Source organism: Cannabis sativa, chromosome 2 (assembly GCF_029168945.1).
Source record: "Cannabis sativa cultivar Pink pepper isolate KNU-18-1 chromosome 2, ASM2916894v1, whole genome shotgun sequence".
NCBI lineage: Eukaryota > Viridiplantae > Streptophyta > Magnoliopsida > Rosales > Cannabaceae > Cannabis > Cannabis sativa.
The window spans coordinates 13,201,651-13,273,739 of NC_083602.1; the positions used below are offsets into that span (position 1 = coordinate 13,201,651).

General features: G+C 34.3%; 3 protein-coding genes across 10 annotated transcripts; all 3 read right to left on the bottom strand.

Annotated features, from left to right (window-relative positions):
* Positions 1–8,738: 8,738 nt before the first annotated feature.
* On the bottom strand, positions 8,739–19,096 carry LOC115718438 (vacuolar protein sorting-associated protein 54, chloroplastic). Of its 5 annotated transcripts, XR_009686118.1 has the most exons (20): positions 17,933–19,096; positions 17,304–17,366; positions 16,747–16,826; positions 16,389–16,506; positions 15,733–15,807; positions 15,269–15,425; positions 15,020–15,108; positions 14,079–14,329; positions 13,423–13,594; positions 13,253–13,336; positions 13,033–13,165; positions 12,789–12,942; positions 12,303–12,456; positions 11,917–11,998; positions 11,225–11,304; positions 10,265–10,426; positions 10,089–10,156; positions 9,757–9,837; positions 9,371–9,664; positions 8,739–9,200 (listed from the first exon to the last, which is right to left on the bottom strand). XR_009686118.1 is itself a non-coding variant. In XM_030647221.2 (19 exons), exons 1-19 carry the CDS (start codon positions 18,722–18,724, stop codon positions 9,529–9,531), a joined length of 2,931 nt encoding a protein of 976 aa, XP_030503081.2. In that variant the 5' UTR covers positions 18,725–19,096; the 3' UTR covers positions 8,978–9,528. The 5 variants fall into 5 exon arrangements, 2 of the variants coding, with proteins under 2 accessions (XP_030503081.2, XP_030503080.2); XR_004011933.2 differs by having other exon boundaries at positions 12,789–13,165; XM_030647221.2 differs by having other exon boundaries at positions 8,978–9,664.
* Positions 19,097–22,461: 3,365 nt separating this feature from the next.
* Positions 22,462–25,249, bottom strand: LOC115721230 (zinc finger protein GIS2). 2 transcript variants are annotated; one of them, XM_030650488.2, is made up of 7 exons: positions 24,787–25,249; positions 24,312–24,434; positions 24,066–24,224; positions 23,632–23,793; positions 23,356–23,472; positions 23,170–23,274; positions 22,462–23,024 (listed from the first exon to the last, which is right to left on the bottom strand). In XM_030650488.2, exons 1-7 carry the CDS (start codon positions 24,955–24,957, stop codon positions 22,968–22,970), a joined length of 894 nt encoding a protein of 297 aa, XP_030506348.1. In that variant the 5' UTR covers positions 24,958–25,249; the 3' UTR covers positions 22,462–22,967. The 2 variants fall into 2 exon arrangements, with proteins under 2 accessions (XP_030506348.1, XP_030506349.1); XM_030650489.2 differs by having other exon boundaries at positions 24,783–24,921.
* Positions 25,250–40,589: 15,340 nt separating this feature from the next.
* On the bottom strand, positions 40,590–45,722 carry LOC115719485 (uncharacterized). Of its 3 annotated transcripts, none has more exons than XM_030648553.2 (7): positions 45,464–45,722; positions 44,239–44,547; positions 43,387–44,145; positions 43,053–43,108; positions 42,661–42,971; positions 42,248–42,546; positions 40,590–42,139 (listed from the first exon to the last, which is right to left on the bottom strand). In XM_030648553.2, exons 2-7 carry the CDS (start codon positions 44,419–44,421, stop codon positions 40,901–40,903), a joined length of 2,847 nt encoding a protein of 948 aa, XP_030504413.2. In that variant the 5' UTR covers positions 44,422–44,547; positions 45,464–45,722; the 3' UTR covers positions 40,590–40,900. The 3 variants fall into 3 exon arrangements, with proteins under 3 accessions (XP_030504413.2, XP_030504414.2, XP_060966083.1); XM_030648554.2 differs by having other exon boundaries at positions 45,471–45,721; XM_061110100.1 differs by having other exon boundaries at positions 44,944–45,707.
* Positions 45,723–72,089: the final 26,367 nt, after the last annotated feature.

Sequence of the window (72,089 nt, forward strand, 5' to 3'; positions counted from 1 at the left end):
GGATCTTAGATCTACTCACAAGTATGTTGATTAACACCCTAAATATGAACTTTCTAAAACGATGAAATAAACACATATAAAGTTTAAGAAACCTTACATTGGGTGCAGCGGAATTAAATGACTCCTTCCGTTCAGATCTCTAACCCTTGTATCCTTTCTGTCGCAGAGTATTATCAAGATCTGAACCTGAATCTCTTTCTCTGAATCTTTGATGCAGAAACTCCTTTGTTGATGACCTTTCTTCACGATCTTCCTCACTATGATTGAGGTATTACTTGCTGTGTGTGGGCACTACTCTAATCACTAAGGGGTTTCGAAATTATCAAGGAAGAAGATAGAGAGAGGGTGGCGGCCAAGGTAGAGAGAGAAAGGCTCAGGTTTTCTGATTCAGAAGTGTAATTTTCCTGAAGCCTTCACTATCTATTTATAGCATTCCACTAGGGTTAGGTTTGAATTATTTGGCATTAAAATAATGAAAATATCAGTTTAAATTGCCTACAAAAGTGGTCGGCCATGGCTTATTGGGTTTGGGCCTTGGTTTTTGCAATTTTGTAGTTTTAACACTTTTGTATCTGATTTTCTCAAAAACGACAATTTTCTAATTCAACCATTTAACTGCCAATTCTAACTATTTAATAACTATAAATAATTATTAAATAATATTGTCATTTATCATATTTATTAATTGAACCATACAAAGTATCATAATTAACAAATATGCCCCTAACAACTCTTTTGTTACAATTTCGCCCTAACTTAGTGAAAATTTCACAAATAGACATAGTCTAATTTGAGAATTATAATTGATTAATCAAAACCAATTACATGAGTCTTACAAACAATATTTTCTCAACTAGTGCGGGGACCATGGGTCTATATAACCGAGCTTCCAATAAGTAGATCAAGAATTTAGCACTAAAATTCACTAACTTATTAATTCCTCGTTGAATCCACGCATAGAACTTAGAATTGCACTCTCAATATATAGAATTCTCTATACGTTCCACCATATAGACGCATCATTAGTTATCCATTGTTATAATCCTAATTTGATCAATGATCCTCTATATGAATGATCTACACTGTAAAGGGACTGGATTACCGTAACACCCTACTATGTATTTTATCCTTTAAACACTTGATCCCGTATAAATGATATTTCAGCTTATGTAAAATGAGTACTCCACCATTTATGTTCGTTTGGTCAAGCTCGAAGGAGATCATCCTTTGCTTACTATTCGCCAGATAGAAGCTATAGATTCCATGTTTAGGCTAGCGCTCCCACTCAATTGCACTACCGTGTTCCCAAAATGTACGTATCACCCTGACCTAAAAGTAGGCTTAACTAACAAATCAAAGAACACGAATAGCCTTTCAAGATTGAGCCTAATCATAACAGGATTAAGAACATTTGATCTAGGATCAACTAGGCGATATTGACTTGAATAGATTTTACGGTAAGTTTAATTAAATCTAAGTCAAAGTTCAATATCGGTCCCTTCCGATGCATACTCCATGCATCCAACCTGAGCTTTACTTTAACCAATGTTCTGGAAAGAACATAGCATTTCTCCAAATATAAGTAAACTCTTGTTGTAGATTATCATATCAGTAAAACCCTGTGTCTGATAAATCTAGGAAACTTTATTCACATAGTCATGTTTACTTTCCAAAGTGATGACAACACAATAAACAGGATCAAGTATGTGAAAAGGGTTTAAGATGAATTTATAAATTAAATAGACAAGCAATTGACAAAGCGAACCAAAACATACACAAATGAATGAAAAATACTTATGTTTCTTTATTGATGTTGAATAAAATAGATTACATTGAAATGGAGTTTTATTTAGGGCATAAAACCCAACAGTTTTGATCTCAACATATGAGCAAAAACTCTTTTTAAAGAGAAAATGATAATACCACTAATATTTTTAGGTTTCCTAAATATATCTTTAAATTTATAGCAGTATATTTATTATAACTAATAAACTAATATTAAAATTTTTATTAAATAACATATTTATTAATTTAAATATTAAATAATGATATTTAAATATTAAATAATAATAATATTTAAATTTTTATTAATTTAAATATTAAATAATAATATTTAAATATTGATTATGTTATAAATATTATTTTCAAATTTAAATATTTAGTTTAAACTAAATATTAAATAAATGATTGAGGGAATATTTCAACCACTTAAAAATATCTTAATAACTTGGAGAGAATCTCTCAACCACTTTGAGAAAATATCTCAACCATAAATAAATATATATAACAAATTTTTTAAATTTAATTTTAAATAAATATTTATCTTTTGAATTAATTAATTAATCAAAATACAAATCCAGTGGAGCCTACCATTATTAGTAGGGTCCCACCTTGTTTAGGAACACAATGCTAGGCACCACTTGTAATAATTATTACAAAATGGTATTTATCCTGACAATATTTTTGGCTCCCTAGTTTATTTAAATAATAAATTTAAAATAAATAATTACTATTTTACTAATGCAAAATTAATTTTCTGAACATCTTTATCTTGCATCATCCATATCCTTGACAATTTATACAGTGGCGATTCTAGGACCATGGATTTATAATACAAAGCTCCAATAAATTAAATTATACATTGAATCTCATCAACCAAATAATTCTATTTATTAATTTCATGATTACTCAACTAAAAATATGTAATTAAACTCTTAGTAATTATAGACTTATATTATTGAGTTTAACTATATTGTCTATTAATATAATTAATGGCAGTGATTAACCTCCATGTATTGGTTCATAATTAGTTTTGGTCAAATTACTATTTTACCCTTTTAATGATCTCTTTCTCCTTTAGTACCATTAATTCAGCAGTGAAAGTATAATTTAGATCAAACCTAAATCTGTGTGCAACTTTATAGTTCTAGAGTTAACACTTAAAGGAAACTAATATCTGATCCATTAGGATAGTCAAGATTCCATATTCTAAATCAAGTTCCCAGTCATCCACATTATTAGCTTCCCAAAACAGAAGTTTTAAGAATCATCTTCTCTGAGAAACTTTAATGAGTGAATCAAAGAAACTAATAACATAAACAAGAGTTCATAATTACTCAAGAGTGAATCATCGTTGTAATATGAATTAGGTCTTTATAATAAGCGACTAGTTTGATAAAGATAGCTTAATTACATATCGGTCATTGTTATATATAATATTTATTACATACTACACCTTCCTCGAGATGTCCATCTACATCAGTGATCCGAATCAAGATTGCTTGCATCAAATAATGGGTATCAGTAAATTATACTAGCAACCGTTGATTAAATATTCCGTAACCTTAATATGAAGCTGACTATTTTATCCATGGCTAGTGACATTAATTCTCCATATAATACAAGTCATAACCTCATATATGATTAAAAAATTTCAATATTTATATTTAAATTATTAATAAATAATTCAACATTCAAACATATTTCAAATTATTCAGCTTATATTTATAATCAAAAATTTCTTTATAAGATTTTCAGGGCACAAACCCTAACATATATACAATAGATTTAGATAATCCTAAAAAGATTAGTCAATTTTTTTCTATCATACCATATATTGTTCTTGCTTATGTGTTTAGACCAAAACAAGAACATAAATGGTTTTGTGAATTCTATTACCCCACATTGATCTTTGTATGTTAAGGTTGATTTGGAAGGCTAGTGTGGATTCTACAACTTGGAAATGATTCATTATACAAAAAGATATCAAGGAATCTTAATAGTCATCAAAAGGTAATTATATTGATTATTTCCTAAGTCAATATACAATAGATTTAAGAAACCCAAAAAAGGTTATTCTATTCTTTTCCTATCCTACCATATACTCTTGCTCATATGTTGAGACCAAAAGAAGAACATAAACAGTTTTATGAATTCTATTAGTTCAATCCTTGTGTGTTGAGGCTGATTTAGAAGACTAAGGTGTGAGTTTCTACAACTTGGAAATGAATCAATATACAAAAAGATAGAGCGAGGAATTTGTTAGTGGTAACTTTTTTGCCTATCTATTTATCGTTTTACATTTAATATATGTACATATGGGGGATCATTGGGGTGGTAAGATGATAATCATAATAAAATATCATTGTATGTCTAATTTAGTACCACAAAACTCTACAATGGTCATAGTTTACGCGAGACAAATCCTATTTATTCTTAAATTTATTCAATTCTATTTTTTATTCCTATAACTATTCATACTCTTATTTCTTTGTTTTCATTCCTCCTAATCTAACGTATCTTAAAGTTGACCAAGATATGTTAGCACATAAAATTAATCCTTGAAAAGGGATATAATGGTGTAATTTATTTTAGCACACAAAAAAATTTATAATTTGCTACACTTTTGGGAAGACACGTGTTACCACCTAATTTGTGTTGAAGGGTAAACAAGAACCTACTAAGTTTTATATGGGAATGTCAAACTGGACCTACTATCATGGACCAAGAATCCCTTGATACTTCCATAATTAGCTTCCTAGTTAAGAGTTATAACACTAAGATGATGTCTTCTAGATCCATTTGGTCAGTTCTGGATGATACAAGTTATACGGGATAGGAAGATTATCCTCTCGAACCACTATGATCCTGAATCATTAGATTTTTGGGTGAGATAGTCTTGAATCAAGGTGCCCGTGGACTACTTGCATCTCAAGATATCCCCAACATGCAGGTCTCAATAGGAAAAGGAGAAAAGTATTGTAACATGTCCCCTCTGTACCAATGAAAAATGAGATTTCTATAAAGCATAATAAACTTTGGGACACACACCCACTATTCTTATACAAACATTTCTCATGCGTCTATAAGTGACTCTACGTTCACCTATCACCATCAACATCCAGACATGACATGTCAACTGTAGCTCCATTTTTAATGGGTCAACCCACTGGGCTAGAGATTAGGAACAAGATAATTAATTTTCTGTAAACCCTCCGTTAGCAAGGTCACAACATAAATAGTACTTTTGGGCCTAGTTAATCCAGCCATTACGTATGACTCCCTACAAAATAGGACCATTTACATACTGTGCAAGGATTCAAATTTCAGTTCTTAAGTAAAAACATTCCTGAAATTCTAAGGAACCTTCATTCCATTGTTGTAAGTTTGAACAATTTTAATACAGTGACTTGTAAACTATGGTTGTTTCAAGACCTGAATCCGTAAAACCTTGTATGTGGTGCTCTTAAGACCTCTTCAATCTCTATAATCTTCTCATTTGTTAAGTTGCCAAAAATCTCGATCAATAGTTATTATTTTAATTCTTATTTATATATAATAGAGTACATCATAGTTAAGGTGTTCAAAAAATATCTCATTTAAGCAAGTTCAATCTAACCCTACCATGTCTATAAAAAGCATGGGAGGTCGATTTACACAAAAGACAAATCATATATGTTACAAGTAAGCATGGGAGGTCGGTTGTAGAAGAAATGACCACAATATCATAATGGATCGATACTTTGGGAACTGACCTACTACACCCTATTATCTCAACATAGTAGTTCGATATCATAATTGAATAGTGTATTAGATAAATGTAAAAAAAAAAAAAAAAGTTATATTTATTGATGGCACATTATAATATTTCAAAATATATAATAAATTAATTACTTATAATTCAAAGAAGTAATTATATTTGATAAATAAGAAAATATATATTTTAATTTATTGTGTAGTGTTATTGTTGTTCCAATTAAGTTATTACTATTTAAAAAAAAAAAATTGAATTGTGCATACTAAAACTATAAATACGGATCCAATTTTTTTTAGCATAACACGAAATAAATACAAACCTGAGATGTACAATACAAAGAAATAAAATATGGGTACGTGTTGGACATGACATGATGTTGCAAAATGACTTAGCACATTAGAATAAAAAAACAAAAGATTTGAGCATAATATGATACGACAAAAATTTGAAGTTCTATACTTACAATACCCTAAAATTTTATCCCTAAATGCATAGTTATTAAAATTGGTTATATATGACCACATTCCTAATTTCTCAAAAATACCCCTCACATTTGAAATCCCTAATCTCATCAGCCTCTCTTCCTCTCTCTCAACACACTCTCGGCTCAACCCACCCCATCCCAACCCCAACCTGTTAGAGAGTCCCACATTGCTAATGTGTGGAAAGATAATAGAATATATAAGAAGAATGGGCTACTCCTCCCATTGTCAATTGGTTTTGGGATGGAACCTCATTCATCTTATCCTCAAATTCTTAACATGGTATCAGAGCCACTTGTGATCCGTTGTGAGCCAAAATTTCCACCGGTCCAAAAAGCCGTTTGTGATCTGTTGTGAGCCAAAGTGTCGCCGGTCCAAACAGATACTTCCGCTGTCTCCCCTTTAACCTCCATTTGGGACCTTTCGGCCAATGTGTGCCAATTTCCAGTGTTGGGGTCTTTGACCTGTTTCAAAATCCATAAATTTCCTGACGTGTACACCCACAAATTTCCCGATATTTGGCCTTGTGGGATTCTTTCAAAATGTCACGTTCGGCCCTGTGGTCTCTTAAAGGTCGTTCGTTATACCCACACTTTCCAGGCCCAAACGTGAGGAGGGTGTATTAAGAGTTAGTCCCACATTGCTAATGTGTGGAAATAACTTGTGGTATATAAGATGAAAGGGCTACTCCTCCCATTGCCAATTGGTTTTGGGATGGAACCTCATTCATCTTATTATCCTCAAATTCTAACATGGTATCAGAGCCATATCCCTTGCGGGCAAGTGATCATATCCGATCCGCACCTATACAGATAGTAACCATGTCCACTCTGATACGGTTCAAGATTGATGAGCAAAAAATAGCCATCATCTTGAGGGGGAATATTGTGGACATTGTCCCACATGGAATAAATGGTAGAGAAGTGAGCCATATATGAGAACATGGGCTACTCCACTCATTGCCAATTGGTTTTGAGATGGAACCCCATGATTCTCAACATGGTATGAGAGCAAAAACAAACAAAAAAAATCTCTAGCGACTATCCAACCCCAAAAAATAAACCGATCGAAGTAGAGCCGAAAAAAAAGAGCCACCAAAAATCCAAAAAAAAATTGATCCAAGAGCCAAAGTCAAAAAAAGCCACTTGTGATTCGGGGATATAGTGAACCAAAAATAAAAAAGAGCCACCAAAAATCCAAAAATACCGATCCAAAAAGTAGAGCAAAAAGTGTCACTTGTGATCAGGGATAGTGAGCTAAAAAAAGAGCCGCTTATGATCGAGTTGTCCAAGATGGTGAGCAGCTAAAATGCTACCATCTTGAGGGGGATGTTAGAGAGTCCCACATTGCCAATGTGTGGAAAGATAATAGAATATATAAGAAGAATGGGCTACTCCTCCCATTGCCAATTGGTTTTGGGATGGAACCTCATTCATCTTATCCTCAAATTCTAACACAACCCTAGTCGACCCACGGTGACGATGACGGCGGCTCAATCAACCCACGGTGACGGACGCAATCGACCCACGGTGACCGACCCAGTCGACGGCGCAGATTTTTTTGACCCGCGGTGGATCCACGCCGATGCCTAACCGAGATGTCGAAGGTATTTTTGGTGGATTCGGATCTGAGAAACCATTGGGGAAGAAGGGGGTCCGATGGGTCCGACGGGTTGGGTCTGATGGGTCCGACGGGTTGGGTCCGATGGTCCTGCATGGGTCCGATGGTCCGATGGGTTGGGTCTGATGGTCACGTTGGGTTGGGTCCGATGGTCCGATTCGTGGAGGTCCGATTGGACCGATAGGGTCCGATGGCTACCATATTGGGCCAATCGGACCCATCGGACCCGAGGGGTTTTTTTTTATTAATTATTTTGTCGTACGCGGTGGAGATCGTCGGTCGTAGGCGGTGGTGAGGGGGTGACGACGCGGTGGTCGTCGGAGGTGAACTGGTGGTGGTGGGATGTGGGTGTTGGTTGTTTGTGCGTGCGTGTTCAGTGAGAGGGAGAGAGAAAGTTTTGAGTTTTTGATTTTTTCAAATGGGAGGGGTATTAGTGGGATATTAGGAATGTGGTCATAGATGACCAATTTTAATAACTATGCATTTAGGGATAAAATTTTTGGGTATTGTAAATATAGAATTTCAAATTTCCCATCTAAAAACACGATATTTTTTAAAGTGCAATAATTTGATGATAATAAAATTTAAATACAGCAAAAAAAAAAAGGTTTTTTTTTTTCATTTTTACACTTCAAAACAGTTTTTTTGCATTTTACGAAATTCTCCATACAAACTCCTATTGCAACTAGCGCTGCAACCTAAATAGCAACAAAAAATCGTATAGAAACCCCTATTTCAACTACAACAAAAAATCGTATAGAAACCCCTATTGCAACTAGCGTTGCAATCACTTTAGAAACTCAAACCGTAAATTTGAAAAAAAAAATTAAAAAAATAATATATGCGGTAATTCCCAAAAAAAAAAAAATACTTACTTAACAATTATATATAAATTAATATGATAATAAACCTTCTAACATAACATTGAGTATTAATAATTCTATAACTATATATATGAATTCATGTTTTTTTTAAAAAAAAAAAATTGAGTTGAAAACTCTAATATTTATTAGTAAGTATTTAAATTCTACTTACTATAATTATTTTTTATATACTTTTGTGTAGAATGTTGTTAAAAAATAATAATTGAATTGAAACTATAAGAAACACATACTATTTGGTGGTTTGTCCATAAAAGATAAGGCAAGAAAGTAGAGCCCGAATTTGAACAGGTCGGTTCAATACTAATTCCAGCAAGATGGGAATGTAGTGGTTAAACAAACCCACATTACATCCTTTTACGAACCAATACAGCACAATTCATAATTTTACGAGCATTTGAAAATACAAGTCAACCCGTCAGGACCCTATTTACAACTTTGGTGTGGACTACCATGCATTTATTTTTATCACTAAAATTTAAATTGAAAATAATCAAGTATTCCACTGCAAACAAAATTACAACCAAAGGGCCAAAAAGACTAACAACCTCCCTAAGTCAAAATACAAAATGTCGACCAATTAAGCTGTGGCAGCTGCAAAAGAGAAACACTTCTAACCACAATATTGAATTCAAATACAGGATTTTATACACCTACTCTACCGAAGAACAAATGGAAAACCTGGAGGAAAAGAAAACCATATTAGTAACTACAAAAAAGGAATTTGATTGGACACAGGACAGCACAACCCAGCAATTTTTTCTGATCTTTTCTATGAATCTTTTACACGAATTCTTACAAATTTGTGGGATTGAAAAAATGGAAACTTAAGAGGGTTTAGTATAATTTACACTCCATAAAGCGAAAATGTGTCCCGAGCCTTGACACCTGAATTTAATCGTACAAGACAAATGCAAAGGGCAAAACTGGCTGTAACATCCCCAACACCTTGCCTTGTGTATGATTAGCCTTATCAAAACAATTAACCAATTTACTTCATACTAACACTTTAACCATCTTCAGTTCCAAATCTCTGCGCCAAGAATTCATCTAGTTGACCCCAGTTTGGAGTAGTGGATTCACTCGAATTATCAGTTGGTAACGATCGAATGCATCCAAGAATGTGTTTCACATCCCGATGTAGCCTGGAAATTTAAAGTATAAATGAATCAAAGTTGTTTCAATGTGAAGTTGACAGAAAGATGCTGGAATAATGTAATTGTGACAAGATATGTACCTGTCCTTGGCTTGTGGAGTGTTTATCTCCATGCGCAAGAATGCGTCCGAAATTTGAGAGTGGAAGATTATGACTACTTGCCTGAAAGTAAACCATACAAGTGATAAAGTTAGAAGAATGACATTGACATGAGAATGGAAAATCCTTTTTGGCCCTGGTCAAACGAAGAATAACAAATACATAGTCTTTCAAAACCTCAAGATCTTTCAGCAATTACATTTACATCCTCATTTGAACCTTTTTTTTAAGAAAAATATATATGTACATAGTACCTACTAGCTGCCTAAATTCAAATTAGTAAATAGACAAATAACCCTCTGCTTAACCCTCACCTAAAAATTGCCTGAACATCAACAACATGCAAAGTTCGAGATAAAACACGTTGCAAGAATCCAACTTCCTGGAAATAAATTGAACCACAGATCAGGTCAAACAAGAGTTAGGGGTGGTCATCTTGCATAATAAAGAGTTAGCAGTAAAAAATATAAATCAGCAAAACAGTACTGACCTTAGTAAGTGAACGAGCAAATTGACTGGGCTGTGGATCAGCATCTTCAGGTCTATTCCAACTCTCCACTATTTGTGGTAAGCCACGAAGATGTACCAATAACCTTTCTCTCATTATTTGAACCAGTTTTGTATGTATTTCATCTCGGTGAACCTTATAATCCTGTCAGAGAATGCAGATGAACTAATATTAGAAATAACTGAATTAATAAAGCAAATTTCAGTGTAGCTGAAACTGCCTTCAATCAACTTTCATCTGAAAGGATTTGTAATACCACAGCAGATGAGGACAGAGTTAACATGTTAAAATATACAATTGTCAGAAGAGTCAAGACCACGGAGCCATATTTATAATTGCTTTTAACATTTACAACAAACACGAGTTTTCTTAACAATCATATAAATTTAAACGCACCCATGCCTGAAAACCATATTTATTAAACTCTGGTGCGCACATGAAAACCAATTTCACAAATTATATTAGCACCCTTGTTATGTGTAAGTGATTGTGGATCCTTGAGTTGGGAAGCAAAACATGCAAGTCCTTGACAAGCAAATCTTCTTGCTTTTCTTGGTTGGGAATTTTTTTTTTTTTGGAAAAAGAGACATAGGTCACTTGTCCTAGACTGGCCGGCCTCCCATTTTTTTTGAGTATCCTCACTTATGGTGGAGAACCGTAGTAAGAAAGGTCTATTATATAATCATAAAATACTGCTAATAAAATACATGCAAAAAAATCCCTGACAAGAACGAGTCAGGAAATTTGTTTTCTACAATAGGAAAACTCAATAAAAATTCTTCCTACTAACTGATATTTTAGATAATTTTTGTTCTTTTAAATTTGTTACAATTTCTAAGAAATAATATTTCTGGTGTTGCTGTTAATTAACTAAAATAATAATGTTAATTTAGTCTAGTTGCAATACGGTAGTAGTAGTCGAAATAGTAGAAAATCACATACCTGAGCCACTCGATCTATCTCCATTAGCAGCATTGCCTTTCGAGTATCAGGTACTTTCATAAAAAGAATTTGTCTGATATCTTCATATAAACCAAATAAATAAGTGATATTACTCAAGAACTTACTATCCTTTAAAATAACTAGCAGATACACGATACATCATGCAACCAGCAGAGAGATGTTTGTTTTTTTATGAAAGAGAAAAATATTAACGAATTTCCTTTGATTTTCACTAAGCAAAAGAGATTGGAGGAGATATTCTCAATTAACAACTTGACAAGATCTCCGCCATTCATTTCATAAATAAAACAAAAATTATATCAAGTGAAGGCCTTAGGGGCAACAGTTAACAGACAAGGAGATATTCTCAATTAACAACAGACATTGACAAATAACAAACTGCCAAGTTAATGCAAAAGGGGAAAAAAGTTGCACTCGAATACTTCAATATATATTTCTTTTTTCAAAAGAGACAGGTCTTATGTATGAGACTGACGTCCTCCCAAATTTATTAGGGAGCCTCGCTTATCAAAATATCGCTAAACATACCAGATATTAACAGCACAAGTAGAGATTGATCATCATTTCTTATATATGTGTTGAAAAAAAAAAACTTGATAGTACCAGAGAATGAAAAGTGATGCAAGAGAACGTTATGAAAATAAAAATTGAAATTAGTTAAGACAACCTACCAGGGATAATGGCATATATAAAACTGATTACTTGACTTGCAAGGGCCAAATGTTTCGAAGTGATAGACTTCAAACCAGACACCTATTACAAGTGGATGAGAAAAATGTAAGGCTTTAATCACTCAGAGAAACAAACACAGGACTAAAATGGAGAAATAATTGCAATAATGAATACACTGATGCCTGTGACATACAGAAAAGAACAGTTCAATTATAAGTCATGTCAGACAAACTAAAGACCCTTTAAGATTCTGTAATTTGATTTATAACAGACGACTTCAGGAATTGTTCAAATTTACATCATATATGACAAAATCAAGACATGTTAAAAGTTTTGTAAATTATACAGGGACGATACATGGTGAAATGGCTAGAAAAATTAGTACCTGCATAGCACCAGCACCAAGAACAAGTTGACAAGTCCTTGTATTGAAGAATTTTAATATTTCTACAATGCGATGAACAATTTCTGAAGAAAGTGTTGACAAAGAATTATTCATGTCAACATACTCTGACAACATCTTCAGCAATATTAAGCCACTGGTGAAAGTAAAAACAGTGCAACAGTCAATAACTTTAATGTAAATAATGAAAACTAGTCTCTGTAAAATGAGAACCACCCACACACATAGAAAGATGATAACCCCAACAGTAAAGCAAGTATAGATAAGTTGCAATGAAACAATTTAAAATGACAAAAAAAAAGTACAATTCAGAGGAGGTCATATTGATATACACAATGAACCGATCATTGTAATTAATTGGGCTACTTTGTAGAACTAGAACATATTGAAAAGTGGGAACCAGAAGCTGTGGAACACAGAACAAAGTACAAGAGAACAAACAAAAACTAAGTAAATAAGATAACTAACCAGTTTACCATGTGATACCCAACATCTTTGTACAAAAGGGTTTGAGATGTAGATTTTCCACGCTCCTTTGTGTTGGTATGATTGTTTTCAGTCGAAGAATTCATAACATCAACTTTGTTCTTTTCAACTGTCTCAGACACAGGTGCAGATTTCTCTGTGGATAATTCACTATAATTAGCATGCTTTAATTGGTTAAGAAGATACACAATAACAAGGGAGCTGGCATTGCTCGTTTCCTTATTACCTTGAGCATCATCTGTATCCTCAGATATCAATGCTTCAGAAAAAGATAGGGAAGTGACAATGGCCTGAAATTCATCAGGAACATCTACTTCCACCCACGTCTCTTGGTCAAGCACTGCCTTGATTTTTGTCATCTAAAATTACCGCAGAAAGAGTTAGAACTGGTAACACAATTGACACAGTAAAAAATTCAATTCAAGCAAGTGCATTTAAATACTAACTCGAGACTCGTGCTGGAAATCAACAAAGGCTTTCGCCTGAGATTGCAGTGTTCCCCGAATGCTATACCCCAATCTTCCACCTATCTGTTCATTTTTAGAGTAGACTGGCATCATTAACACCACAAGGTGTAAGCTACATAAAGACTCTTGAAAACATATAAAACCACTACCTTCTCTGTGGCTGTAATGAAGTCTTGAGTCATGCTGTGTATGCTTAAAAATTCTTGCAGTCTCAACTTAGGATGGAGGACAGCGCGAACCCCAAGTAACTTTGCCCATCTTCCATGAGCAGCATCACATGCTGCAAAAACAGCTTCTGTATTTTCTCGCAATACATCAGCTCTGGTGAGGATCACTAGGTTAGAATGTTGTACCATTTCACATTAATTCTAACTTGTAGATCAAATAAAGAACTCCTTGGTAAATGTGATCTATTAACTATAGATAAATAAAGTACAAAACAGAACTTGCAATATTGCTTACTGAGCAAAAAGAATTAAAACAAAAATAAAAATAGCAATTGAGAACAGAAAAATTGTCTCCTAGTAACATGTACAATTGACTGAACTCCTGTAATGAATAATATGCTGTTGCAACTTAGCAGACAACTATGTTCTTTATCATTATCTAACTTTATATGCACCAATAGTGAGTTACAGAAGTAGTTTAAGGGAAAAAAAACTGCTTCTTTGAAAACTATGGTAGGATCTTTTAGAAAAACAAAACAAGGAAGAAAAAAAAAGGTTCAAAAATCAGGCAATGTAACAAGACTCAATAACAATGACATCACAGAAATTACACAAAAAGAAAAATAAACAAAGTCTACCTAAAATTTTTAGACATATTTGAAGGGCTTGCTGCATCATTTACTTTTCCTTGAAGCAAAGGAACCTTTGAATTACTTTTCTGTGATGAGTAGGCCAGACCAACTTGGACATCACTGTCTTCTGCTGTTTCTGCTGCTGCTGCACCAACAGCAATTGCAGCAGCAACTGAATCCGCAGCATAGTGACCATCTAGGTTGCTCAAAATCCACTCAATGGCTTTTTTCACTTCAGCAGCCCGCACTAAGTGTGCCTGCATTCACTAAAAGAAATCATATGACATCACACTCAAATAGTTAATACTATTAGTAAGAGCAGAATATGGAATGTGAACATTGTGAATTGTGTGCATGCAAGAAACTCAGCAAACTCCGCCGAGTTTTAAGGAATCCTTGAAAATGGCTTGTATATCCCATTTCTAGGCACTGTTGGTGAAGTTACTTTTAAAATTCACATTCAAGATAAACTCTTAAAGTTCAAAATCTAACCTTCGTACTAATTTGTATTTCTAATTCATATGGTAGACAAAACATAATTTTGACAATCAATTCATAGCATTCCAAAAACAAATCTAATATCCCTTAAAGTTCAAGTAAAAACTAGAACTCTTCCAAACAAAAAAATCTAATATCCCCTAAAGTAAAATATAAACTATAACTCTTCCACGCAAAACAAAAATAATGTACAACATTCATGGATGGTTGACCAGTAAATCAACAAAATTGCCACTACAGCAACCAAATTTTCATAAAGGCATATATATTTGCCAAAAGATGCAAATAATCAAATTGAAATTTATGAAAGAAAAAAAACACATAGTTCAATATAAGACAGAGAAGATACTAACTAAACTCATTTGGTGTGATTTTATTGAAAAAATAAGAAAAAAAAAAAAAAAAAAAAAACCTCAAGTACTACAGAAGGATGGTCAAGCATGCATTACCCGTACGATCATAAAAATAACACTCAAGAGTTGAACAAAGCTTTCAGATGACAGGCTCCTCAACTTGCTTGCAAGCGATGCACCAGTGCCTGTCAAAAAACAGGTTAAAAGTTAATATAAAAAGTAAAGCCAAAAAAGAATCAAAGTTTGGAATTACTACTTTGTAAATAAAAAACAGTAGTATCATTTATCTTAAGAAGCACTTATTAGAAAATACATATTGGATAGCGAAATTTGTGAATTTCTCACCATCCGCATCAACTGTTCGCTCTCCAGGGGCCAGCTCTGACTCCAGAGGACGAGAAACAAGAACAGGTAGCAGCTCTGCCACTGCATTCTTAATTGCAGCTTTCATATCAGCAGTAAGTGTGTCACGGTACAACCTCAAAACAGCAGGGAGCTGAGCCTGAAAGGAAACAGTATAGCTTATAGAGTTCAGCATTCTACTCCACCGCTTAGAAGTCTAAACAAATCCCAACCAAAAAAAAGTTAATCTACTTCAATCAAAACAAATAAATAAATAATAATAATCCACAATATGATGCAAGGCTCCAAGTTTTTTTTTTGGTTAAGTAAAAAAAGGATATCCCAGAATCTCCATCCATGATCACTTATCTGCATTTTGTGGCACTACAGATAATTCCATTGTACTATAACTATATAAGTTTCCACCCAAGTATAGCTCATGCAAAGATGCAAAACAAGCTACTCACAGTTCTGAGCAATCCGATGATGACAGGGAGAAGACGATCTTGAAAATTAGAGGTTTCTTCCTCATTCAATTTCACCTGCCAATAATTTTAGAATGTAATCAGTTCATGCGAAAAGCATGCCTTTCAGACTTCTGAAAGTCAAAAATAGGTGAATGACACAAGGTGAGATAAAAGGACCCACATGCACAATCTAATTCAAGTATAGATGAATAAGAGCATGTCAAAACAAGGAAACTTAGAAAGCAAAAAACACTAATATTACAATTTCAAATGATCAATGGTTGACAAGACATTAAAACAAATCCAGAATGCATTTCATTTTAAAATGAATTCTCAAAAGTCAGTTAAACAAGCTAATTCAGTGACAATTTGCAGCAAATAAGTTATAGTGTTATACAGCACTGTAAAGTGGCATTCAGTTAAAGTTGATAATCCTCAAAATACAAAAGTCACAGTAATGGCTGATATATTTCCAATGATTTCAAGGGGTTAAGAGAGAAAAAGAAAATAAGAAGATTACGTTCCACATGATAGATCCAACCAATTTTTTCAATGGGAACGAAGTGAAAACCATAGGATATTCATGAAAAATCTAAGTTATAATAACTGTAATAAAAGAAGTAAGAAAGAAAGGGATATAAAGATCTAAATCTTACTTCAGCATCTTTTCCATTTGCAGAAATTGATGCCCTTGCTTTAGCCTCTGATAAGATACCAAAGTCTTTTTCCCCGGCATCATGTATTGAAGCACGCAAAAATTCTGCTGAAAGAATGCTACAAAACAAATTTAATATGTTATCATATATTTTTTTTACCAGTTAAAAAATACATAAATACTCCATTTTGTATCTTCAAATGAGAGTCCTCGTTTCGTTTTCATTTTTTTTTTCTTTTTTTGTATTTTCAAGTTACAGAAGAAATCCTTAAAAAGATGTGAATTTCATTTAAAAAAATTGTGAATGGTAACATGTATTATATTAATGACGAAGCTAAGTCATAACAGAAAAGTAGTACCTGTTTATAGATTCTATTGCTGCTCCTACATGATCCCGAAGGTGACGAAAACAATGTAAACCAGTAAGCTCATCCCCTTCCTGTTAAATAGAAGGAAAACATGTGAACTAAGAAGGCCATTACAAAAAGACAGAAATATGCAAAGGAGGCATGCATAATTATTAAAGCATTTCTAAGATTGTTGATTAGTACATGAATTCAATGTAAACGCATCACCATTATTTCATTTAGAAGATTTTACTGTTTCATATCTGGAACAATCATAGCCTACTCATTGTTAAGACACAGTTACAAAACCAGAAACTTTGGCTTCTTTCAACATTTCTCTACAGAAACATTCAAGTCGGTATAACCATTACCCACTCAAATTAAGAATTTCATTTCTTATTTTTGAAGCCACTTTTAATGCATAACTAACAACGGAAATACTTCCAATGAAGCCAGCAATGCTAAATAACTAACAATGGAAATACATTCTAAGGAGGACAGCAATGCTATAAAATATGTCAAGTCGCCAGTCGGTATTTAATTGAGTTAGAGAAATGCGTGAAAAGTACCAGTAATTGCTGCAAATCATCAGTCACGTCCAGGGCTCCTGCACAATCTGTAGATGCAACAAGCTGTAGAACAGAAAAATAGAACTTATTTCAACGGAATTTCAGCTTTAAATCCCAGGACACCATACTTTACATGAAAAATCAGAACATAAATGAACAATTTAAATAGAACTATGGCTTAATATTCTGAGAGGTATAGTTGCAGAAAAGTAATAGACCAATCGTCATACATAAAGAACATCCCTGGATATTCTCACAATCACTCAACCTCACATATTTTAGAAAGTATATCATATTTCCTAGCCACTAAAGTAGCATCCAATAGATTGTTACTCCATTGATAAGTTATTAGGAAGAATTGAATAAGCCAAATATTTGTAGATGACGAGGAGCTTCAACTACAAATGGATGACCTATAACTTTAGTGAGAAAGATCTGTACAGATCAAACACAACCACCCTCGTTTACAATTTTGTCACGTCGAGCAACAAGTCCTAAAGTAATCTAGTTTAGCATCTTACTTTTCTTCTCAGCTTTTAGAAATATGTGTCTTAATTGTCACTATATTGTAAGTTCTTCACTTTCGTGCAATTAGATTACGAAATCGTAAAGAAGATAATAAGAGGTACCAATTTAAGAGCGGAAAGAGCTTGGTTGACGTATAATATAAGCCTAAGCTTCTGCTGAAGAGCCAAGAGATTGCTTCTGGTGGCATTGAACTCGTGAATTTGCGAGGCGGACTCAACCAAATCCACATCCAAAAGCCTAATGGTCTCTTTCAACTCCCGTATCCGACTACAACCTTCCACGATCTTCACATTCAAGTCCTGCAATTGGCCTTGAGCCTCGAAGAATGAATTGGAGCGCAGCGAGATCTCCTTCACCAAATGAAGCTCGACCACGTCCAAGTAATGTGAAAGCTTCTCTTGTAGCATCAGATTCTCCGACATGTTAGAGAACGGGCAAGCCGAGCGGAACGTGGCGCCTTCCTCCAACGCAAAATCCTCTTTGAAATACAATGCCGGAACTTCTCTCAAGCAAGCAACAAGCGCCTCACCTTGGCCGCCAATACCATCCAAATCCAAACTCTCCTTGCTCGAATGATTCCGTATGTCTTCGAAACGATGGTATGGTTCAGAGATCGACGCAACGTAGGGCTGGAAATCGGATCGAGAAACATCGGAGGAAGCTTTAGAGGAGAGAGGAGTGAACTCGGGAGGTGCAACGGAGGTGGAAGAAGAATACCACCAGCCGATCCAAGAGGCCGATTCGGAAGCATTGGGATTGTTAAGAATGGAGGAAAGGCTCTGGCTGGTGCTAGTGTTGGCAGATGAGGCATTAGCATCGGAGTTAGATCTACTTGGAGGCTTGGTCGGGGACCTTCCTGATAGGGAAGGCTGCGACTCCATTCTCAATAACATCTTCCATGAATCGACATAGATGGCGGTTCCTCCTTCGAAAGAGAAATTATCTGAGTCGACCCGGAAGAAAAAAGGTTCCGAGTTATGACAGAGTTAATTAAACCTCAGTAATGATTGATATATTGGATTGGTTATGAAGAAATGAAGGAAAAGAAGAAAATTTTTGAATTATGGATCGGTGGTATTATGGTAATTTAATGGGAGTTGGATCTGAATTCTCAACTGGGATAGCTTTCAGTCAGGGCTGCTGGGCTGTAGAAGAAAGAAGGGTGATAATGCCGGTACTGATGACCGAAATAGTACATCAAGAAAACGGGCTGACCCGAATTATTTATTTATTTGTATGTATATGTAAATTAAAAATTATATTTGTTTCTGAATTTTTCTAAATAACACAATTTAATTTATTTTAGGAAATATGAAGGACAAATTTGATGAAATCATTTTTAAACAAATTTATTTAGGATTGAAAATTATTAATGACCTAAAAAAATGTGGCTTATACAATTTCATTTCACAATAACCTTTATAATAACAAAATTTAGAATATAAATAAATAATAAAATTCCACCCAAAAAGCCATAGACAAGTAACAAACTTAACTTTATTTCTCCAATTATGGCGTAGTAAAAAAAAATCATGTCTTTTATAGCTACAAATTGCTACTTCTTTTCTCTTGTGCATATCAAAATCTCTTAGTCATATATGCATAGTTTAGTAGTTCTACCCTCCTCCTTCAAGAAAGTTTCTAAGTTCGAATCTTCCTTCTCCAAAGCCAACCAAAGAAAAATTCTCATTGAAACATTCGGACACTTTACATACATGTAAATGGTAGTGATAGTGAGTGGAACCGAGTTCTTTAAAGTTAACAATAACATGTAGGGTGTTCATCTGATCTAATCTACATTATTTTGCTCATAGTGTATCCGATCTGCACTAATGTGGCGTTTGGTTGAAGGTAATCTGGGTCGGCTCTGAAATTTAGTGGGTCATAGGAAAAAAAATATTTTTAGATCCTCATTTAGAAAAAAAATGTGGTATTTTTCAAAATTGGTAAAAAAAATGTGTAATTTTAAAAGGGGACAATTTTTTTAGGCCCCTGAGCTAGGTGGGCTCTAGGCAGAGGCCTAGCCCGCCTATGCTTAGGGTCGGCCCTGGAGGTAATGAAATGGAATGGAATGGAAAGAAAATAATTTTCAATCCATTCCTTTGTTTGGTTGCATATTAAAGTATTGGAATGTCATTCCAATGGAATAGTCTTTGTACCATTTTGGTAGAATGACTATTCCATTTTAAAATGGAAGGAAAGACTATTCCAAAGCATGATGAGACAAAATTTAATAATTTTTTTATGCATTTTAAATTTTATTCCATCCTTATTCTTATTCTCATTCCCATTCTTATTCTTATGTTTTCATTCCTCCCAACCAAACGCCACCTAAGTGCGGATTTCATATTTTGAATCCAATCCAATCTGCACAATAACTCAAATCCATTCCAATCTAATCCGAATAAATGCGGATTAGATCGGTTTTGGATTGGTTACTTTTTAATATTAAATTATTTAATATTTATGAAAAAATATATTTTTTTTCACATAATTAGCAATAAAATAAATTAAAGTATTGTTATTTTATGTCTCCAACAACAAATTAAAATAAATAAAATAACAAATAACAAATTTAAAAAAAGAACAAAAATTGTATGTATAAAGAAATGTTTAATTTTGCTTTGAATTGTACGTAGAAAAAAAATTATAAATAAAAATAGAATAGACATTTAATCTATTAAGTTTTAAAATATATGTGTATTATATTTAGGGATTTTTACACTTGGTGTCCTTTTTTGCCAATTTTTTATATTTTTCTTTATTCGGTTATTTAAACTTTTTTAAAAAAATTATTTTTCAATATTATATTTTAAAAAGTTTGATAATTACAAAAATACCTATGCATGCTTATGTCATAGGTTTTCTCTAATATTACACTCCATTTCTTCCACCTTTTGGCTTCTTCTCTTTCATCTCCAATATTACACTCCATCTCTTCCACCTTCTTCTCTTTCATTATTTTTTTAAATTTTTCGTTTATTTTCTGTTAGTTTATTTTTTTCCATAACCCACTATCATCCCTGTGAAGCCCTAACCCACGAATTTCCCATCTATGCTACGATCCTAAAATGGATTTGAAAGACATTGCGAAGAAGGGAATGGGTGATGCTGCAGAGCCATCAGGTTCTAAAAAAAGATTTTTTTCCAGCTAAGATTGAATCTCGTAAGGCAAAGAGAACCAAATCTTCGAAATTTGTCAAGGATGTAAGTGGGGTTGTTTTTCAATTTTTTTTTTAGTTTTTTTTCTTGTTTTATTTTTCGTTTGTTGTTTTGTGTTTCAATTTTTTTCTCCATAATGTTTTAGGTTCTCTCCGATTTTGACTTCGAGGATGAAGTTCCTGATTTGGAAGTGAAGCCTAAAGTTAAACCCAAGAGTTGTTTACCTTGAATTTTTTTATTTTTTTAAGTTGAAATTTTTAATCAACTGTTATTTTTCATTTTGTTTTTGTTCTCATTTTTGTTTTTTAGTTTTTTCTTTTTTTGGTTTTGTTACTGCTATTAAATAGTTTTTAACATCATTTAACCAAACTACACTATTTTTCTTTTTGTCAGTTTGGTTTTTTTTATTAATTGTTTTTAAGTTTTAAATGTGTTTTTTTAGGGTTTATTGTTGTTTTTGTTCTCATTTTTTGTACGAAGGTTTTGTGTTTTCATAACATTTTTTCCTTGTTTTTAATTCTTTGTTTGATTGTTCTTTTAGTATTCTATTGGCATTTTCTAAACAGTTGTTTTAATGTTTATTTTTAGTAGTTTTAGTGTTGTTTAATATTATTTCACAGTGAACAATTTTTTTTAGTAATTTCAAGTTTTGCAGATTGTTGTTAATATGTTTTTTCTCGGTTGTTCATCTTTTAGGTTGTTTATGTCTGGGTGTTTTTAAAATATTATTTTGTGGTTGTTTTCTCGTTTTTTCTGGAAGCTTAGATGATGTTTGTTTTTTCATATTTATTTACCTTGAATTTTTTTCTCTAATTCGATTATGGGTATATTCAAAGTTTTTCCGATCTCCTTCTCTTCAAATTCTCTCCTATGTACGCTTTCAGTTTTTGTTTATAGGTTGTTTTTGCATTTTTTTACAACAATGGAGGTTGATATCTCTGTTTTTTATTTTTTCGTTTTTTGTATTTGGATTTTTCGAGATTTTATTGCTTTTTCCTTGAGATCTACATCTTGATTTGAGCTGATTTTCCTGATTTTTGAAATAAAACAATGGAGATTTGGTGAATTGAGGTGTTTTGACTGGCTCATGAAGAAGGAGGAATTTCCTCCTTTTTTTTTGTTAGGCTGGTATTTTTGTAAATACAAACTTTTATTTTCTATTTATGTTTATTTTTCCTTTATATGGTATAAATGTAAAATGCTGCCTTTATTAGTTTATTATAGAAAAAACCTTTTATATTTATTAGATTTTTAAATTACTATTTTCTTTAAATTGTATATATATTTTTTAAAAAAATTATATATATGTATGGATTGGATTGATTACTTTTATATGTCAATTAACATTCAATCCGCACAAGTGCGGATTTTGAATTTTTTAATTCAATTCAATCCGCACTTTGTGAATTGAATTGTGCGGATTGGATCGACTATCTTATGAACACTCCTAATAACATATAAGATGGTCTTTTTCTTTAACATTATACTGCATTATTATATCCAAAACTTGTACACTACAAATTACAATGCACTATTAGATGAACTTCCTAATATTATTACATGGCCTATGCCTCTTTTGCTTGTACCATTGATACAGATGCAGCTTTGTACAGAAATTCAGATAGAACCAAACTTCAGCTTCTTACTTCCAGCCTCAGTTCCATTGTTCCTAATGACCAAATCTTGGCATCCATATTTTGGATCCAAGCGTTTGAAATTGGAATTTCCACAAAATATCTGAATTCTTTACAATGAAATAGAGCTCAAAAAAAGGTCACATCCAGTACTGGAATCATCTGCAGGGTTGAGATCAGAACCATATTTACTGAGCCACTCCGTTGCACTGGTTTAGACAAGCTACATTCTCCATATCAATTAGCCTGCGGTCACATTTTTGTCTTGTTTCGCGCTTATCTGGTTCAGTTTTCTCTTGATCTTCCAAATTTTTCTGCATTATTGTTGTTTCTCATTCAGTCAAGCAGAAAATACTTCCAAGTTGAGGCCGACAAGATCACCCACCTCCTTCTCAAGCTACAAGTACATAGAAAAGACTAATGACGGTTATATAAGTTGGTCTACCACTAAGGCTTACGTAATTATTTTGTGGTTCCGGGTCTGTTATACAGGCATAATAAAGAAAATTGGTTCACTATCAATGGATGAGTGTTGGCCGAACCTTCACAATTTGAGAATTTTCTGGCAAAACGACCTGCTTCTCTAAATTAGTGGCAGAAAGCTGGAGTGAAACACCACGGATGTCTTTACGTGTCTTCGTGCATCCCTTCATATGTTTTACAACAAGATTTATTAAGCTTCTCAATTTATTTAATGTAAGATGTAACATACACAGCAAGTAACTTACTGAACCCAAATGTCCAGACTGGCCACAGTTGTAGCAAGAGTCAGAAATTAGAATTCCACCATGTGAATCAGCACAACACAGGTGGCCGAGAGCCTTGCAAACATAACAATGTATTTCCTGCCCACACAATAATATATTCACGGCACATATGAATCTTTCTATCATAGGACACAAGGGAACAACAGATTCAAGAAAAAGCCAAGCATACACAAAAAAAAATTCAAAAAAAAAAAGTTATGAAGGAAGAAGAAAAAGATCTTAAACTATTGTACATACCTTGATATCACTAGGACAATAATCATTGGAGCATAAAAACATATCATGTCCAGAGTCCCCACATCTAAGACAAATTATAGGACTTGGATTATCTACTTGGCTTCCATTGGGGCAATGTCTAGCAACATGACCTCGTTCTTTACATAAAAAGCAATTCCGACGCTGTGGGTACAGCAATAAAGCATGTAAGTGGCATAACTACAAAACTAAAAATCAGTACTTATAAAATGCAAGCACAAAGTATCAAATAATCAGTATAAAGCCCACGATTCTTATACTCTTCAATCTCTCTTCTCTTTTTCTTCCATTTGATTATCACCATCATATTCTTAACATGGTATGTAAAAAGAAGAGCATTTCAAGAAAGGAATAAATAACTACAACATCCACCATACAAACAGAATGTGAATTTAAGGAAAACTTATAAGCTATACCATCTTGCAACGTCTCCAACTGTGCTCAAAAGTTCCGCAAACAAAGCATGGTCTCCTTCGCTTTTGTGCTCTACAGTTATTTTCTCTATGCCCTTCTTCGCCACAATTGCGGCACACGCAAGTAATTTCTTGAGGGGGATCAAAATATCTAGGTCGATGCTAAAGTAAAATACAATGGGAAAACAAATGTAAGATGACTGTGCAACATCTCCAAATAAGAGCTCAAATATAGTTGTTTCAACTCACAAGGCGCTTCTGTAAAACAATACTGTTTTTAATCACGTTTGATTCCGTTTCCACTTTTCCAATTGACACCATTTCTTGATGTTGACCAATGTTCGCTTGCTTTTCATTGTCCACCATATTAATCTATAGATAATTAGAGTAAAAGATTGCAGCATGAGCTTAGGCAAAGTCAACCTATTCTTGAAATAGCAGTAACAACGCATATGGTACGTAACACACTGCAGGGTAAGTCAACTATTCTTCTCTCCTCAAGTCACTAGTCATGATTGAGAATATAAATAATTTCATTTCTAGTATTTTTAGTCTTACCAATGTTGCAGAACTAAGCTTACATATTCAAAACTAGAAAGATAGCCAATTCCAAACTCATTCCCTCGATTTCAATCTCTACAACTAAATCTTTCCCTTGCAACATAAAGATAAGAACTTCGTAACTAAATCGAAAAAGGACGAAAATGGTGAAAGACCTACTTACAGTCATGTCGTCTAAATCGTCAATCACAAACTGATGATCCATCTTCTTCTTCTTATTCTTAATCTTCATTCTCTTCCTCTTCTTCCCACTGGAGAAAGCCTCAAACCCAATAACAGCACTGAGGCTATCAAACTCACTGAGTTCGGAAATCAAATTACACTCGTCAGCCATAGATCTCACACCTCACACTCCCTCTTCTTTCGACTTTTTCTTTTCCCTTGTACAATTTCCTCTCTACGGCCAATTAGATGAGAAAATGGACATTTGTGAGCTCAGCCCAAGCACGAGCACTGTTTCCAATTGATACAGAAATGGCCGTTTAGTCTATTTTTTGGGACTGATGAATAAACTGGTAGTTGCCAGTTTGGTAGGTTGAACTTGAGCCGAAGAAAGAAAAAAAAAAAAAAGGCTAAAGTGTATTTATTATTATTTTATTTTAAGTTTGCGGCATAAATATTTATTTTGTTTAGTTTGTTGCTAAGAAACACTTCATAAATATAAATAAAATTTATAAATGTGTTTATATATATATATTTTTTTGAATAATGGTTAAATTTTATTAAATTAAATCATCCAAAACCAATGATGCAAAAACAAAAGGTAAGGAGTCTCTACTAAAAGAACGGTCAGCCTCAAAAAGAGAAGATCGCGCCAAGGCATGCGCAACCTTATTAGCAAACCGCTTAGCAAAATTAAAAGAAACAACATCAAAATCAGCAACCAAAGTCATACAATCATAAAGAATATGGCCATAAGGAAAAGCCATATGTTTGAACTTTTGCAAATCATTAATGACCCTTAAACAATCCGACTCAACAACAATCTGTGACCATCCATTCGCTTTACTCCAAGAGAAAGCTTCCTTGATACAAATGGCTTCGACAATATGAGGTTACAAAGAGCCCTCTCTAGATAAACTTCTGGCCCCCAAGACTAACCCCGCAGCAGACCTTGCAATCAAGCCCAATCCATACTGCCCTTGGGCAGAAAAAAGTGCACCATCCACATTAACTTTGACCAAAGGAAAATTGGGAGCTGTCCATCGCTCCACTGGTAATGTCGTCGTCCCGGTTAAGCTTGCATCTGTGACATTCACTTTTTGAGCATTAAACCACTCAACATAATTTAACTTTGCTATTGCCACTACCTCACTTGCATCAGGGTGCTTGAAGTTCCAAACCAACTCGTTCCGACGATTCCAAATCGACCAACAGACCGTACCAGCCTCAAGAGCCTCGGCCGAGTTCCACGATACCAACCCCGCTTCTAACCAACTCGAGAACAACATTGCATCAGGCACCACACCAGTAATTGGAACCTTGCTCCAACAACTTCTAGCAAAAGAGCACCGCACCAGCACATGCAGAATCGTCTCAGGAGCAGCAAGGCAGAACGGACACGCTGCAGCAATTGGAACATGTTTTGTGGAGAGATTAAACCGAGTTGGAAGACTGTTGGTAGAAGCTCTCCACAGAAAATTAAGAACCTTTGGAGGGAGCTGCAACTGCCATAATAGCCGCCAAATCCCAGAGTTATTTGGACTATCTCTGATGGGTTTCATTGATTGAAGCAGAGAATATGCACTCCTAACAGTGAAAACTCCTGACGCATCATGTAACCAGTACCACAAATCAGTACTCAAATGACTACTGAGCGGAATCTTCCACACCAAAGCTTGATCTCTAGGAGTGAGCAGATTAGCTAAAACTTCCCCATCCCATTCAGCCTGCTCGACTTTCATTAAAGAGGCAACCGACTTCCCCAAAAGGCCTGGATGGACAGATTCAATGAAAGGGTTCATCTCATCAGGAAGCCAAGGCTCAGACAAAATATTGGCGGTAGAACCAGGCCCGGCCCTAGGCATAGGCGGGCTAGGCCTGTGCCTAGGGCCCACCTATCCCAAGAGCCCAAAAAAAATATTTACGTTTTAAAATTATACCATTTTTTTACCGATTTTGAAAAATACCATATTTTTTTCTAAATAAGGGCCCAAAATAATTTTTTTTTCTATAGCCCACTAAAAGTCAGGGCCGGCCCTGGGTAGAACCATCAGCCACCAACCGCCGAACCCCCACCCGAACTAACTCCTTAGCCTCAAACACACTTCTATGGTAGAACCATCTCCAAATATAACTCGGGTTACTCCCCAAGGTTGATGTAAGAAAAGACCCTGACGAAAAGTATCTAGCTTTGTAAATTTGCCCCATCAAGCTATCCCCATAAGTCAAAAGCCTCCATCCTTGCTTAGCTAACAGAGCTAAGTTGAAGTCCCTTAAATCTCGAAATCCCATACCACCATTGCTCTTATGTTTCGTGAGCTTGTCCCAGCTGAGCCAGTGTATGCCTTTATTCTTGTTCGACCTCCACCAAAACTTGGTAATAGCACGCTCAATGTCCTGACAAATCCCGACAGGAATGAGAAACACATTCATTGTATAGGCCGGAAGAGATTGAACAGCTGATTTAATAAGAACTTCATTTCCTGCACGAGAAAGAAATTTATTGTCCCAAGACTGGATCCGCTTCTGAACTTTGTCCCGCAAATATCCAAAGATGATATTTTTATTCCTGCCAACAGCACTCGGGAGCCCCAAATACATACTGTTCTCAGTCGCTTCCTGAATGCCCAGAGTAGCACAGATGGCCCTCTGCAAATCAGATGAAGTATTAGAACTAAAGAAGACAGAAGACTTCCCAAAATTAACACGTTGTCCCGTTGCAGTAAATTTTAATAAATATATTATTTTAGTAATATATTAAAATATAAATATCAATTTTTATATTTACATATTTAACTTTATGTATTTTTTAAAAAAAATTAATTAAAAATAATTAACATGTTAAAATTATAAATATATATATGTTTATTTGTAAATATTTATAAAATTGTATAGAATTATGTAATAATATTTTTTTTACACATTTTTTGTAATATTGTATATTTACTTGTATATAAATAAAAAATTGCCCTGCTTGGTTGATGAGAATTTGATATAAAAAAAAAAAAAAAAAAAAAAAAAAAAAAAAAAAACTAACTTCTTGAATTTATGTGGCAAGTCAAAAAAAGTTTTTCATATGCAGTGGTCAATTGTATATAGATTTATATTTTTATACACATCATACATACTTTTATGTTTGGCATGAATATAAAATGTAATGTCAATGAGAATATATCAATAAAATAAATTGGTACGTAATTAAAATTAGGATTTTTACCTCCCGAACTTTGACATATACTAAATTATGCCCCTTGAACTTTTTTGGTCATTAAAAATCCCTCCTGAACTATTGAGATTGTTGGATTTAAGAACTTTTGTCTAATTTTAGTAAAAAAAGTCTAACATTAATAAAAGTTCAAATAGCATGATTTGACACATGTCAAAGTTCGAGGAGCATAATTTAGTAGATATTAAAGTCTGTGGAGCATGATTTAGTACATAAACAATTACTAAATTAGTACAATTGAATGAAATTGGACAAAAGTCCTTAAATTTAATAATCTCAATAGTTCAGGGAGAATTTTTAACGGTTAGAAAAGTTCAGGGGCATAATTTGATATATGTCAAAGTTTAGGGGGCAAAAATCCTAATTAGCCTTAAAAATTCTTACACCCATCTATCTATCTATCTATATATAAAGGAGAGATATGAGGCAGTGATATTGTTGGGTTTTGTGCCTCAAATAAAACTCATTTTAATATAATCAAATTTATTGATTAATAAAGATCAGAAATCACATTTTATGTTGCATGGTTCACATGATTTATTTCATGATTGTATTTAATGTGTAAATTCTATTAAGTCCAGAACATATGTATTTGTTCGTGATTATAGTGTTGTCAGCACAGTGGAATATAATCATGTTTATATGTTCGAAAGTTTAATTCTCTGATTTGTCAGTTCACTGGATTTAGACTGGCATGATAATCAGGGATAGGTACACTTACACCTTGGATAAGTGTTATGTCCTTTCCAGGGCATTGGCAAAGTTTACTAGTATCGGATGTGTGGAGTATACATTGGAAGGGACCGATATTGAACTTTGACTAGATATGATAAATTTATCGTGATATCTATTCAATTCAATATCACTTAGTTGATCCTAGATCAAATGATCTTAATCCTGATATGTTTAGGTTCGATCTCAAGAGTATTATACATGTTCTTTGATTTGTTAGTTAAGCCTACTTTTTTGTCAGGGTGATACGTACATTTTGGGAACATGGTAGTGCAATTGAGTGGGAGCGCTAATCATAGATATGGAATCTATAACTTCTATAGGTATTTAGAAGTGAAACGATGATCTCCTTTGAGCTTGCTAAATAGAGATAAATGATAGAGCGCTCATTTTAGTGACTATATTAGTTCACTATAATATCATTTATAGGTGGCCAAGTGTTTTGAGAATAAAATATATTGAAAGGGTGTAACGGTAATTTTATCCCTATGCAATGTAGATCATCTATATATGATCATTGATTATTGAGATTATAACAATGGATAATTAATAGCGTATCTATATCGTGGAACATATAGAGCGTTCTATATGACAGAGAGTGCAATTCGAAGTTCTATGCGTGGATGCAACAAGGAATTAATAAGTTAGTGGATTTACTTGGTAAATTCTAGGACTGCTTATTGGAAGCTCGGTTATATAGGCCCATGGTCCCCATACTAGTTGAAACCATACTGCTTGTAAGACTCAGTTAATTGATTTTAGTTAATCAATTATAATTCTAAAATTAGACTATGTCTAGTTTATGAATTTTCACTAAGCAAGGGCTAAATTGTGAAGAAAAGAGATTCTAGGTCTTATTTGTTAATTGAAAGACTTTGATTAGTCTAATTAATAAATATATTAAATGACAATATTATTTAATAATTAATTTTTAGTTATTAAATAATTAAAATTGGCATTTAAGTGGTTAAATTGGAAAATTGACGTTTTTGAGAAAATAAGATGGGAAAATGAGAAAATGGCTAAATTACAAAGTGGGCCCATTACCCAACCCATGGCCGGCCACTATGCATGGATTTTACCATTTATTTTTCTATTATTTTAATGCTAATTAAATCTAACCTAAACCTAGTTGGTTACTTATAAATAGATAGTGATGGCTCACACTTAAGATTGATGATTTTTCACTTCAGAAAATTTTCTTGAGCCTTCTTTCTATTAGGCCGAAACCACCTTTCCTCTTAATCTCTTCATATAATTCAACCTTTAGTGATAGAGTGAGTGCACACACACATCAAGTGGGATCTCAATCATAGTGTGTAACATTGTGAAGAATCCAATCAACAAGAACGAGAATCGGGCTCAAGAATGAGAGAAAGAGATCCAGGTTCAGATCTTGATAATGCTCTACTACAGAAAGGAATCAAGGGCTAGAGATATGAACGGAAGGAGTCATTATATTCCGCTGCAATCAATGTAAGGTTTCCTTAAACCCTTATGTGTTTATTTCATTATTTTAGAAATTCATATTAGGATGTTAATGAAACATATTTGTTAGTAAATCTAGATCCTGGTAAAATAATTCCAACAGATATGTCACTCTAAAATCACTCCAAATACCTCTATTTATTTTCTCCTTAATTCTCTATTTTTTTAAATTTTTCATTAGCTTTATAATATATAAAATGCTTAATGCTTAATTAATCTATATATTTATATATCTATCTGTTAACGTAGATTTTCGTTAATGATTATGAGCCTATTTTCATAATAGATTTGGCACAGAAATTATAATAGATCTAAGAAAAACTGATAGAAACAAAAATAACACTAGGTTTTTTTACGTGGTTTTGCAGTTAACTCTGCATAGTCCACGAGTCTATCTTATTAAGATATTTCTGATTATTGAATTAGGATCTTTAGTATCTTTCTTTTTCTCTAAAGGTTTTCCTCCCTTTTTTCTGTATAATTTGCCCCTATTTATAGTAATACAGGTTGGCAGTTAATTACATTTAATTTCAAATCCTATAATAATATTCCCTAAAATTGTGGGCTTCAATTACGCTCCACGTAAATAAATGCAGTGACTATTTGAAAATCACACATATGTGATTTAATCTATTTTTGAGGAAGTCAACGCTGACATGGATTAGGACACGCTGCCAAATATATCTCGCTGAGGTGTCTCGCCTAGTACATGAACAGCTTAGTTTATTCATAAGTCTTCCAGCAATGGCATGAGCACCAGTGTACTGAGCAAACTTGAGAACTGCTCTTTGACCATAAGGCCTTGCAAATTGACAATCATGTCCTTCAAGTTATTACACTTAGTTATTATAATGTGTATTATACGCTAAGTGTTCTAATAACCATTTTACCTTGTCAATACTTCTTTACATACAGCGAGGAAGATGCCTCGCTATGTGTAACGTGCGTGCTAAGATGGCATGTTACAAGAAAGGTGAGCCCGTGACACTATGCGTCGTCTATGTCTTCCCTGGGATTATGCCTTCTGACGCAAAATGGTTTCTCGTCAGTACGTGAATCAATAGTTTGTACATCCTTGTCTCGCTTAAGACCGTGCAGTCAGCGAGTTACAAATATACTCTATTAATTCTGCATTTAATGAGTTATTCCATTTTATATTTAATGATATAAATATCAATATATTTTTTTATTCATATTCCCTAAGACTGACACGTGTCACCTCCTGAAGTACAGCTGAATTTTGGGTATAACAATTGACCCTTAAAAAGTCCTTTTCAATGAAAAGTACTTTTAAAATGATTACTGATGGTGTATTTGTCATATTCCATTTTAAAAATATGCATGCCTTTGATTTTGGCAGTTTTGTAGTTTCGAGGGACATCATTAGCATTAATAAGCCATCCTTTCCACTTCTTTTCCATTTTTATCCATTAGATCTTCTACATTTTGATCTGACGGTAACTAAGTTTGAAGTATAAAACGGTAAAGAATCCATTTTTCCACCATTTTTGCCTTTTTAAAAACTCAAGTTTTTCTGATAAATTCCTATCCTGAGTTCTTGAAACTTTGCATGCCCTCCTTGTCTTTGATATTCTTTCTGCGAATTTCCTCGAACTTGCTTTTCGACCTCAAGTGTTCAAAAAATTCATCACGCTGTTCACTCCGTCTTTGGTTACAGGACTTTCCCCCCACACGACTACTCGACTTCAAATAGTAAGTGTCCCATTCTTCTCTGTTCTTCTTCCTTTTTTTTGTTCTGGGTTATGATCGATTATTTTGCATCTTGTCACTCCATTTGGTTTAGCGATTTTGGTTTAAGTTTTCTAGTTAATTGTTAGGGTTTAGGCACAATATAAATTTAGGTTTATCACATTCTTTAAACCTCTGGTTTAATAACTTTCATCCAGGAATTGGGATTGTTCTTTTTTGTAGAAATGTCCCAACCTGGTTCAGAAGTTTATTCTCCAGAGTTCTTAGAAACAGAATATCCCAAACAATTAGCCCTCCCATTCAAACCTAGAAATTTCTAACCCCAATCCAAATTGGAGATAAATGATGCAAAAATTAGAGACCATTTGATTAAGTCGAACCAGGAAGAAGTTACCAGTCGTTATAGATAATTTTTGCAAGAGATTTCTGAGGGCAAACGTCGTTTTTTGCGAGACGTAGCCTGGCCTGAACCCATAATATTAGCTTCTATTCCACTCGTGAGACTAATATTTTTACCCAAAGTCACTGTTGCTTTTGAACCAGGTGACCTGAGTTTGACATTATGTCTCTTAAGCCTCGAAAATCAAAGACCCCACAGGATCCCAGTGTTACATTCGAGGTTGAACTCATTGAATCCAAGGTTAGGTCAATTGGGGCCTATGTTGGTGGTATTCTGAAGTCTGCGGTATCAAGCAGAGGAAAGGTTGTATCATAAGGTCAGTGGCTCCTGGGGAATTCAGCTGTTTCCCTCCAGAAAGGGTAATACGCAAGGAATGCAATGGACCTAGCACGAGCAATTCCTCGAGCATTGGTTCCTGGAGCATCGAGCACATCAAAGCTGGGGTGGTTATTCCCCTTAGGGATTATTTTAAGGAGTTCTGCAACTACCTCGGGGTTGCCCCCTTCCAACTGAATCCCATCTCGTATAGGATCCTTGCGAGCTTGAAGGTCCTATACCATATTTTAGGATGGGAGTGCCCTACTCCTTTAAAGATAGCCTATTTTTACTTAGTCAAGGTAGTCCTTGCGAGGAAAAATGCTGCATGAGGCTTTAACTATCTCGGGACTCATACAGGCGATCGTAAGATTATAGTTAGGTTGCCAAACAAGACAGAGTTCAAAGAAGACTTATTTTGGACGACAGGCCTCTCTCCAATAAATACAACCGCCTTTCGCATCATACGTAAGTTCCCTTTCTTAGAAACTTAACTTTGAAATGTATTAATTTATATATTTAAGGTCGCTTACTAAACTTTTGTCTGTTTGCAGCGGTTCCTCGAAGACCAGTTCCTACTCCTGAGATAGTCGAGTGCCACAGAATCCAGCAGAGGGAGCTTGTGATTGCCTCGGTTTAAGCTCGACTTCTACTCGCTGAATGGCCTCTTTGAGCTTGATGAAACCGTCTGCGCGATCGAGGAAGTCACTCATAGAATCTACTGGTCCATCTCTCTTGATGTCCTTCCAAAGCTCTCCAAGAACTTCGATGCCCCCCAGTATTGCGGTTAATTTCCCTTCTTCAGTTAACCGTGCCACTTTTGTCGCCTCCGTCATGAATCTACTGATATAAGCTCGGAGAGGCTCTCCTGGCCTTTGCTTCACTTCGACCAGGTCGTCTAAATGCAATGGGAGTTGGCGAGAAGAAGAGAATTGTGCATGGAATTCCGAGGAGAAAGCCTTTCAAGAGTTGAACCTCCCTAGTGTCAACTTGAAGTACCATTGTTGGGCGGCTTCTGAGAGTGTGGCAGGAAAAACTCTGCAACACACATCTCCTCGTACTCCTTGTAAGTCCACTTGCATTTCAAAATATTTGAGATGTGATAGGGGATCTTCCTTCCCGGTATACATCTTCCAGGTTGGCATCTTGAACTTGTGGGGCAGCTCTAGAACATTGATCTCTGGAGTAAAAAGGGATCTACGTGCTCGGTCCAACTCGAGATCATTGTGCTTTTCATCGGCCGGACCTTGGAACATGTTTTTCAGTTCATCCAACTGTGCCTGCACGGCTGGATGAACTTTTTCGGCCTCTTGGCGGACCAGTGTCACGTCAGGATCTCTTTGAGCTGGATCTTGAACGCGAGCCCCAAGCTGAGTGGTTGGTGGAACATATTGTTTGTCTAATACTCTCATTTTGTTCAGATCATCTCTGAGATCATGAGTTGTTCCCAGCCTATTAAATATAGATGCACCAGGCTGTCTTAGTGACTGGTTGGTTTGGCCGAGCACTTGGCCAGAACTGCTAATCTGGGTGGAGTTATTAGGTATAACACCTCCTGACAAATTTCCAAATAAGGTATGGCCGCCTACCGCTTGGCCCACAGGTGGAACCTGCGACTGGGGATTGGACGGTTGACTATTCAGAGTTTGGAAAGTGTTCCTAGCTAGATCTTTGCCTGAACCGCCCAGTGGGATGCTAGAGGCAGGTTGCTGATTAGTAACTTAGTAGGCTCTTCGTATCAGTACGGTGGCTTGTCTTATTCGGTCATCGATGGCTGCTTGTTGAGCCCTCAATGTTTCTATCTCTTTATCCCTCCATTCGGCAAACAGATGCCTTTGTTCTTCGAAAGCAAGGTTCACTGCAACACGGAGCTCTTCCTGATCATGATGCAGAGTATTAGTATGGCCTTGCATGAGTCCAAGAGCATTACGGAGGTTTTGGATCTCGGTGTCATCTCTTACGGTTGTCCGGACATTTGTTGCTAAAGGAACCCCAGTACTGGGAGTACTTAGATCGGCTGCTGAACTGGTATTTCCAGTCTCTTGCACACCGGGTGTGATTCTAGCCAAAGGAGACGTCACATCATGACCCGCAGTTGGTGGTTGGGTGATTGGTTGTTCAGGGTTAGTGATTGGTGGAACCCTTGCATTCCCTGGAGTCTGCAGTGTGGGATCTACTGCCAGTGGATCTACCTGATCGACTACACCCCTGTGAGTTTGTACCACCATCTTATTTATGAGTAGACTTGAAGTAAAGGGCAACTTGATGATCCTTTCTCTCAATGAAAGCACCAAAATGTTGACCTCGCTTTTAGCCAACGACAGTGAGTCTTAATAATAAGCGATCAAAGATATAATTTAGATATGATATGAAAAGATAAATAAAGAACACAGGGTTTTTAAAAAGGTTCGGCCCCGAGCAGTTCAGTAATAGCCTACTCCCCTTGATTTGTATTGACTTATGAACAAAGAATACAATGATTCCTCTCTTAAAGCTCTAACAATGAAATCTCTGAGTGTACTCTCTTAGATAATTCTTTCGACCCTCGAACTAGTGAGAATGGATCACTATTTATAGGGCTACATGTTTGAGGGAAGGTCTCCCTTTTACTAACAATATCTATAATTGGTAAGAATGCATATTACATATTTAGAATACACTGGTTGTGGGATTTGGACAGCTTGCCATATCTTTGTGATACGATCCGAGATTTATAGGGATTGCTCTTGTGCTTCACGATGCAAATGCTTGAATTGCTAAGTGTTGATATGCTGCTCAGATTGTCCACTGCTTGGCTGGGAGGACCTCGTCCATGCAGGTATATGCAGTGTTCTGCTCGAAACATCTCTTTCGGGCAGGCATGGAGAATCAAGTCCATGTGTCACCAACATGTGATGCCACGTCAGAGTGCGAAAATTGTGATAACAATTAGAGAAAGACCACTCATAGAAACATGATGTTCAATACGACTTTCATGAGAAAGGAGGAGAGCTTGAACTTCTTCAATTGTCAAGACATCGCTTCTTGATGTGATGCCAGAAACAACGGGATCGAATTCTGGGCCAAGACCATTCAGAACTTGTAGCACAAGATCTTAATCATCAACTGGAGAACCAGCGATGGCAAGAGAGTTGGCAATGCTTTGAACTTTGTCGATGAACTCAGATATGGATAAACTGTTGGAAATTATTTTACCAGGATCTTAGATCTACTCACAAGTATGTTGATTAACATCCTAAATATGAACTTCTAAAACAATTATGAAATAAACACATATAAAGTATTAGAAACCTTACATTGGGTGCAACGGAATAATATGACTCTTTCCCTTCAGATCTCTAACCCTTGTATCCTTTCTGTCGCAGAGTATTATCAAGATCTGAACCTGGATCTCTTTCTCTGATTCTTTAGTGCTGAAACACTTTCTTATTGAATGTCTTTCTTCACGATCTTCCTCACTATGATTGAGGTATCACTTCCTGTGTGTGGGCACTACTCTAATCACTAAGTGGTTCAAAATTTCAAGGAAGAAGAAAGAGAAGAAGATGGCGGCTAGGTATAGAGAGAGAAGGCTCAGGTTTTTCTCTGAAGGAAAAAGTAGAAAGTTAAGTGCAAATTTCTTGAAGCCTTCACTATCTATTTATAGCATTCCACTAGGGTTAGGTTTGAATTATTTGGCATTAAAATAATGAAAATATCATATGATAAATGCTATAAAAGTGGCCGGCCCTAGCAATGTGGATTTGGGCCTCACTTTTTTGCAATTTTGCAGTTTTATCATTTCTGCATCTCATTTTCTCAAAAACGCCAATTTTCAAATTCAACCATTTAAATGACGATTCTAACTATTTAATAACTATAAATAATTATTAAATAATATTGTCATTTATCATATTTATTAATTGAACCATATAAAGTATCATAATTAACAAATATGCCCCTAAAATTCTTTCTTTACAATTTCGCCCTTACTTAGTGAAAAATTCACAAATAGACAGTCTAATTTGAGAATTATAATTGATTAATCAAAACCAATTATATGAGTCTTACAAGCAATATTATCTCAACTAGTGGGGGGGACCATGGGTCTATATAACCGAGCTTCCAATAAGCAGATCAAGAATTTATAACCTAAATTCACTGACTTATTAATTCTTTGTTGAATCCACGCATAGAACTTAGAATTGCACTCTCAGTATATAGAATGCTCTATATGTTCCACCGTATAGACACATAATTAGTTATCCATTGTTATAATCCTAATTTGATCAATGATCCTCTATATGAATGATCTACACTATAAAGGGATTAGATTACCGTTACACCCTACAATGTATTTTATCCTTAAAACACTTAACCCCGTATAAATGATATTTCAGCTTATGTGAAATGAGTACTCCACCATTTATTTTCGTTTGGTCAAGTTCGAAGGAGATCATCCTTTACTTACTATTCGCCAGATAGAAGCTATAGATTCCATCTTTATGTTAGCGCTCCCACTCAATTGCACTACCGTGTTCCCAGAATGTACGTATCACCCTGACCCAAAAGTAGGCTTAACTAAAAAATCAAAGAACACGAATAACCTCTTGAGATTGAGCCTAATCATAACAGGATTAAGATCATTTGATCTAGGATCAACTAGGCGATATTGACTTGAATAGATATTACGGTAAGTTTAATAAATCTAAGTCAAAGTTCAATATCGGTCCCTTCCGATGCATACTCCATGCATCCAACCTGAGCTTTACTTTAACCAATGCTCTGGAAAGAACATAGCATTTCTCCAAATGCAAGTAAACTCTGTTGTAGATTATCATATCAGTAAAACCCAATGTTTGATAAATCTAGGAAACTTTATTCACATAGTCATGTTTACTTTCCAAAGTGTTGACGACACAATAAACAGGATCAAGTATGCGAAAAGGGTTTCAGATGAATTTATAAATCAAATAGACAAGCAATTGATAAGATGAACCAAAACATACACAAATGAATGAAAAATACTTCTGTTTCTTTATTGATGTTGAATCAAACTGGATTACATTGAAATGGAGTTTTATTTAGGGCATAAAACCCAACATAAACCTCCTTTTTGGACATGGGAGAACTGACCTTTGAGTTGGAGACGACGAGCTTTCGTTTGTGAAGCAAATTTCTGTTCAAGAGCACGCCAAACAGAGTGAGATGTGGCATAGTTGGCAACAGATGCAAGAATCGATTCAGACATGATGAACGCAACCATGATAACAGAAGTTGATCTTTCTTTCTCCACTAAATATATTCAGGATTCGGAGTATTGTCGATAAGATTTTGAGGCGGTGGAACCCCTGTAAACAAGATCTCATCGAGATCATGTCCGATGACGGTGGGAGTAACTTGAGATTTCCAGGACAGGAAATTGGCACGGTCGAGTTTAATGGTGAGGGAAGAGGACAAAGAGTTCGAGAATGGATTCCCAGATCTAGTTGCAGGGGGTTGTGGGGCAGGGGCCTGAGCTGTAGGAGCAACATTGTTCATGGCATGGGCCTGAGGATCGGAAGTAGGGCTGAACATTTAGACCCGCGAACCCGAAAAACCCGGCCACTCACCCCGACCCGCTGCCAAAAAAACCGAAAAACATTAAAACCCGTGTGGTCGGGTCGGGTTCAACCCGAAATCACCCCACACGGGTTTCGGGTTTAGATATTAAAAAGTGGTTTTTTTTTTAGTCGGGTTCTAACCCGTGACCCGAAAATACAGCAAAAAAAATATTTTTTTTTATTAATTTTTAGTTTATACACTTTACTTTTTACTGTTCATTCAATGACTAGTAGTTGGCTACAGTAGATGAATAGTTTTTCAAAACAATAAAAGTATGTCCTGAAGAGCATGAGTCATGTACAACGACAATAGTGGCATTTACGAAGTACTCCAATATTTTGAGGCAAGTGTACTAGGGACCACCTACTTTTCTTGGAAACCTAAAAGCCAATGTGATAAAAAATAAAAAATCAATGTGATAAATGAAATTTGGTTGTTGAGCCTTTTCTCGGGAACCCAACAGCCAATGTGATAAAAATACAAAAAAAAAAAATATGGCATTTTTAAAAAATTAAAATTCATTTGAGCTCAGAAATGACATTCGGGCTCAGCCCTATAACATCCGAACCCGACCACGCCCAACCCGCGCATACCCGACCCGAAACCCGCCATACCCGACCACCCGAAAATCGAGTTTGGTTATGCATTTCCAAAACCCGAACCCGACTACCCGAAAACCCAAAAATCTGACCCGTGTGCAGCCCTAATCGGAAGTTTACGATGACATAGTCGTGAGTCAAGACTCCTGATACCATGTAGAGAAATAGAGCAAGGCAGAGAGAGACAGAGAGATGGCAAAAGCTGAATTATAATTGATAGGACAAAGCCTTTATATACAGAGTACAAAGATAATAAACTAAGAGAATAACTACCTTAACTACCACAACAGAATTAACTAAAAACTAACTATATCGAAAATAACAAAAGTTAATTAATACTGTTTACACTCTTATGCCTGTCACGAACAGGATACAAGGAATATCAATGGTTAAGTGAAAGAGGAATTGAAATCCGCAAGGAGGGATTTCTTAAGCAAAATGGTGGCCATTTGCTTCAAGAAAAAAGCTCATATAATGGAAGCCAAGAGAAAGCAAAGAGGAGCTTCAAAGAGCAACCAATAACCATAAACAAATAACCAATGTTGTTTTCTTAGTCAAGCACGGTATGGAGCAGTCTATAAAGGGATGTTACCCGATGGTTACACCATAGTTGCTGTGAACAAGTCAAAAGCAATGGATGGAAATCAGATTCAACAATTCATCAACGAAATCCTCATTCTATCATAGATTAACCACGGAAACATAGTGAAACTACTCGCTATTGTTTAGAAGCTGGGACACTCATATCACATCCAAAACAAACAGCATGAACCAAAGTTTTCGTGGGAGAACAGATTAAGCATTGCATGTAATGTTGCAGGAGCTTTATCACACATGCACTTTTCAGCTTTAATGCCTACTTTTCATAGGAACATAAAATCTTTCAACATACTTTTGGATGAAAAGTACAATGCCCAAATCTCAGATTTGGAACATCAAGATCAGTGCCAGAAGACAAAACACACTTGACCACAGCAGTACAAGGAACTTTCGAGTATTTGGATCCAGAGTACTTTCAATCAAGCCTTTACAAACAGAAGTGATGTTCACAGTTTCTATGTTACACTTGTTGAGTTGCTAACACTAAAAAACTTCATTTTCTTTTGCAATAGACAAAGATAAGAATCAGGTTTCGACTTTCTGTCATTAAGGAATGAAAATTATCTTTCCAAAATTTTAGATCCTCAAGTGACAAAAGATGCACTTGAGAAGGATGTTGAGGCAATGGCAGAGCTAGCAATGAGATGTTTGAGGTTAAGCGGTAAGATCAATGGAGTTAGAAGGCCGGAGGGAAAGAAAAAGTAGAGCCATGGCAATGGAGGAAGAAGAAACTGAAATTTTCAGAGATGAAGAGAAGTACTGGTGTATTAATACTACCAGTTGTTATACCATACAAAACACAATACAGGACCAGAGTATTGATCATACATCAATGGTCAATATGTAAGAATTGGCATTATATATTTTCTATACATTCACGTACCTGTTAATGGTAATTGTGAAATATGATTGACGATTCTAGCTTACTGGACATTGAATGTCTGACAGTGTACATGTTACTGCTTAAATGAGGAAATAGATAGAGTTTTATAAGAAGTAATATGTAATAACTAGTATTATAGTTTTATTGGAATGGTGATTTTTGTTATTACATCATAATGGCTCGTGAACTTTCTTCCTTGCTATTTATGAAAAATTATAGAGGTATAGCAAAAACAAATAAAAAGTAAAGTTAATGCTTTTTTTAGCAATAAAAATAATAAGTGATGCACATGTTCCATTTTCAATTTGAAGTCTGAATACAAATCTTTTATATGTGTAAGGGATCTCATTCTCTAATCCGGTAGTCAAGATACAGATAATGACTCAATTGTCTCTATATACATTCGACTATCTAGTAAGTAAGGCTATTTCTATCTTTGAGAAGATTAAACTAATCATGAAAACAAATTACGACTAAAAAGCCAAATTCAATTGTCAACTACAGACTGTACATCAAATTAATGAACCACTTTTCTACAAGTTACCCGACAAATAAAAGACAGCACCTCAAAATCAGCTTCTATGGCCTGGCACTACGATCATCTGATATTGTTTCTTCAGAAGATGCATCACTGTTGATAACAATCACTTCATCTGGCTTATCAGCATAAGAAGTCCTTCTTGGTTCAGCCGTCTCATATTTCATCCCCGAAAATTGGTTGGGAAGATGACCATTTCCTGACGTCTGTAAATGGTGGTGCATATCACTTCTCCATCCCAAGTTTAACTCAAAATATGGGCAGGCAACATGCATCATTTGTGACTGAACTATTGGTGAGGCAGGTGGAGGCAGAGGCAGTCCAGTTTGCATTGGTGAAGCGAAAATTGCCTCTCTCAGCCAGTGAGGGAGATTGCCCTTCCCTGCCATGAAAGGTGTCGAATAACTAGCTGATGAAGGACGGTCTTTTAGCATAGTGCAGCTCCCAAAACACTTCAATGGTCCCTCTTCGTAACTTTCCCCTTGATAATCATGATAGAGATCTGTAGTTGGCTTTTTTACATGCTCCTGCAGATATTCAGAATCATTGTTCCACACATAAGATGACTTAAATCTAGACCTCCATGGGATGCAGCGTTCTCTATGAGTATATACATCTCCGAGTGAGAGTTCAGTTTCATCTGTCATATTCTCTCTAAAGATTCCTGTGGTACCCCGATAACTGAAGCTCGAAGAAATGCCTTCTGCTTTTGAAGGCCGAAACTGTGGTGCAAAAGTGCCATTCAAAAGTTTAAATTGTTCATCTTCCCACTGCTCTGCAAGTTCCCTTGCCATCTTGCATGGTTGAAATTGCAATCTTGGGTCCCTTAGCATAGCATCCCAATTGTCCCTTCCATATCTCCTTACACCAATCCAAAGAGAATCCAACTCTTCTTCAGTCCAGAAAGATGTTAGTAGCTTGGATTTGTCCTTAGAGGCTCTAGCTTTGTTTACAATGCCATCAAGTATCAACTTGTGTCTGAGAATAGAGGATGAATGGCATGATGAAGACCGAGGCAGTGCATCCTGAGAAGGTTGTCTGGTTTGGCCATCAGAGTTCAACAAGTGGACAGAAGTGTAACAATTTTTGGAGGCAAACCTAGTACTTTTAGGCTTTGTTGGCAAGGACAGACATAAAAAGGGTGGAGATCTTCTTTTCATTCTATTATTTTTCATTTCAGACTGAAAATTTAGTTTTTCCTCTGAAACCATACAAGCAGTTTCCTCAGGCTGCATAATCATCGACTGGGAAGTGTCGTCGGTTCTTTCATCTGAGAAAAGCTGGTACCAATTAAAAGAAAAAAAAGTTAACGGATAGATACTCTTTTGTTTACAAAATCATCAGCAGTATGAATTTAGTTGGAGTTACCAAGGAATGAAACTGAGTACCTGAAGACATTTGTTTCTTGACATAAAGTCAATAGTAAGAGGAGAAGATTTATCATTATCCTGGAAATCGGCATTTGCTTCTTTTTCAAATGTACATGCATCTCTACGCAGATGTGAATGGTGCGATATAGAATTCTCTATTCTCTCATTTCTCACATTTGAGATTTCTGGAGCATGGGAAGCAGCGGCATGACTTCTGCTAGTGGAGTCCAAAGAGCCCCAAAAAGTTTCTGATGCAGCATTTACAGATAGCTTTTGGGATTTCAAGTAGACAGTATAGTCCCCAATATCACTTGAATCTACCAAAAAATCACATTAAAAGTGGTAGTATTTACACAGATGCTGAAGTAAAACAGGTTATGAACTAATTTAATTAGTTTTTTAAGTATGTGCAATAGTGATAGCTATCATACCAGTAGGAGCAATAGACAGGTCCGGGAGAGGATGAAGTCCTCCTTCTGTTTCTTTCGAACCCTTAGTTAAGATTGTCAGAGCTTCTCTTTCACATATACGGTCCTTTTCTGGTTGTTTACCTGCACTTACATTCTTATTCAAGGATGAGTCTTCAGCAGCATTGTGCAAACAGCTTTCCAAGCAATCTATAGGAGGATCTTGAAAGTCAGCTGCAATCTGGTTGATTTGGTCAAGAACTTTTTCAGCTTCATGCAAGACAACCTTGGTTGTGTTTTTTCTCTCATTCAGTTTTTCTTTCTCTGGAATCAAACTGTTCAGAATCAACAGCAAGCAATTACAGAACTTGAATTTCAATTTTTAATTCTAAGCTTCTAAGCTCTGAGGGACTTACACTTCTGTCTCTAGAACAAGTCTAGCATGTGCACTTGTAGAATCAACCTCCAGCACCTGTCACAATACCAACAAGGTTGAAGGTTACCGATTATTGAGACTGTAATCAAAACATTAACCACAAACCCATTACAAAAATCTGACCATGTCAAATGTTGAGTAAACGATTATTTAAGAGAGAGAGAGAGAGAGAGAGAGAGAGAGAGAGAGAGAGAGAGAGAGGTGACAATGATGCAAAAAAAAATTCAAAGATCACTAAAAGCATCTTACATAAAAATAAAACAGATTCCTAATAACTATTAACTAAGAATGGGAGACAAATTAATACAACCTACTTTGTTCTCAGTTTCGCAAACCAAATCACTAGTATCATTGACACTTGCTGGAGGCTTCAATTCTGACGAGTGGTCTATAGAGCAGCCTTTCCTATGAGCTGCTTTACTTGAAGTATCACCGGACGCAGAATTACTGCACTTGCTGGCCAATGAATGCTTTCTATCCTCCAGCAAGAAATTCCCGTGAGTATCAGGACTGTCCTTCCTCTTTTTTTTACATCTTCGACTGAAAGTAAGCAATGGAGCCATCGACAGGGCTTTTTCTGCTGAACCATTACTTGAAATTAACATGTCTTTATCAACTGAATCAGCAATTTCCAAGCTTGATGTCTCTGACTTTAATAGAGTATCATGAGTTTCAAAGCTGCTTTTTACTTCAAGAGATGATTTTACTCCAGCAGAATTCGTACTCGTATTAGCAGTAGTACCCGTCAAGTAAGAAGCTAATCTTCCTTCAACGCATCGATTATCGCCTGAAATGTCAGTAATAACATCACAAGATGAATTCATTTGAGTGTGACATGTCTTATTCCGCAAACAATCCTCTGCGGAAGAGGGTACACCTCCTTCCCTTTTGGGGATACTCTCATCAGAACTCTTCATCAGAAGTTTATCAGAACTTAAAGTTTTCTCTGCAGCATTAGATTCTTCAATGTGTATCTTAGCCTCAAGTAAGCTTGACACTTGTACTGGTGAAGATGCTGAAGAATCTTGTTTATTGATACAAGTAGAGCATAAGCTTATCCCCTGACAAATATGCTTTGAGAAATAAAGAGTAAAACAAATCATTAGACAATCTAAAAAAAATGCTTTAGAATAACATAATTATCAATCAAATTTATGAAATCTCACCTCAGAACTTTCCTTTTGATCTTCTGAGGTGTGCTTACCCATCAGTTCATCATACAAATCCAGACTTTGTCCAAGAATCTCATTTTCAACCGATACTGAATTATGGCACCCTTTTCCTGGGGCATGACTATTACCTGTCAGCCTCCTACGCTTATATGTCAAAAACACCTTGGAGCCAAGCATTTAAACTAACAAAAGGCAAAACTGTTGTTGCAACTTTGAAAACTTGTGTTTTCTGAAACTAAAAAAGCTTTAATACACTTTTCTAGCGTAGACAAACAATTAAGGCATCGTATCCCCCAAACACACCTGAAAAGATTTAAATAAAAAAACTTCTCCATCAATCAAGTGGCTGCTACAGTAATATGGATATATTCAAAATTAACACGAAAAAGTAATGCTTGCATTGACATGACACATGCTCTTTTGAATCAAAGAACTTTGACAATCTACAATTTGCAAATAAGCACATCCAATAATCCCCGACAGTTTTTCTAAATGTGTGAATGTGATTGTGAAGTTCAGAATAAAACAAAGCCGCAATGAATAACTTCTTCATTGGCATGTTTAACTTTGCAATTCATTTTAAAACTCGCAAGAGAAACATTGAATGGCCAGGCTAAAACCAACCCCCCCCCCCCCCCCCTCTTCCCAAAAAAAAAAGAAGCGAATTTGGCAACCCAAAAAATCCAGTCCACCACATACCACATTTTGCCACACCCAACAATACTAAACAAATTTCCCTTTCTCGGAACCTAAAAAACATGCATTCGCCTCCATTGTTGGACATTTTCTATGATGGCCATTTTCCACAAGGAGCAAAAAGAGTACCTCAATCCCTGGTTTGGATACTAAGCCATTAATAATTATGTAGCTTTTGTAAAGAATCTCATCTGGGTTTTCTCATACATAAACACATTCATCTAGTTGCAAGAAACAATCTCCTTTCCCTTTTCATTATCTTATTATTTCTCTTCTTTTGAAAAACCCAATGCAAGAGCAGCAACACCCATAAACCTCCACTCACTCAAGATTCAACTTGACCCATCACTTATCATATTAATACCAATAAATAAATAAAAAAAGAAAAACCACCATATTCAGAATCCAAAACAATCAAAATATAAAAAGAAAAAAAAATCCAAACCACATAATCATGGTTACAAAAAAAATCAAATTTTAATTATAAACATTGAAAAAGAGTATAATGAGTAGAGAATCAAACCGCATACAACGATACAACAGAATCCTCCGGCCAAACACGCAACACTTCTTTTCTCAGCTCTGTGCAGTCTGATGATGCAACTGAAAATAGTATAGGAAAATAAAAATAATGATACTCTTCAAATTAATTCAACATTAAATTTATTATTTAAATATATATTTATTTAAAGGTGAGAAAAAGAGAGAGAAAGTATAAAGAGGGGTATTTATCAGCGTCAGAGTATACAGTGCTGCCTTCTAAACAAGACAACAATTTTTGATAGCTACATTTGCTTTCATTTACATATTATTTAAGAAACAAAATAAATAAAATATATTTGTTCAAAAAAATAATAAAATATAGAATAAACTTTTTTTTTTCGATTTTATTATATTAAAAATATATTTATTACCAATATTCTTTTGTTTTTTTTTTTTTCCTTCTCCTTTTTCTGTGGGCCTACAAATCTGCCACTATACAGTTTTGTGTGTTTCGCGAATGTAACTGAAGTTAATACGTGTGAAGATTTGTGGAGCAACAGCTGGCTACACTGATTTGGGTCCAGTTTGATTAAAGGTTGTTTCGATAAACAAGTCAATAATTACTTATTAAATTTATAAATACACATTTTTTTACTGATAAAAGAATTTTTTATATTTTTACAGATTATAATTTATTTTTTCAGAATTTTTCTTCAATTGTTTTCTTTTAGAAAAAACGTATATATATAATAATATTATGTAAACAACATAATATAATATTATTGTAAAATTAATGTAAAAACAAGTACCTATTTTTGTAAAAAACAAAAATTAAAATCTATAAAAATATAAAAATACTATATGTTATTCGAAGGAAATTAAACCTCACTAAAAATTATGAGTATTCGAGCAAAGCTTAAAAACTCACAAGCAATATGTGAATATTTACCTAGCGAATATTTAAACTAAAATAATGAATAGCAAAATATACATAGTAGATATGTATAAAGAGACAAGAGAATTATAATACTACAGTCAAAATTTAGTCTGTTTAATCCATTTTTGAAAAAGATTTGTGATTAGTTTTATTCATATGAGGACACTCATTTATATAACAAGCAAGTAATATTTTCGTTCATACAATTAGCTAGACATGATTGTTATTACATTAATTACATTTGTTGACCTCGCTTTAAGTCGATGACGCTAAATCTTTAAAGCGATGAGATAATAGATAATAATAAATATAATCATGCAATAAGAATACCAAAATTTATTGAGGTTCGACCCTTGATTACGATAATAGCATACTCTATTTTTTCTTGTATTAGTTTGAAGAATTATCAAGATCACAAGGAGTTGGCCAAGTAAGTTTCTCAATAATCCTTTGGAAAAACTTACAATTATTTTGACAACGTAATAGCTCTCTAGAACATATGATTTTGGATCATTCAATAATGAAATGACTCCAGTATTTATAGGAAAAAAAAATACATGAATTAAGTTTCCCAAAATAATTAGAAATAAAAGGGAAAACTAAGTTAGGAAAATGCCCATTCCATAAAAATAGGGATTTAATTGAGATATAAATGCGGCATATGGAAGGGATCTTCAAAGACCTCTTTCTATCGCGTTATACTGCTTAGAGGATTCGACATCGTTGAATAGTGAGCACCTGCTCGGACAGTCACATACAAATCTCTCCAGACGGACTATTGAGGGGAGACCACCCGTCCAAGCCTTAAAATGTTCTTTACATGTCACTTTTATTTAATGCCACATCACCCTGTGTGAAAATTGGAATAACATTTTCTTTCCAAGTCCGTGTGGGAACCATTTGCTCGTACATGGACTTACTCGGCTACTGAGTTGGTTAGATGGGTGACATGTGTTTGGCTTTCGTACTCCATCTTGATTTGATGTGATCTAATTACGGGATTCGAAGATATGGTTATTTGTTTGATATCTTGGGCATTTAATGTCTTGCCTTGAAAAATGGACTTTGAGAGGCGCAATGGCGGTTATTGGGTATCACGTGCTTGACGCTTATACTCTTCAATAAGTAATTGTTATACATGATTTTGAGCATATGACATGTGCCTTATTATGGAAGGGATTAGCCTGATAACACCCTATTAAAGTCCTCCACTGTGATCCTGTCACGAAGAAGCCTCCTGGAATCTAGAACATGTTGAGATTGAAGAGTACATGGAAGTTTACTTGACTCTACCTTGGCTTCCCAGATGTGAAAGGCGTATTGCCTCTCCTAGACCCAGAGGGGTCTAAACATAGAAGCCTACCCAGTTGATACCCGAATGAGTACTTGAAGAGCCTAATGCGGATGTCGACTGCCTTGGAGTGTCATGGATGTCTTCCTTATATGCACGCCAGATCACCAAGTGACGGTTATGCTTTTCTGACAAAGATCAGATCTTGTCCACTACGTCCAAGCATGGTATTGTGCACAGCTCTGCCACCTTTTTAATAGACAAATATTACAAACCTCTATTTTTAAAGGAGAAAGCTTTAGGCGACACGTGGCCTTTACTTTTAAAGGTTAAACCTTTGGATGACACGTGTCCATATAGTACAAAATGGTCCCCATTGTCCAGTTACAGCAAGCACGGGCACAATGGTTTCCACAGAACCCAACGGTCACCTTTGATTTTGCATGTAATTTACCCCATTAGTGGACTTTTAGCAGAACCTTAGACGGGTCATGGGCATGTTCATATTTGCCACTTGGCCTATAAATACTCTCTTATTTCCATACGGATGGGGGATCACGTCTAATATAGCTGAAACTCTACCAATATCACTCTTCGTCTTCATTTTCTCTAAGAGAAACATAGAGTGTAAAGTTAGAGTTTCCTACAAAAACATTATAAACACATCAAAAATATTCTGAGAGGCTAATAGACTAACTCTTGGACTAAGGTTAATTAACACCCGAACCACGTAAAAAATCTCTATCTCTTTATTTGTACGTTTCATTATTTCTTTAGTTCTAAAATATTTAGTTTCCAAAAAACTCGGTAAACATTTTGGTGCTTTCATTGAGAGCTGAAGAAAGACGTAAAGCCTACGGTGTTACTGCTGCCATGGTTTTCACACAAAAGATGGTTCCTAAGAAGACTCTTCAAGGTTGACTCGCGACAATCATGGAGAAGGTAAACCCCCTCTCGCCGAAGCACGCCCAGTTGAGCAATGCAAGAGGTGGGGACACGTTTAACGTGAACAATCGAAAGGATGACCAAAACAACCAGCATGACCACGTCAATGATGACAGAGATGTTGAGATTGATGAAGAGGAGGAAGACGATGGAGAGTACTGTTGGGATTTTATGCCCTAAATAAAACTCATTTCAATGTAATTTGATTTGTTATCAATAGAAGATTAGAAGTCATTTATGTTTACATGTACTTTTCATGTTTATGGTTTAATGTATACAATTTTTGATAAATCCAGAACATATAGTTATTCACAATTACAGTGATGTCAACGCAGTGGAAGGTAATTGTGATTATAATCTTCAAAAAATAATGTCTCTTGATTCATCAGTGCACTGGATTTACACTGATGTGATAGTCAGCAATAAATCTTACTTACACCTTGGATAAGTGTTATGTTCTTTCCAGAACATTGGCAAAGTATGTTAGTATCGGATGTATGGAGTATACATTGGACTGGGACCAATATGGATCTTGGTAAAGATATTATAATTTTACCGTTGTATCTTTCTAAGTCAATATCACTATTTGATCTTAGATCAAAAGATCTTAATCCTGACATGGTTAGGTTCGATCTCAAGAGTGTTATTTGTGTTCTTTGGTTTGTAAGTTAAAGCCTACCATTTGGTTCGGGTCGAACGTACATTTTGGGAACATGATAGTACAATTGAGTGGGAGCGCTAAACATAAATATGGAATCTATAGCTTCTATCTGAACATAAAAGTGAAATGATGATTTCCTTCGAGCTTGGCTTAATAGAGATAAATGGAAGAGCTCTTATTTCAGTGATTATATTAGTTTACTGAAATATCATTTATAGGAAGCTAAGTTTTTAAGGATAAAATACATTAAGGGGTGAAACGGTAAATTTTTCCCTACTCGGTGTAAATTATCTATAAAGGATCTTTGATTATTGGGATTAGAACAATGGTTAAATTTATAGCGCATCTATATCGAGGAACATATAGAGCGTTTTATATAACTGAGAGTGCAATTCTAAGTTCTATAGTGGTGTAATGAGGAATTAATTAATAAGTTAGGGAATTTACTTGGTAAATTCTGTTGGGTTTTATGCCCTAAATAAAACTCATTTCAATATAATCAGATTTACTTATTAATATAGATCAGAAATAACATTTAATGTTGCATGGTTCACATGATTTATTTCATGATTATATGTACATAATGTATAAATTCATCTGAAACCCTTTTCACATACTTGATCCTGTTTATTGTGCCGTCAACACATTGGAAAGTAAACATGACTATGTGAATAAAGTTTCCTAGATTTATCAGACACAGGGTTTTACTGATATGATAATCTACAACAAGAGTTTACTTGCATTTGGAGAAGTGCTATGTTCTTTCCAGAACATTGGTTAAAGTAAAGCTCAGGTTGGATGCATGGAGTATGCATCGGAAGGGACCGATATTGAACTTTGACTTAGATTTATTAAACTTACCGTATTATCTATTCAAGTCAATATCGCCTAGTTGATCCTAGATCAAATGATCTTAATCCTGATATGATTAGGCTCAATCTTGAAAGGTTATTCGTGTTCTTTGATTTGTTAGTTAAGCCTACTTTTAGGTCAGGGTGATACGTACATTTTGGGAACACGATAGTGCAATTGAGTGGGAGCGCTAGCATAAACATGGAATCTATAACTTCTATCTGGCGAATAGTAAGCAAAGGATGATCTCCTTCGAGCTTGACCAAACGAACATAAATGGTGGAGTACTCATTTCACATTAGCTGAAATATCATTTATACGGGGTCAAGTGTTTTAAGGAATAAATACATTGTAGGGTGTAACGGTAATCTAATCCCTTTACAGTGTAGATCATTCATATAGAGGATCATTGATCACATTAGGATTATAACAATGGATAACTAATGATGTGTCTATATGGTGGAACATATAGAGCATTCTATATATTGAGAGTGCAATTCTAAGTTCTATGCGTGGATTCAACGAAGAATTAATAAGTTAGTGAATTTTAGTGCTAAATTCTTGATCTACTTATTGGAAGCTCGGTTATATAGACCCATGGTCCCCCCACTAGTTGAGATAATATTTCTTGTAAGACTCATGTAATTGGTTTTGATTAATCAATTATAATTCTCAAATTAGACTATGTCTATTTGTGAATTTTTTCACTAAGTAAGGGCGAAATTGTAAAGAAAGAGTTTATAGGGGCATATTTGTTAATTATGATACTTTGTATGGTTCAATTAATAAATATGATAAATGACAATATTATTTAATAATTATTTATAGTTATTAAATAGTTAGAATTGACATTTAAATAATTGAATTAGGAAATTGGCATTTTTGAGGAAATCAGATACAAAAGGTGTTAAAATTGCAAAATTGCAAAAAGCAAGGCCCAATCCACTAAGTGTAGGGCCAGCCACTTTTGTAGGAAATTTAAACTGATTTTTTCATTATTTTAATGCCATATAATTCAAATCTAACCCTAGTGGAATGCTATAAATAGATAGTGAAGGCTTCAGGAAAAAAAAGACTTTTCTTCTGACTTTTTCTATTCAGAAAAACTGAGCCTTCTCTCTCCCTATCTTTAGCTGACCACTCTCTCTCTTCTTCCTTGATAATTTCGAAATCCTTAGTGTATGAGTAGTGCCCACACACATCAAGTGATACCTCAATCATAGTGAGGAAGATCGTGAAGAAAGATCATCAAGAAAGGAGTTTCAAAGCATCAAAGATTCGAGAAAGAGATCCGTGGTTCGTATATTGATAATGCTCGCTACGTAAAGGAATCAAGGGCTAGATATCTGAACGGAAGGAGTCATTATATTCCGCTGCACCCAATGTAAGGTTTCCTAAACTTTATATGTGTTTAATTTATCGTTTTAGAAAGTTCATATTTAGGATGTTAATAAGCATACTTGTGAGTAGATCTAAGATCCTGGTAAAATAAATTCCAACAACTGGTATCAGAGCCATGGTAATTGATTTACTTACATGTAATTTGGACTTTAAAACGATTGTTTGTATGTTCTTTGGATGGTATCATGTTGTATTGAGTGTTATTTGATGATTGATTGATGATTGTGAAATTTTCGTGAAAAATAATTGTTATTTCGTTTCTGGAATTATTTTTATTGCATAGTATGGAAAAAATTAAGCAAGTTAGCCTTTTACAGAACTCAATTTGGATTTTATTTGAATTAGTTATGATTTTTTGAAGATTTGACAAAATCGGAAATGGCTTGATAGTTTGCGATCATGAGAACTGTCCCGTACAGTTTCGGATTTTTTCCTTTTTCTTCAATTTTTCATACTTTTTCATGGAATTAACTTCCAATTTTTTGTATGGTTTTGTATATATACTATTACTATTCCTAATTCAATTCTAATTATCATTTTGAATTAATTTAATTTTTTTTTTAAATTAATTCAAGATATTAGTGTAATTTGAATTCGAATAGAATTAGTATTTATCTTTTTGCTTAAAAATCTATCTTATTTTTAAATTTGATTATATTTTTTTTTAAATTTAAGGTCAGATTTTTTAGATATTTGTAATATCTTTTAAGATATTTATAATATCTTTTAAGATATTTAAGATATTTTAAAAAAATATCTTTTAAGATATTTATAAAATCTTTTAAGATATTTTAAAATATCTTATCTTTTAAGATATTTAAAAATATCTTATCTTTTAAGATTTTTTTTAAATCTTTTTAAGATATTTTGACCTTATTTAAATTTAAAATAGATATTTATAATCATGTAATTTTAAATAGATATAAGATAAAAAGTAGGTTTAATTTTAATTTTTTTTTATTTTCGAAATTTAATTTTAAATTCCGAAATTAATTTTTTTTTAAATTATTTTTCGAATATTTTTTTTTAATTTAATTATTTATTTATTCGAAATTATTTATTTAAAATTAAATAAATCCTACTTCCAACTATCCAGCTAACCCTGTTGCAGGAGTATGTGTTTTAGCTTGTTTGTAAGTTTTCAAAACCTATTATTACTTGATTGCAAATAGCCATGGTTACTTTTTGCCGCATCTAATGATCCGATGGCTCCACTTGGTCAAGTTAATAATTTGTAACGCGTAAATTTTACAATCTTCTTTCATCTGTGTATGACCTAGCAACATGATAGGACCCATCCAAAGTGTGCCTGTGTGAGCCTATGTGTTTAATTTGATTATAGATACATATAGGTTGTTGTTGCTAAAATAAATTATCATAGTTCTTGATAGAATTTATTTAGGCCCATTTAGTTATTGGGCTTACTCAATGAATAACAGTTGTTCTTATTAAGGTTAAATTCCTCTCTTTTGGGCCTTGTGTGAGAGTTGGGAGCCATAGAAGTGGGTACGACATACTGAACCCAAGACTCCCTCACACAAACCACCCCAATTGTGAAGGCCCATTTGCCTGATTTGAATAACTGTACTAGGTTAATTACACTAGTTTAACCTAATAAAAATTGATTAGCAACATAATTAATTTCATTTATTTTGAAATTAATTTAAGAAAAATATAGTTTAAAGAATTTTTTTTATTCTAAGCTAAACTATATGTATTTTCTTGTATTTAATTAAATATAGAATTATAACCATCTAGATTCTTTCTGGAGCTTAATTTAAATTTTTCATTAAATATTCCTATTTAAGTTGATATTTAGTTATCTACAACTAACCAACTTAAATCTGAATATCTTTTGAATTTCAAATTTCAAAATTAAGTTGAGGAATTTTAGGCATTGGTTATTAAGATTCTTTAGATATTTTTTAAGTTAATATTTTTTCGAATATTAACTTAAAATGGAATATTTTCAAATTAAGTGGTTACAACTTAATTTTTGATATTTAATTAAATTTAAATTTGAAAATATTTAAGTTCTAGATTTTTTCTAATACAACTTAAATTAGATATTTTTTCAAATTTTGTGGAAAAGATACTTAGTCAAATAAGATATTTTCTAGATAGTTATTTCTAGACTACTTATTATTTCTAATATTAAATAGGAAAATATTATAAATTGTGAAATTAATTATTTATATAATTAATTTTGGTACAATTTATTTTAAGTATATTTTTCCTAATATTAAACTAGAGATTAATAATTAAGCCTTCTCTACACTTAATTATTTATTTCTTGAATTTAATACATTTAATTAATTTGAAAATAAAATATCTAAGTTGATTTAATCATCATACTTAAATATTTCTTTTTCATGACATTTAATTATAAAGAAAATTATTTTTAGTTGAAATTTAATTTTTCAACTAAATTTAAATAATTTTCAAAATATATTTTTTCTTTATTTTATTAATCAATTTTTCGAAATTGCATTTCTTAAATGCTAGAATTTCGAATTTTATCTTGAAAAATAGATTAAGTTGTAAATTAATTATTTATTTTAATTAATTCTTGGATCAACTTAAATCAATGATTTTTTCATTTATTGATTAATTTAAAATAAATTGAATTAAAGTATATTATTAGAAATAGAATTAATTAGTCAAAGGAAAATCTAGATAGGTGATATTTTTGCTTGAAGTATTTTTCTAGTGTATTTAATTAAATAGAAAATTAATATTTAAGTTGATTTTCATCATCATACTTAAATATTTGTAATTTTTCTTATATATTTAATTAAATAGGAAAATTATATTTTTTGTTGTAAATTAATTTTATTAATTAATTTTGGGCCAACATTAAATTAGAATAATTTTTCCAGGATTTATTTTTTATTTTAATATGCATTTTTCGAAAATTGTATTCTTATATACTTTAATTTTTCGAAATGCAATATATATTTATAGAAAATTAAATTTGAGTTGTAAATTAATTTAAATTAATTTTGTAACAACTTAAATATTTTTTTTCTAAATATTTATTGGAAATTATTACTAAGATGGAAATAATTCATGTTATTTTCATATCCATCTAAGTAAAATTTATAAATATTAAATTAAAATTTATATTTAGAATTTTTCATTCTAAATTGAAGATTTTAATTAAATAAATATATATTTAAAATAAATAGAATAAATAAAGAGAATAAAAGAAAATACAACTCTTTTCAAATAATGAGCTTTATTATAAGATATTCGATCTCCATTGTTGGTCTTACAAAAGTTAAATTTTTTCAATATAACCTCGAGACGCTAGACTTCGTCCCCCTATGGATGGTTATTCGTTGAACGCATTTAACACCGTAAGATTTCATTTGATAAGTGTTTTGTAAGTTTTCGTCTCTATTAGACTCTCCCCTACGGTGACTACTTAGAGATAAACTTATGAAACATGAAACAATGGTGGAAGCTCATAAAATGAGAATAACCTTGACTCTCGCCTACCGGGACAACGTTGGATTCTTATTTTGATCGAATAAAAGGTTGCTAGAATGGTTTCTATTTTAGATGAGTCGACAACTCTATTCAATAAATGATGCTTTGACTCTCGCCTACGGGACCTTTGTATCAGTTTATTGAAAACCTTGGAAATTATTTAGGATTGTATGTTTTAGTATTTTCACTAGTCATTCCTACTTGCTATATGCTTATAATTTCTGAATTGTGTATGAATTTATATTGAACCATGTTATTTTCTGTTATTAAGTTGTAGTTTAATTTCGAATCTTCATTGTTGGTCTAACTTGGCTTGTTTATCTAATGAGATAAATCCCTAGTGGATTTTCACCATTAGACATACATAATAGTGTTAGATTTCGAAAGATAAATATTGTACATGCGACATCTACCGTTCATCAATTGATGACACCTTAGACTAGTATTTTTACGATATGAAACAAGAAGATTATATAAATAAGATTACTTTGACTTTCGCTAATCGAAGCATCGTTGGATTCTTATTTTAAACGAAATTATCCTAATTCCTCTTAGCTTATTCATTTCGAATTAGCTTTCAAAACATATCATTGGATGAATGGTCTATAAATCATTTCATGTCATTTTATATGACGCATATGATTATAATCCCGAAATTCTATTCCCAATTGATATAAATCCTCAATCTTAGAAATTTCCTACTTGTATGGGCAAATCTGACTTAGAGTTTGTATTAGTAGTGCTGGTCCAAGATAGAATTACTCATTATATTTGGTATAAATTTAAGTCTTTGACTTTAATTTTAGATTCCAAATAGAAATTTTCTTAAATTTCTAATTCCATAATACAATACAGTTACACTTTCTCAAGTGTTTAATATCCATCTTTTATTAATGGATTAAAACTGTATGGAATGTGAGTTAGGTATTCTGTGACCAGGATCCACTTGAAGTATTCTAAGAACTCTTTGATGTAACTAAACCTATGTCATCATAGACACTACCACATTTTCTTAATCTATGGCATTTGTATCTTGTTCATAGTGGATTTGACAATATCAATCTCTGCAAAGAGTTAATATGCCTATATCCACTGAAAGTAGTTCATCTCATTCGCAGATGAATGTACATTCAGGGGTGGATATGAGTTTTTCGTTGTATTCTTAAAACGATAACTCTAGATTATACCTTATGCAAAGAAATTTGAAATGTTTGAAAAATTTCATTAATTTCTAGCAATGGTTAAACACCATTAAGGTAAGTGGTTAAAGATCTTGCGAACTGATAGGGGTGGAGAAATAGTTAGTAGATATGCAGTTCAAAGATCATTAAATTGATTTTTGAATTATATCCAAACTTACCTCCCGTAAATTTCGAGTTGCATGTTGATGATTAGTTACTAGTCGTTGCCTAAATCCTTCTATGGTAATACAATTTCAGAATGATGTAATGGTTGTATACTTAATGTAAATCATTACTAGATTCATGGATGACCTAATCAAAATCTTAAGAAATGCTAGAACTGTTAACCATGGTTTCTTAGCTATTCTAAGTGATTAGGGGTGGACCATCCCATTGTCAATAGATAAGAAAGTGTTTGTTCAAACAAATACTACTTTTCTAAGAAAATGACTAAGTCTGAAAAACAAGTAGCAAATAAAGGAGATATTTAATTCTTGATTCCAAAAGTGTTCTATCATCTTATATGACATATGATGATCCCACTGCCTTTGTTGTCTTGTCACAACCAAAGAGGTTAATACCATTTAGTTTTCTTCGACATAATTCGCGATACCTTGTCGTAGTGGGAGAGTTTCTAGGAACTCACCTTCTTATGACTTGGGAGACACTAGTGATTAAAATCCATTGTGAGTTTAAACAAGTAATGGATTGTCAAGATAAGAAACTAAGAAGAAAGCCTATAGAACTATGGTTTAATCCATTCACATGGAATAACCTAAAGTTTTCTATTACAAGGACATAAAAGGAAATTTTCGTTAATAAGTCTATTCTATGGACTTAACAAAACTTCCTGTTCCTAGTATTACAGGTTTGAGTTTATCTAAACCTATGGCTTGTGGTATACCTGGTAATTACTTACTCTAATGCAAGCAACTTACTTTAGTAAAATGCTGAAGCATTTTCTTTCTAATGGCAATCTATAGAAGCTTCACAACTTCTTAGGTATAGATTTTATTTATCTAAGGAAAAGTCTTAACTATTCCAGAAAAGATAAAGCCATGAAAGAATTTCTTATATCAACAGTGAGAGGTCTTAGATATGCTCTTGTATGCCTTAGACCAGACACCTGCTGTTGAGTGGGAGTAATGAGTAGGTATCAGATTAATCCAGGAGAAGAACATTGGAAGACAATCAAGTAAATCCTAAGATAAAGAAGAGGAACTATATGTTAGTCTATAAGGGTGTGTTTAAAACTCTTAGACTACACCATATCAGATTTCGAAATTTGCCTATGTGCTAGTAAATATTTCTGATAAGATGGTGATTACTCTGGGGGTGGAATAGTGATTTTGGAGAAGTGTAAAACCTATTCGAAGTCTCTAGGTCTACCAGAGATAGACCGAATGTTAAAGTCAGCGGGAAAGTTACTTATTCGGTCTAAGGAAAGTTCTATACATCTTTGGCACCATTCCAAATTGCCTTAAACTACTAGTGTTAATTTCACCGATTAACCAAAAGTAGTTGCCAAAGGTATAGAATCCAGTATCCCAAGAGAGTAGACATATAGAGAGGAATTTCACATTATCAATGATTTTGTGATTAAAGGAAGAGTAATGGTGGAGAAAAGGTAGTGGTTAATTCAACCTTTCAGATCCTATTACGAGGAGTTTACTACTACTACACTTGATTTGTATATCAAGGTGTTGAGATTATTTGAAACGCACTTTTTGTTTTATATTAGTGCAAGTGGGAGTTTGTTGGGTTTTATGCCCTAAATAAAACTCATTTCAATATAATCGATTTACTTATTAATATAGATCGTAAATAACATTTAATGTTGCATGGTTCACATGATTTATTTCATGATTATATGTACATAATGTATAAATTCATACCGAAACCCTTTTCACATACTTGATCCTGTTTATTGTGCCGTCAACACATTGGAAAGTAAACATGACTATGTGAATAAAGTTTCCTAGATTTATCAGACACAGGGTTTTACTGATATGATAATCTACAACAAGAGTTTACTTGCATTTGGAGAAGTGCTATGTTCTTTCCAGAACATTGGTTAAAGTAAAGCTCAGGTTGGATGCATGGAGTATGCATCGGAAGGGACCGATATTGAACTTTGACTTAGATTTATTAAACTTACCGTATTATCTATTCAAGTCAATATCGCCTAGTTGATCCTAGATCAAATGATCTTAATCCTGATATGATTAGGCTCAATCTTGAAAGGTTATTCGTGTTCTTTGATTTGTTAGTTAAGCCTACTTTTAGGTCAGGGTGATACGTACATTTTGGGAACACGATAGTGCAATTGAGTGGGAGCGCTAGCATAAACATGGAATCTATAACTTCTATCTGGCGAATAGTAAGCAAAGGATGATCTCCTTCGAGCTTGACCAAACAAACATAAATGGTGGAGTACTCATTTCACATTAGCTGAAATATCATTTATACGGGGTCAAGTGTTTTAAGGAATAAATACATTGTAGGGTGTAACGGTAATCTAATCCCTTTACAAAGCAGTAGATCATTCATATAGAGGATCATTGATCACATTAGGATTATAACAATGGATAACTAATGATGTGTCTATATGGTGGAACATATAGAGCATTCTATATACTGAGAGTGCAATTCTAAGTTCTATGCGTGGATTCAACGAAGAATTAATAAGTTAGTGAATTTTAGTGCTAAATTCTTGATCTACTTATTGGAAGCTCGGTTATATAGACCCATGGTCCCCCCACTAGTTGAGATAATATTGCTTGTAAGACTCATGTAATTGGTTTTGATTAATCAATTATAATTCTCAAATTAGACTATGTCTATTTGTGAATTTTTTCACTAAGTAAGGGCGAAATTGTAAAGAAAGAGTTTATAGGGGCATATTTGTTAATTATGATACTTTGTATGGTTCAATTAATAAATATGATAAATGACAATATTATTTAATAATTATTTATAGTTATTAAATAGTTAGAATTGACATTTAAATAATTGAATTAGGAAATTGGCATTTTTGAGGAAATCAGATACAAAAGGTGTTAAAATTGCAAAATTGCAAAAAGCAAGGCCCAATCCACTAAGTGTAGGGCCAGCCACTTTTGTAGGAAATTTAAACTGATTTTTTCATTATTTTAATGCCATATAATTCAAATCTAACCCTAGTGGAATGCTATAAATAGATAGTGAAGGCTTCAGGAAAAAAAAGACTTTTCTTCTGACTTTTTCTATTCAGAAAAACTGAGCCTTCTCTCTCCCTATCTTTAGCTGACCACTCTCTCTCTTCTTCCTTGATAATTTCGAAATCCTTAGTGTATGAGTAGTGCCCACACACATCAAGTGATACCTCAATCATAGTGAGGAAGATCGTGAAGAAAGATCATCAGCAAAGGAGTTTCAGCATCAAAGATTCAGAGAAAGAGATCCAGGTTCAGATATTGATAATGCTCTGCTACAGAAAGGAATCAAGGGCTAGATATCTGAACGGAAGGAGTCATTATATTCCGCTGCACCCAATGTAAGGTTTCCTAAACTTTATATGTGTTTAATTTATCGTTTTAGAAAGTTCATATTTAGGATGTTAATAAACATACTTGTGAGTAGATCTAAGATCCTGGTAAAATAAATTCCAACAAATTCTAGATCTAGTTATTGCAAGCTCGGTTATATAGGCCCATGGTCCCCAAACTAGTTGAGACAGTACTGCTTGTAAGACTCATCTAATTGATTTTAATTAATCAATTATAATTCTAAAATTAGACTATGTCTAGTTTATGAATTTTTACTAAGCTAGGGCTTAATTGTGAAGAAAAGAGGTTATAGGGTTTATTTGTTAATTAAGATACTTTATTAAGTCTAATTAATAAATATGTTAACTGGTAATTTTATTTGATAATTCATTTTAATTATTAAATAAATAGTTTTGGCATTTAAGTGGTGGAATTAGAAAATATGGCATTTTTGAGAAAATAAGATAAATAGTTGAAAAATGGCAAAATTGCAAGTGGTGGGCCCACATCCTATGGTCGACCACATATGCATGATTTTACCATTTATTTTATCAATTTTTTAATGCCAAATTATTCAAACCTAAACGTAGATAGATTCCTATAAATAGATAGTGATGGTCTCAAATTCAAAGATGATGCACTCAAGCCTTTCAGTCAAAATTTTAAGCCTTCTATCTCTCTCATATTCGAATCTCTCTCTCTCTCTCTCTCTCTCTCTCTCTCTCTCTCTCTCTTCAATTTTTGAACCCTATAGTGATAGAGTACTTGCCGACACATAGCAAGTTGGTACTCAATCATAGTGTGTAAGACTATGAAGAATCCAATTCAACTAAAGGAGAATCGGGCTCAGATCTTGGTGATACTCTGCTACTAAAAGGATACAAGGATTAGAGATCTGAGCGGAAGGAGTCATTTAATTTCATTGCAAACAATGTAAGGTTTTTTGAACTTTATATGTGTTTAAATTTCATTGTTTTAGAAATTCATATTTAGGATGTTAAATAACCAGTACTACAAAAAGAGGTATTTTCGTCAGTTTCTAAGTGACATATAAAGATTTTGCGTCGGTCTACAAAACCGACTTATAAGCCGTAGACACAAATAGTTTTTTATTTGCGTCGTTTCAAAAGAGACGCAAAAAACAATTTTCGTCATTTAAAAACCGACGCGAAATATAAAATGTTCTTTATAACATTATGCGTCGGTTTGAAAGTGACGCAAAAAGGGTTGTGCCATTTCAAAAATGACACAAAAAACTTATACTGTCAGTTCTTAAATGATGCATAACTTGCTGTAAATATTTTTTTTTCACCTATTGCGTCGGTTATAAAATGAAGCATAAGTGCAAGTAAGGGAAAAATGCAGATTTTCATACAATTTTTCCCACCTGCATTATCAAATTGCTACCAAACTATATATTATTTACAATAAAGTGTGGTCTAGAGCAATTAATTATGGGAGTGGTTCTCTAATGAACAAATGAAGATTGAGCTGAAAAAAAAAACTTATCGATCAAATCTAAATTAATATGGCAAGATGATAGCATAGCTCTATGAATGACAAATGTCAAGCACAATTAATTATAAGTTATAACAAGCATTACACACCCTTTATCCCTAACAAGCATTACAATAAAAAATTGAACTCATGGGGCTGTCTAGCCTGGCAGGTGGTGAGGATAATTAAAAAAAAAATAAGTTAATAGATATGAAGTTCATATGGAGCTACCTATAGCAAAGATAAACTGCTGACTATACAAAGACCTCCAAACAAGACTACCAAATCCAATATAAATTGGTTATTCATTAGATGACCATAAGATTATATCAACAAATCTTAGAATAAAACATGAAATAGAATAGCAGTAAAGTAATCATACATGTTTGATTTATAATTAGAAATCATAATAGTCAAACACTCACTCAATACAATGCAAAATTAGAAACCAAAAAGTTTTGTTTGACCCCATATATCTTTTGATTTCTGAAAAAACAATGTGTTGCGTTGTTTCTGTCTCAATAATTGCTACCTAATTATAAAGATGTAATATTTTTACCTATATCATGTGAGACATTTCGTCGAAAATCTTCTCTCCATCTTCTATCCTCGAACAATTTCCACACAGCTCAGCAATCCTAACCAGTGAAAACCACGAACAAGATCCTTCAATGCAAAAACTGAAATACTTAACAGTGAAATAAATAAAGTTAAACAATTTCACTTACTAAATATTAATGTTTATTTATATATTAAAAGATAGAAAAAAAAATTGAGACTATTATGTGTACTGTGATATGACTTATAAAAATCCAAAATTTTACATATAATTTTATGGCATTATGATTATTTAATTTCTGCATTGTTATATAGAAGCAGTTTTTTTATAGAAGTTGAATATATCATGCGTACTATTGAATAAGAGTAGTATTTTGCAATGCAACATAGTATTGTTCTTTTTTTTTTTTTTTGTTATAGAACTTTTATTCCAACCAAAAACGAAACTACAAAGAGTGAGAAGAACAAATATATTTTACAATGCAACAAAGCTAAAAGGCATAACAAAAACATACTGACACTGCAATACCCTTTCAAATATACCCAAAGCTTTCTATTTAAATCTTTAACAATACAAATAAGGAACACCATCAACCATTAACAGTGGCATTAAGTTTGAGGGCTATCTATATACTTTTGTCAAAGTAAACTTTATTATATGTGTTTGTTTGGAAGTATATATTGCTACGTTCAATGTTAAGTTATGCTCAATAGATTGTCGTTATACAGAAAAAAGATTTAACAAAAATTCAGAAAGGAAGGCTTGCATTTCTTTGGTAGCTGGCCTAATTAATAAAACTTCTCTCATTTACACTATTACAAATTCTATTACATCTTGAACTCCAATCTTTACATAGACTTAAACCAATTAATATATAAACTACGCGTACTAGTAAGTTAGTCTATATCGACTTATGTAGTTATTCTCTTCTAAAATTTGTTCTTATTTTTTCTTCAATTATCTAATCTAACCAAGGAATAAACTAAAAATTAAAATTAAATTCCACTAGCATTGTATTGATTATTATTGTTCAATCACAATTAATTTTATTTTGTTATGTATTTGTGTAGAGTTGAAAAATACTAGTTGCAAATGAGTTAACACAAATATATCATTATATCAAATATAATTAATTAAAGGCTTGTAATTTAGTATGAGTTTGACTGAATGTTGAATCATTCCGTAAAGGCCTGCACTCAGTCATGTTAAAACTTGAAAATCAAAAACTAGTTTGTTTGTTTGTTTTTTCTTTTTTTGCTATAATTTACTTATAAACCCATTAAGTAAACAATTGAGATAATTATCTAAAGACAACAAAATCACTTTAGTTCTATTATAAAAATCTTAAAGAGGAATCAATGAACAAACAATGACACAATAAGTAATAACTGAACTACTTTTGATACCATTAGATATCAGAATCAAATATTCTCATCTGCTTTCATTAAGTCAAAGTGAAACAACCAAATACTCATTTTCTTTATACATATATAAGTAGCTAATAATAGAAAAAAAAAATAATACCAAAATGACTTTTCAACTCTTTGATTTTCACTTGAAAGAAAGCTCGTGCTTTCTAATTTATGAATACATAGAAAATAAATCTGTGGCAGATGTCTTGTTTTGTAAGTACTCAATTACTAATCCTTCTTAATTAATTTACCTAATATACTAATTTCACTTTTAATTATATTCATACATAATGGATTATATATATCACATGTATAATAATTTACTGATTGTATACCAAAACAAGAAAATCACACTCGACTAGGATACTGAATTCAATATATGTCTAGGGATAGCAAATGGTTTGGAGTATCATGTGCATAATGGATCGTATTACAAATTACAATAATTTCCATTTAGTTGAATTATCAATACAGTAACATTCTCAAAATCCCAAAACAAAAATCAAATTTTTGAACAACTACACACCTCATTCAAAGTAAAAAGCACCTCCATTTCATCTATAAAAAACTAAACTTTACGACCAAGTATGAATTACAGTATTTTCCATATTTAATCAAATCTATGAATTCAATAACATTCTAAAATTCCAAAACAAAAATTAAATTTCTAAATATCTACACATCTCATTCACTATTAAAGGACCTCAGTTTTCATTCATCGACCGATCATGACAAAATTGACTAATAATAATAACAACTAAGTAATCAATGTAAAAATAAAAATTCACTATTTTCAAACTTTTAAATGATACGATTTTTGATAATATATATATATATATATATATATGGGTATGCTCTTAATGGGTATTACCCATGTATGGGTATTTTATTCTTGACCATTGGATCAAATATCTAATGGTTGATATTTATAATCATTAATTAAATATTAAAAAATTAATATTTCCTATTTTGTTATTCTTTATATTCCTAAAATAGATAAAACTATTAATAGAAAAAAAAAATTTATAAATGGAATTGTTATTTAAAAAATAAAACACAACTAAAAAAATTAACAAACTATTTTTTTTAATAAAAATCATTTTAAAGATTAAAAAGAAAAAAAAGTGTATATTTATCTTTTTATAAAATTTCTTCATACTAGAATTCTAAATTGCATTACTGAAAATAAAAAAATAATAATTTTAAGCTTTAAACTGTAATACACATAAAATGTATAAGATTTTTTTTTAAACCTAAAATCTTTAATTTTATAATAATTAACAATTATTTATATGTTTTTTTTTTTTTTTAAAATACTTGAGCTTACCAAATCTATAAGAACAAAACCAATGAAGAAAATTTTAACAAAAAAAAAATGAAGGAAGAAAAAAGTGTCATAAACATTATTGAATAATGGCAATTGCCAACACAAGAATTTTAGCACAAAAAATTATATTTGACCCCTAGACAAGATTATCATCTTCCAATCCTAAAAATATAAATAATAAACAACACCTCATTAGTTATTCTAGGAGAATGATTCATGGTAATATCAAAAAAATCATTGGATGGTAATAATATTTTTCTAACAATGATAGCCTAAGTAAGAACTAAGAAGTATTGTAGCGTTTTATTTTTAAGAATATGAATAATATTAAGACAATTGGATTCCACAATCAAGCTCCTATTCTTCTAATAAAAAAAACACATTAATATACATGTAAATGATTTTTAGTTTTACAATAATAAATTATTAATAAACTCATATAATTTCATAAAATAATAAAATAGTAATTTTAATTAATTTTAAAAAATAATTTATAATTTTTTTTCAAATTATTAGTTGTAATTATTATTTTCAATTTTACAAAAAAAAATATAATTTTTTTTTTAAAAAAAATATAATTTTTAGAAACTTTCCATAAAAAAATTATTGGATTATTACCTTATTAATTTTTTTTAGTTCCCATCAATGGGTATTACCCATTAAGAAGTGTTCCATATATATATATATATATATATATATATATATTGGAATACAAAATAGGTATACCTTCTAAAAACCAATTGGAGAAGGAGGCCGAAGATGGTGGTTGGGTCACCGCCCGATTAAGCAGCAGACAAAGAAGAGAGGAGGTGGCTGTTGGAATTATTTTACCAGGATCTTAGATCTACTCACAAGTATGTTTATTAACATCCTAAATAAGAACTTTCTAAAACGATAAATTAAACACGTATAAAGTTTAAGAAACCTTACATTGGGTGCAGCGGAATTAAATGACTCCTTCCGTTCAGATCTCTAACCCTTGTATCCTTTCTGTAGCAGAGTATTATCAAGATCTGAACCTGGATCTCTTTCTCTGAATCCTTGATGTTGAATCTCCTTTGCTGATGATCTTTCTTCACGATCTTCCTCACTATGATTGAGGTATTGCTTGCTGTGTGTGGGCACTACTCTAATCACTAAGGTAGGTTCGAAATATGAAGGAAGAAGAGAGAGAGAGAGTGGCGGCTAGAGAAGAGAGATAGGAGGCTCAGGTTTTTCTGATGTGAAGTGTGTTATTTTCCTGAAGCCTTCACTATCTATTTATAGCATTCCACTAGGGTTAGGTTTGAATTATTTGGCATTAAAATAATAAAAATATCAACTTAAAAAGCCTAAAAAGGTGGCCGGCCATGGCTTAGTGGACTGGGCCTTGATTTTTGCAATTTTGCAATTTTAACACCTTTTGTATCTGATTTTCTCAAAAATGCCAATTTACTAATTCAACCATTTAAATGCCAATTCTAACTATTTAATAACTATAAATAATTATTAAATAATATTGTCATTTATCATATTTATTAATTGAACCATACAAAGTATCATAATTAACAAATATGCCCCTATTAACTCTTTCTTTACAATTTCGCCCTTACTTAGTGAAAATTTCACAAATAGACATAGTCTAACTTGTGAATTATAATTGATTAATCAAAACCAATTACATGAGTCTTACAAACAATATTATCTCAACTAGTGGGGGGACCATGGGTCTATATAACCGAGCTTCCAATAAGTAGATCAAGAATTTAGCACTAAAATTCACTAACTTATTAATTCTTCGTTGAATCCACACATAGAACTTAGAATTGCACTCTCAGTATATAGAATGCTCTATATGTTCCACCATATAGACACATCATTAGTTATCCATTGTTATAATCCTAATGTGATCAATGATCCTCTATATGAATGATCTACACTGTAAAGGGATTAAATTACCGTAACACCCTACTATGTATTTTATCCTTAAAACACTTGACCCCGTATAAATGATATTTCAGCTTATGTGAAATGAGATCTCCACCATTTATTTTCGTTTGGTCAAGCTCGAAGGAGATCATCCTTTGCTTACTATTCGCCAGATAGAAGCTATAGATTCCATGTTTATGCTAGCGCTCCCACTCAATTGCACTACCGTGTTCCCAAAAAGTACGTATCACCCTGACCTAAAAGTAGGCTTAACTAACAATTCAAGGAACACGAATAGCCTTTCAAGATTGAGCCTAATCATAACAGGATTAAGATCATTTGATCTAGGATCAACTTGGCGATATTGACTTGAATAGATTTTACGGTAAGTTTAATTAAATCTAAGTCAAAGTTCAATATCAGTCCCTTCCGATGCATACTCCATGCATCCAACCTGAGCTTTACTTTAACTAATGTTCTGGAAAGAACATAGTATTTCTCCAAATACAAGTAAACTCTTGTTGTAGATTATCATATCAGTAAAACCCTGTGTCTGATAAATCTAGGAAACTTTATTCACATAGTCATGTTTACTTTCCAATGTGATGACAGCACAATAAACTTGATCAAGAACGTGAAAAGGGTTTAAGATGAATTTATAAATCAAATAGACAAGCAATTGATAAAGTGAACTAAAACATACACAAATCAATGAAAAATACTTCTGTTTCTTTATTGATGTTGAATAAAATAGATTACATTGAAATAGAGTTTTATTTAGGGCATAAAACCTAACAGTGGCCGCCTGGGTTAAGTCACCACCTGATTAAGAAGAAGACAAAGACGAGAGGCTTCGTCCTCCATGGTTGGGTCGCTGCTCGATTAAGAAGAGGAGAAAGAGAATGGGAAGGGTTTTGAAGTGGATGAGATGGGGTTGAGTTGCCGCCAGTTTCGAAGAGAACGAAAGGGGCTCGAGTGGGAGAGGTTTCAAAGAAGACAAAGGGGCTGCCAGTTTCGCCAGAGCAATTCAAATAGGTTGATCGAGGGTTAGGGGTGTGAATAGTACATCTCTGATTTAGGTTTTAGGGATATTACTTACTGTTGCATCGATTTCTATTTTTCACAATTGTATTTCGCGTCATTTTTAAAACCTCGCAAAACACAATAGGTGAGTGTTGATAACAGACGCAAAATGAAAAATAATTTTTATTTTTTTTTTATTTTTTTCGTCTGTTTACTTTTTAGCGTCATTTAATAAAAGACGCAAATAATATATTATTAGCGTCATTTCTAAACAGACGAGTCTAATTGCTTAGGCACTATTCACGTCGGTCAACGCTATGAATAGTAGCGCGTCGGTCAACGCTATGAATAGTAGCGTTGACCGACGTAAATAGTGTAATTTGTAGTAGTGAACATACATGGTAGTAAATCTAGATCCTGGTAAAATAATCCCCAACAAGTACGTCAAAGATGGCTACCATTGCAAACAAGACCCTGTAATGGTTTGAGTGTCTAATGAGTTGCTTGAGACCAAGCAAAAGCTATCCCAATAGAAGTTTTCTCATAGGATGGAGAAAATGATGGCTCGCCTTCAAGCCATGTTCAAAGATCTAGATGAGGGGGATTCTGACAATGATCCCTCAGTGGAATGCGTCAGAGAAAATACAATGGAAAACCCAACCAACAGTGGAACCTCTACTCTTGTGTAAGACAAGGGGAAGGCAAAGGTAGGTGATCCTAAGAACCTTAATGCTCTCATACATCCTCAGAAAAACATGAACCACCAACATGCCTTCTTAGGCGCAAAATGTGACAGACGCCTTTGGGCTCGAACGCCCTTCACCTAGAATGGCCATGTAGCACCAAAAGGAACGGTACGAAAGTACCAAGGCCCAAGGGAAGGAAAAACTGCTCTAGTGATTCAGTTATGAGGAAGGTGGGACAAGGGGACAGTACTTCAACGAAAGTTTGTCCACAGTGGATCTCAGAAGGCGTTTAGATGCCAAGTACAAGAAAGTAAAACGCAAGAAGGCGAGGTCGTGGAAGAGATCTCCCAGACAGTGACACAAAAAAGTTAGAAGACCAAATTGCTGCGTTGACAAAATTGGTCTGGAAACAAAGTAGGGCCCTCACTGACTCTGAGAATGAGGACCCGGAGCCCTGAGTAAGAAGGATCACGGAAGCTTCACTCTCAAAGAACTTCAAGAAACCCCAAATTCTATTGTACGATGGGTGCACTGATCCTAGAACTCAATTAGCCAAGTACAACAAGATGACGAAGGTGACAAGAGTCAGTGATGACGCCAAGTGTTTGTGCTTCTCCCTGGCCCTTACCAAATTTGTTAAGGACTGGGGAAATAGTTTATTGTTGCCTGTGATTATGACATGGAAATAGGATCCATCACTAATGTCAAGAAACAGGTGGGAGAGAGCTTGAAAAACTTTATCCAGCATATGATCGAGGCGACAACAAAGACTAAAGTGATGAATGATACAAAACTTGTGGCCTTACAATCGGGACTTGCAGTTGGTTCCATGCTGTGAGAAGAAATGCAAAGAAAGAGGGTTGTTGCCCCTGATTTTGCCCAATATACGTGGACCAACCGGACAAGGACACGTGGATCAAACAGCTTAACATTTGAATTTTTTGCTAAGTCTTTATGTAATAAGGCAGCATCCGGGACATGCCTCCCGGAGAAGACATAGGGAGCCCCATACGCTCCCGGAAGCCCAAGTAATACTAAGGCATCTCCGGGAGGTGTCAGTCTTCCCCTGAGCAATCAAGTTGCATTTAATGCCGCATGGGAGGAAACGTGTTGGGACTGCTACATGCAATAAAGTCTGACGGCACAACCTCCAATCTGCAGCTACGAAGTAATGATCATTTAAGTCTATTGACGGCTACACTGTGAAGAGTCACATCAGTCAAAAGACAATAAGGACATTCCACATAAAAGCCCTACAGCACCTAGGGATTTGACCATGCATTACTGATGGTATATTCATTGGGAATGCCCAACTTTATGGATACTTACAGATACACTTGTACAATAATTATGGGGATCACCCCACCAAAAACACTATAAATACCCTCTCAAAGCTCATTAAATGGGGTCGAGAATCTTGGGTTGCATAAGAGCAAGAAGAGTAAATACTCACCAAGAACATTCTCTGTATTTATAAAGAGTAAACACTCACAAAATACATTCTCTGTATTAAACACATCCATAAATGATATAGACTCGTGGACTAAGGCTCATTAACGCCCGAACCACGTAAAAATCCTTCTCTAATTTTCTTACAGCTCTCTAATCTTATAATATTTTTGGTGCTTTCATTGAGAGCTGAAGAAAGCTTCTGCAAAAATACACTTCACGTTACAAAAATGGTGGAGACTAGAAGTACTCGTCAACCTCGCCCTCTAGAGGATGCTCAAGATCCAAATGAGGAAGGCGTAGCCTCAAGAGCAGCTGAGGTTTTCGAGGAAGAAGAATGAATTCCTGATGATGACTACGAGGGAAACCTCGATGAGTATGCCTACGACGAAGGTAGCTACTCAGAGTTGGTGCTTCTAAGGCAAAAAGCTATCGATCATGAAGCTGAGATCGAAGCCCAAAAAGCACAAAACCAAAAAATGCAAGAAGTGATGCTGGCCATGCAAAAAGCCATGAAGGCGGCTGGTATCCACATGCATCCCAAGGCAATGACTGCTGGACTCGGCAAGGAACTAGAGGAATCCTCGCCTAGCACCCAACAGTAAAAGTCTAGGGAGCCTAGCCCCATAAGGTATCCCGCTGAAGGGAACCAAAAGAAAAACCCTACCTCTACCCCTGGGCAAAAGAAAAAGGCACAAGATCCGCGAAAGGTCCGCTCAGATTTCCCGAAAGGGAAAAGTCCGCAGAGGGGCAAGCTCCAAAAAGGGAGTCTTGGCCCTCAGGATCGAGAGGACCGAAAAAGCGTTTCCGTGCACTAGGAGCCCGGAGGTAGAGGAAGAAGAGGACAGAGATGTCCTCCCGTTGATTTGAGAAATCAAATCAATGGGAATCAAGGTGACCTCCGGGATCACCTGGACCAAAAGAAGTACGGGCCCGCGGTCTCCACGGGTACGTTAAATGAAGGAATCATGGCGGAACTCGCCATACTCCGAAAAGATATCGCCCGAGTCTCCCGGAGATAAAAAGGGGACGACTCTGACTCAGACTGTGAGGACTGGGAGCCGTGTGCTAAGCACATCCTGGAGGCCGAGCTCCCCAAGAACTTTAAGATATTCGAAATGGCAGCTTATATCGGGAACTCCGATCCAAGCGACCACTTGTCGCGGTTTAAACGTGTCATGACGGTCATGAGAGTCAGCAATGACGCAAAATGTCTGTGCTTCCCGCTTACTCTAAGTGGGTCCGCAGAGGAATGGTTCAAGAAGCTGGAACAAGGATCCGTGGGCTGTTGGAACAAGTTACAGACCAACTTCCGGAGACAGTTTGTCGCCGCAAGAAAGGTCAACCTGGAGGTCATTGCCTTGACTAACATCAAGCAACTGCCCACCGAGACCTTGAAAAACTACATAAAGAGGTTCCGAGAGGAAGCCTCGAAGACCAAGAAAGTTGATGACGAACAACAACTTGCCCTTCTCCAGGCAGGCATCCGTACAGGGACTCCCTTCTAGAACGAACTACAACAAGAGGGGGCCGCTAGCCTTCAGGACCTCCAGAAGAGAGTCCAAAAATATATCAACCTTGAAGAGGCCCAAATAGTGCCCTATGGAGGATACTATCCCACCGGGATAGCAGGGTACATGCCCGGAGCACCGCCCTCGGGTACTGTCCCGACCGCGGCTCCACCAATGAGCGGCATACAGTTCTCTGCTACCCCCAGATATAGTCAGGGCCCGGCCTTGGCACCCGCATCATCCCATTTCGGAAATCCCTCAGGGATAAATGGACAAGCTCCCTCGCACTCCGCTCCAACCGCTAGCCTGGCAGGCCCTTCCCAGGGCTCGAGGAGTAAAAGATCCTCCAAAGGCAGCACCCAGACGGAGGAGAAACGCCAAAAGAGGGGGTACACTCCACAATACACCCAGTACACGGAGCTGACGGACTCCCAAGAGCGTGTGTACTTTGCTACTAGGCAAAATACGCACTACCAGAGACCGCCTCCCTTATACAAGGATAGCTCCCGGAGGGACCCAAGCAAAAGATGCGAGTACCACAACGACATTGGGCATAGCACCAATGAATGCAAGAATCTCAAAGACGAGATTGAAAACCTGATCCGATTGGGCCACCTCTATGAGTGGATCAAGAATCGGCTGCCTCACCTCAATCCGGGCCAGGCAACAGAGGTTGTGCCACAGGGAACACCGGGGGGTGCAGCAGGAGTATTGTCTCCAGTTGCTCCCACGGGCGATGCCCAGCACATCCCCGGTCTGCCACCCAGGCCCAACGGGAGGGTAGCCATGATCTCCGGAGGACCCCATATTGGAGGAACCACCCGCAAAGAACTAAAGCGGTATGCGGGGGCTGTAAAGCACAATGAGGTTCGGGAGGTTACTCAACTCCCAGCTCAAAGGCCCCGGCTGATGGATCAACCCATCACGTTCACGGAAGAAGACGCCACGATGGTCCGCTTCCCTCACCATGACCCGTTGGTCATCGAGACCTCCATCGCTAATAAAGT

Coding starts and splice junctions, on each gene's coding strand:
- LOC115718438 (XM_030647220.2), bottom strand. CDS start 18,724: ATGTTATTGAGAATGGAGTCGCAGCCTTCCCTATCAGGAAGGTCCCCG. Junction 12,457..12,788: donor GGGTATCACATGGTAAACTG/GTTAGTTATCTT, acceptor TACTTTCACCAG/TGGCTTAATATTGCTGAAGA. Junction 10,427..11,224: donor AGATAGATCGAGTGGCTCAG/GTATGTGATTTT, acceptor ATTCTCTGACAG/GATTATAAGGTTCACCGAGA.
- LOC115721230 (XM_030650488.2), bottom strand. CDS start 24,957: ATGGCTGACGAGTGTAATTTGATTTCCGAACTCAGTGAGTTTGATAGC. Junction 24,225..24,311: donor TTGTTTTACAGAAGCGCCTT/GTGAGTTGAAAC, acceptor ATTTTACTTTAG/CATCGACCTAGATATTTTGA. Junction 23,025..23,169: donor AAAATTCTCAAATTGTGAAG/GTTCGGCCAACA, acceptor ATGTACTTGTAG/CTTGAGAAGGAGGTGGGTGA.
- LOC115719485 (XM_030648553.2), bottom strand. CDS start 44,421: ATGCTTGGCTCCAAGGTGTTTTTGACATATAAGCGTAGGAGGCTGACA. Junction 44,146..44,238: donor ATCAAAAGGAAAGTTCTGAG/GTGAGATTTCAT, acceptor TATTTCTCAAAG/CATATTTGTCAGGGGATAAG. Junction 43,109..43,386: donor TTTGCGAAACTGAGAACAAA/GTAGGTTGTATT, acceptor GTATTGTGACAG/GTGCTGGAGGTTGATTCTAC.